Source organism: Macaca fascicularis, chromosome 8, assembly GCF_037993035.2.
Source record: "Macaca fascicularis isolate 582-1 chromosome 8, T2T-MFA8v1.1".
NCBI classification, from domain to species: domain Eukaryota; kingdom Metazoa; phylum Chordata; class Mammalia; order Primates; family Cercopithecidae; genus Macaca; species Macaca fascicularis.
The window spans coordinates 105425669-105497757 of NC_088382.1; the positions used below are offsets into that span (position 1 = coordinate 105425669).

Below are 72089 nucleotides of genomic sequence, written 5' to 3' on the forward strand. Positions count from 1 at the left end.
TTAATGTTAGAGTAAATGATTACTGGGCCATATAGATAGATCCAGAAGAGTAGAGAGCAATTTGCTATTAAAAGCCTTTGCTGGAAGTTGCTTTCAAATTTTCATTGCTTTCTTTCCCTAACTAGCACATGAATAAGTCCCTTACATGACTGAAAAGGCAATTGAAGACCTTACTATTCTTCCTGAATCCTCTAAGGTTAGCTCTTTCTTACTTTCTCTTTTATACCGGTTGCACAACCCTTCTCCCATAAACAGCATGAATGGCCTGGTTACCTTCGTTCCACGCAGCAGTGGCTCCTCCTTATGTGCTGTGGAAAATTGCCCCTTGCTCTCCAGCACTCTGTTAATATTAACAAGTGGTCTCCATAACAACTTCTACTTCACAACCAAGATATAAGACTGTTTTCTTCTTCGAAGGGATCAAATCCCCTTTCTGTGATTTCATATTTTTCAGAACATGATTTTAACCTACAGGGTTGCTGTTTCACCAATCCAAATGTCTGGCAAAACTGAGCAAACTTACGTTGTTTAGTTTTATATGTACATTATATACCATATATATGTGTAGGCTGGGATAAGAAGTGAACAGTATGTTTTCAAAAACACCCCAACATTTTAATAAAAATAGTCTCCAGCCATATTTCTTGTGGGCTATCTTTGTTAATGTATGATTCTAATTGGGCAGTACTGGATCTTAGTTTCCTCATTCATACAATGAGGGGCTTGGACTAGATGGGTGGTTTTCAAACAGTGTCTCTAGAGTGACAGGATTTCACACGCATATTCTCAGTGGCTACAGAGTGTGGGGTAGAGGGATCTGGGGAGCTGAGTGAGCAGAAGTCATAGCTTCACATCCCGACTTCACGGAGGAAATCTACTTTTTATGTGTTTTATACATGAAGTTTCTAAGTAAGATTTAATAAAATTAAATGCTTGTAGCTTAACCATTTCTTTGGAAACCACTGGCCTACGTCAGCTCCAAATTTTGTCATTCTTGCTCTAAGCTTTCAAGAAACTGATTAAAATTTTAGTCCCCATTATACCTCATTGGTATAGACCCTGTTAAGGTCAGAGTAAATTAGGGTGATGGAGTAGAGAATCAGGAAGCATTGGAGACCTGGATTTTAAGCAGCAACGCTTCAGAATCCTCAAAGAAATTCAGTCCAGAAAATAGTGATGCTTACGTACTAAATATTTTTAGTTGTTGGGAAAAAATAATCTTGTGCTGCTCAAGAAATCAACCCCAAACCTCCTTAGCGAACATTTTTACAGTTGTCAAATCTGAACACCAAGGATTTAAGGTGCTTCCAAGTGAGAAAGGAAATACAGTGAAATGTCAATTATGTATCAGACAAAATTCCCCTGCCAATTAAAAATAAATAAATAAGTAAATAAATAAAAATAGAATTTTGGATGTTTGAGGTCAATTTTCCATGTGGTGATACAACAATCTGTTTGCTCAGCTAGCTCAGCCTTCTCATCCCTGGTCTCAACCTGAACACACAAGGCACTGCATCCCCCAGGCAGCCCACCTGGGGTCCTTTTGATCACCAATTGGCCCTTCACACTTGTTCGGCCCTTTATAGTAATAACTGAACCCTGACCTCTAGTGGCAGGAAAGAATTAGCAAGAAGAACAATGGGGTAGTATCTGAATTCCTAACTAAGGGAGGTTTCCTGTGGTCCATGGGTCCTATGTGGCCCAGTTGCAGAGGCAGCTAATCTGGGAAACTAGTGACACACAACAGTGAGTAACCTGTAAAATTCCCAGTCTCAGGGACCTCAGATGTCACCATCCTGGCTCCACTGAGAAGGTGGAGGTATAATCCTAGCATGAGAAACTTTTTTTTTTTCTATTCTAGTAGGACTGACCCACATGGGACTAAAGGATAGGAGTTGAGGATGGATGGGAAGGAAAACATATTCATTATAAACCAACCTTATATACAAGGCAATGAAATTTGCTTGATAATTTTAGAAAAAAAAATTTCCTTCTTAGGGGGACATAAAGCTTCATTGGAAAAAATAGGACCTGTTTCTGGTAACAGCATAAATAATTCCCACAAAGATAATGTTGAACAGAAAGAGATACAGAGAATATATGCAAAATTCTAATCATACCAGGTTCAAATCTAATCTCTGGTGATAGAGGTCAGGATCGTGATTAAAGGGTGTATTGACTGCAAGAGGACATGAGAGAGCTTGCAGGGAGAATGGAAATGTCTTTTGTCTTGACCTGGTGTTAATTCCACAGGTATGTGCATATGTGAAAATTCCTCAAGCTGCACATGTAAGATTTGTGCACTTCGATGTATGTAAATTATGCTTTAACCAAAAAAAAAAAAAAAAAAAAATCAAATTAATACAATAGTTCCTGCTTATCCACAGTTTTGCTTTCTCTAGTTTCAGTTACCTGAGGTCAACTCTAGTCTGAAAATATTAAATGGAAAATTCCAGAAATAAACAATTCATAAATTTTAAATTGTACAGCACACCTTTCTGAGTATTGTGATGAAAGTGCCGTCCTTCTCTGTCCTGCGTGGACTGTGAATCATCCCTTTGTCCAGTGTATCCACGCTGTGGACACTAGCCATCCTTAGTCACTTAGTAGCCATCTCAGTTATCAGATAAGAAAAAGAAAGGTGAGTACAGTAAAATAAGATATTTTGAGAGAAAGAGGAAGAGAGAGAGAGAGCAGGAGGGAGAGACTTCATATTATAACTTTTATTACAGTATGTTGTTATCATTGTTCTATTTTATTATTAGTTGGTGTTAATCTCTTACTGTGTCTAATTTATAAATTAAACTTTACCATAGGTACATATGTATAGAAAAAACCATATAGGGTTTGGTACCACCCAAGGTTTCAGGCATCCACTGGGTATCTTGAAATGTATTCCCTGCAAATAAGGGGGGGGGGTCTACTGTAAAAAAAGTACCTGGCACATAGTTTGAACTTTCTAAATATTAATGAAATGAATGAATTGATATTTCAGCCCCATATTATCACCAAAAGAAAAGCGACTGGTGCCCGGTGCGGTGGCTCACACTTGTAATCCCAGCACTTTGGGAGGCCAAGGTGAGTGGATCACAAGGTCAGGAGTTCGAGACCAGCCTGACTAACATGGTGAAACCCCATCTCTACTAAAAATACAAAGATTAGCCAGGCGTGATGGCAAGTGGCTGTAATCCCAGCTACCCACAAGGCCGAGGCAGGAGAATCGCTTGAACCTGGGAGGCGGAGGTTGCAGTGAGCTGAGATTGTGCCATTGCACTCCAGCCTGGGCAATAAAGCGAGATTCAGTTTAAAAAAAGAAAAAAAAAGTGACTGGTTTAGAGAAGAAATAGGACAAAGAGAAAGAGAAGAAAAAGGAAAAGAAAAACAACAGTCTTTTAGAAACAAGATATGGAAGAAGGTCAGGAGAAGAGAATAAAGAGGACAAAATACGAGAAGGAGAAAGCTGGACCCACGTGAGGATAGAAATGTTTTTCTCACACTGGTACTTTTCCCTATGGTTGCCCCTGAAAACTATTCTCTATTTAGAAATAGCCTTTTAGCTCTTAGGAAAGATTTAGTCTTTTTTTAAGGTTTAATTTCAAATTTTCTTTCAAAAATATTTCTTCATAAAATTTTCATTTTGTATGTTTGTTGTTGTTGTTGTTGTTGTTTGAGGCAGATTCACGCCATTCTCCTGCCTCAGCCTCCCGAGTAGCTGGGACTACAGGCGCCCGCCACCAAGCCCAGCTAGTTTTTTGTATTTGTTAGTAGAGACGGGGTTTCACCATGTTAGCCAGGATGGTCTCGATCTCCTGACCTCGTGATCCGCCCGTCTCGGCCTCCCAAAGTGCTGGGATTACAGGCTTGAGCCACCGCGCCTGGCCTCATTTTGTATTTTTTACAGGAATGACTAAAGTTGTAGCTTTACATTTTGAGCCATAAGTTGTCTCAATTGTCTGTGAAATATATGAGCCATTTCCTGAAAGATCATCTATTGAGCACATATTTATTGAATACCCAACACGTGCCAGACCCCATGCTGGCTGCCAGGAATACAATAGGGAACAAAGCGACCGAAACCCTGCCTGCCTGATGCTGCCACTCTTAGTTTCCTGTATTTATTCTTTAAAGACACTGGCATATCTAATTCACAATATCTAACAGCTGTCTTAGAAGCCATCATATCCCTCTTAGCTGTTTTGTTTTTGTTGGTGTTAGTTTTAATTAAAGTTAGGTGTTATTTTGTTTGTTTGGTGATTGGATATAGAGGTAATAATAATAATAAAGCAAGAACACTTCCGGAATATATAAGTTAACTATTTTTTTTCCAGTTGTCAAGCTGCCCTTAGTATTCTGGCTCTTGCTTTTCTCACACTATAGCCAGAGTGACCCACGAGGAGTGAAGTTACGACTCGAGCTCTGCAGCCTGAGCAATAACTTCTTATACTGAACAGAATGACATGAAGCAATAAGCTGGACACTGGATGTGGGCTGCAATCCTCACCCCTGCCTCCAACTGTCAATAATTAATAGCCATACAAAGTCTTGAAGACCTTCAGTGACAGTCTCCTTCCTAGTATGATGCAAGTAATAAATATAACAATAGCAAATCTTTGTTTATCATATGCTATTATTGTTTTAAGATATATATATATATTTTTTTTTAATTTACAACAATCCCATATAAAGTGGGTACAGACAGGGAAACTGAGACACAGAGAGTAAGTGGAAAAACCAGAATTTGACCAAGCAGTCTGGATCCAAAGTCAGCTTTCTTCGTATAACCTTATCAATCAAGAAGATTTTCATAATTTTATAAAATCAATGTGTACAGGACAGAGAACAGGGGATTCCTTGGGTTTTAGACTTCTCCACTATCACTTACTAACTCTGTTAACCTTAATCACTTGACCTCCTTGGATCTCAGTTTCCACATTTTACTTTATTTTATTTTATATTTTATTTTTTGAGATGGAGTCTCGCTCTTGTTGACCAGGCTGGAGTGCAATGGTGCCATCTCGGCTCACTGCAACATCTGCCTCCCAGGTTCAAGCAATTCTCCTGCCTCAGCCTCCCCAGCAGCTGGGATTACAGGTGGATGCCACCATGCCTGGCTAATTTTTTTGTATTTTTAGTAGAGACAGGGTTTCACCATGTTGGCCAGGCTGGTCTCGAACTTCTGACCTCAAGTGATCCGCCCACCTCGGCCTCCCACAGTGCTAGAATTATAGGTGTGAGCCACCACACATGGCCTAGTATCCACATTTTAAAATTGAAGGTGTTGGTCACCTCCAGCCTTTAATACCCTTGAGCTTGAGGAGCTTACATTTCAAGATGCCCTTAAATATCATTCAGCTGTGATTTTACCTAGATGATGGAATAATCTGGAGAGCTTTGAAAATATATAGAATCCAGAGCCTCATCCCAGATCAACTGAAACCAAATTTCCAGGGGTAAGGCCACAGATTTTTGTTGTTTAAGTCTACCCAAAGGATTCTGATATGTTTTAGAACCATTGAATTAGTTCAACTTCTCTCAGTGCTTGTGTCCTCTCCGTATCATTTTTTTCTTAGAAAAAATGTTACACATACAAAAAAGTGGAGAGAATATGATAACAAACCCATCACCTAACTTCAACAATTATCGACTCATGACCAATCCTATTTCATTTTTATTCCCACCCACTTCATAGATTTCTTCGCAGGTGATGGTAAACCTGTTTCCCTTAAATACCTCCAAAGTTGGAGGCCTCACTACCCCCAGAGACGGCTGGTATTAGTTAGAGTCCTTTGAACTGAAAATGACAAGAAAACCCAATCCAACTCTAGTTTAATTAAGAGAGACCACCCTTTGGAATGATACTAGGGTATTTCATACTCTTCAAGAAAGAACTGAGTGACAGAGTTGTGGGAGAATAAGAGGACTGTGAGATGCAGGAATATCTGGAATTCAGAACTCAATGATTTTCTCTCTGTTTTCCATCTCTCTCTTTTCCATCTCTCTCTTTTCTCCTCTTCTCTCCTCCTCTTCTCCCTTCCACTTTTCTCCCCTCCCCTCCACTCTACTTACTTTCTCCTTTTGATGAGAAACTCTTCTCTAGTTTTGCCTCTTAGAGCTTAAGCCACAGGCAGCACGACTGTTCTTCACTCCCAGATCCCATAATCCCAGGGACAGGGCTCTTTGGTATGGCTTGGGTCAGATACAGTCTACAGTGTATTCCTATAATAGCCATGAGGGTGTGGAAAGTTATTCTCCAGAAGTTGGGGTGGAGGAGATAAATATTCTGGCACCCATCATGTGTCCAATCCATCGTATTTTTAGATCTCACTGACTATTGAAAATGTCTTTCTTGTAGAAGACCAATCCCTCCCTCTGTCAACCTCCACCTCTAGGTTTCTACTCCACTCTGGAAACACACAGACCCTGTCTGTTTCTCTTTTCATGTGATTTGAAAACAACTATGAAATCCCCATTTAATCTTCTCCCCCCTAGGCTAAACAGCCCTGGTTCCTTCAACACTTCCTGGCCTAACATGATTTTGAGCCCTTTCTTTGTCCTGGTCATTCTTGTCTGGATGGGATCCAGTTTGTCACTTAAAAATTGGCACCCAGACTGAAGGCAATAAATATTCCAGATGTGGATAGGCCTGCAGAGCCAAGAGCAGGACTAAGCAAGCCCCATACACCACACACATGTGCACATGTACATTGTGGATACAACATTGTGTCAGCACCACTCCAGCCTGCACTCCTCCTCTGGAACCTTGAAATTCTCAGCTGAGGCCAGGTTTGCAGTCAGCTAAATCCCAGCTCTCTTCATGGGAACGGCTGTTAATCCAGCAACCCCTCCTTTTCTTCAATCTTTTCCTTGAACTCAAAATATTGATTCCAGGTTTTAAATCTATCTTGTTAATTTGGCCCGATTATTCCAGGCCATCAGAACCTTTTGGAATCTTTATTTTGCTCTCTCAAATATTAGTTGTCCTTCTCAATTCTGTCAGCTGCAAGTGTGAGAAGCAGGCCTTCTTTGTCTTCAAGTCATTGGTAAATGGTTAAAGAAAACCAGTCAGAACCCCAGGACACAGGAACATACTGTTAAAGACTTCCTTCTTATTAATGTGGCACCATTAATCAGCTTCTTTTGCTATGATGATTCGTCACTGTACAGAACTATAAGTCCACAATTCCTTATTTACAGTTCTAAAATTTTAAAATAAATAAATTAAATTAAAAATCCCTCTCTTCAACAAAATACTAGAAAATCAAACCAACAGCACATTTAAAGGGTTATATGTGATGACCAAGTGGGACTTATCCCAGTAATCCAAGAGTGGTTCAACATGAAAAATAGTGAAGGTAACACGCTACAAAAAGGAAGAACATCTCAATTTTTTGCAGAAAAACATTCAACAAAATCCAACACCTTTCCAGGATTAAAATCTCTCAGAAAACAAGGAATAGATGATAACTTTGAAACATAATAAGGAGTGTTTATTTTTAAAAACCACAGCTAATATCATATTCAATGGTGACAGACTGAAAAACCTCCCTTCTAAAATCAGGATGCTTCTTTTAACCAGTATTATTCAATGTTGTACTTAAAGTTCTAGTCAGAGCAACAAATAAGAAAATAAATAAAAGACATCCAAACTGGAAAGAAATAAGTTAAATTGCCTTTATTTGTAGATGAGACAGTCCTATATATAGAAAATTCCAAAGGATCTATAAAAAAGCTGCTGAAGCTAATAAATTCAACAAAGCTGCAGAATATAATACTACACATATAAAAAAAGTTGTTTCTGTATAGCAACAATGAACAATCTAAAAAGAACATTAAGAAAATAATTACATTTATAATAGTGTCAAGAATAAAATATCTAGGATAATTTAACCAAGGAGGAGAAGGGCTTGTATGCTGAAAATGATGGACCATTGATGAAAGAAAGTAAAGACTTAAATACATGTGAATACATCTACGTTCATGGATTAGAAGATGTAATATCATTAACATGGCAACACTACCAAGTGCTCTACAGATTTAATACAATCCCTATCAAAATTCCAGGAATTTTTGTTTGTTTCATTGGTTGTTTTTGTTTTTGTTTGCAGCAATGGAAAAGCTGGTCCTCAAATTTATATAAAATTCCAGGGAGCCCTGAATAGCCAAAACAATCTTTTAAAATGAAGAACAAAGCTGGAAGACTCACACTTCCCAATTTCAAAATTTATTACAAAGCTATAGTAATCAAAACAGTGTGGTACTGGCATAAATATAGACATATAGACAAATGAAATAGAATTAAGAGTCTAGAAATAAACCCATACATCTATGCCAATTAATTTTTCATGAGTGCCAATTGCAGTCAATGGGGAAGGAATAGTCTTTTCAACAGATGGGACAGGCACCACTGTGATTTCCATGTGCAAAAGAGTGAAATTGGACCCCTTTCTCATGCCATATATAAAAGTTTACTCAAAGGGATCAACAACATAAATATAAGTACTAAACCCTAAACCTTTCAGAATAAAACCTAAGAGTTAATCTTCATGATTTTGAACTTGACAATGAATTTTTGGATATGATACAAAAGTCTAAATGACAAAAAAATAGATAAATTGGCCTTTATCAAAATTAAAACATTTGTACATCAAAGGATATTATCAGGAAAGTGAAAAGACAAACTACAGAATGGGAGAAAATATTTCCAAGTCATAAATATGATAAGGGTCTAGTCTCTAGAATATACAAAAACTCTTACAACTCAACAAAAACAAAAACAAACCCAATTAAAAAATGGGCAAAGGATTTGAATAAACATTTTCGAAAGAAGATATACAAATGGCCAAGAAGCATTAGTCATTGGAGAAATGCAAAGGAAAACCACAATGAGATACCACTTTACAACCACTAGGATGGCAATAATACATTTTAAAAAACACATAAAGTAACAGGTGTTGGTGAGGATACATACCTCTTGCCCCACACATGCATAAGACCCCCCATTATCGACATTCCCTCCAGACTGGTACATTTGTTATGATTGATGAACACATGACACATCATAATCAACCAAAATCCTTAGCTTACATAGGGTTCACTGTTGGTGTTATATATTCTTTGGGTTTGGGCAAATGTATGGTAACGTATCTGCCATTATAGTATCATCCAGAGTATTTTCACTACCCTAAAATCCTTGGTGCTCTGCTTATTCATGGCTTCTCTCCCCCGCACCCTAACCCCTGACCACTACTAATCTTTTTACTGTCTCCATCGTTCTGTTGTTTCCAGAATGGCACATAGTTGGAATGTCATACAGTATGTAATCTTTTCAGGCTGGCTTTTTTCACTTAGTAATATGCATTTGAGGTTCTGCCATATCTTTTTCTGGCTTAAAAACATATAGATCATTTCTTTTTATCAATAAATAACATTGCCTTTTTCTGGATGTACCACACTTTATTTGTTCATTCACCTACTGAAGGACATCTTAGTTATTTCTAAGTTTTGACAATTTTAAATAAAGCTGCTATAAACACCTGTGTGAAGGTTTTTATGTAAACATATGTGTTCACCTCCTTTGAGTAAATAGCAGGGAGTGAAATTGCTAAATCATATGGTGAGAGTTTGTTAATTTTGTAATAAACTGCCAATCTTACAAAAATACAAACGATCAATTATATGCCAACAATTTGGATAACTTTGAAGAAATGGATAAATTCCTAGGAGTGCACCACCTGGCAAGACCTAATCATAAAGAAATAAAAACATCTAATATCTAAGCAGACAAATAACATGTAAGGAGATTGAATCAGTGATCAAAAACCTGCCAACAATGAAAATCCCCAAATTAATGGTTTCACAGGTGAGATCTACCAAGAATTTAATGAAGAATTGATGCTAATCTTTCTCAAACTCTTCCAAAAAACTGAAGAGGAGGGAACACTTTCAAGCTAATTTTACAAGGCCAGCTTTAAACTTATAACAAAGACATATAAGGACATTATAAGAAAATAAAATTATAGGCTGATATCCTTGATGAACATAGATGCAAAAATCCTCAACAAAGTACTAGCAAACCAAATTCAACAGCACATTGGAAAGATTATATGCCATGATCAAGTGTGATTTATCCCTGGGATGCAAGACTGGTTAAACAGATGCAAATTAATAAATCTGACATACCACATTAACAGAATGAAGGATAAAAACCGTATAATCTTCTCAAAATATATGGAAAAAAAATTTGACACAATTTGGTATCCTTTTATGATTAAAAAAAACTTTCAACATATTAGGTAAGAAGAAATATACCTCAACATAATGAAGGTCATATATGATAAGGCCATAGCTAACATCATACTCAACAGTGAGAAGCTAAAAGGACTTCTGCTAAGATCAGGAATAAGACAAGTATGCCTGCTCTTGCTACTACTATTCAATATAGTACTGGATGTCCTACCTAGATCAATCAGTCAAGAAAAAGAAATAAAATACATCTAAATTGAAAAGGAAGAAGTTAAATGGTTCCTGTTTGTAGATGACATGATCCTGCATTTAGCAAACCCTACAGATTCCACCAAAAATTGTTAGAAGTAATGAGCAAATTCAGTAAAATTGTTTGATACAAAATTAACACACAAAAATCAGCTGCATTTCTATATAGTAACAATAAACTATCTCCAAAATAAATTAAGAAAACAATCCCATTTACAATAGCATGGAAAAAATAAAATACTTAGAAATAAATTTAACCTAAGAGATGAAAGATTTGTGTACTAAAATCTATAAGACATTGATTAAAGAAATTGAGGAAGATAAAAAATAAATGGAAATATATTCTGTGTTCAGGGATTGGAAGAATTAATATTAAAATTTTCACAATACCCAAAGCAATCTACAGATTTATTGAATGCCTATCAAAATTTTGATGACATTTTTCATAGGAATAGATAAAACAATCCTAAAATGCATATGCAACCACAACCACACACACACACACACACACACACACACACACACACCCTAACCAGAAAGAAAAACAAAACTGGAGACCTCACACTTCTTGATTTTATGCTACATTACAAAATTATAGTAATCAAAACTGTATGGTACTGACATTAAAACATACGACACAAAAACCAATAGAACAGAATAGAGAGCTCAGAAATAAGTCCAGACATATATGGTAAAGTAATCTTTACAAGTGCACCAAGAATACACTATGGAGAAAGGACAGTTTCTTCAATAAATAGCATTGGGAAAATTGGATATCCATATCCATAGGTGCAAGAATAAAATTGGATCATTGTCTTACACCATAAAAAATTAATGCAAAATGATTAGAGACTTTAAGATCTGAACCCATAAAATTTCTAGAAGAAAACAAAGGGAAAAAGCTTATTGACATTGATCTCAGTAGTAAATTTTCGATATGACACCAAAAGCACAGGCAAAAAAAAAAAAAAACAAACATAAACAAGGGGGACTACATCAAACTGAAAAACTTCTGCACACCAAAGGAAACAATCAACAAAATCAACAAAAGTAAAAGCAACCTGCAATTGGAATAAAATATTTGCAAACCATAAAACTGATAAGGGCAAAAGAAACTACCATCAGAGTGATCAGGCAACCTACAGAATGAGAGAAAATTTTTGCAATCTACTCATCTGACAAAGGGCTAATATCCAGAACCTACAAAGAACTCAACCAAATTTACAAGAAAAAAAAAACCCCATCAAAAAGTGCGCAAAGGATATGAACAGACATTTCTCAAAAGAAGACATGCATACAGCCAACAGACACATGAAAAAATGCTCATCATCACTGGCCATCAGAGAAATGCAAATCAAAACCACAATGAGATACCATCTCACACCAGTTAAAATGGCAATCATTAAAAAGTCAGGAAACAACAGGTGCTGGAGAGGATGTGGAGAAATAGGAACACTTTTACACTGTTGGTGGGACTGTAAACTAGTTCAACCATTATGGAAAACAGTATGGCGATTCCTCAAGGATCTAGAACTAGATGTACCATATGACCCAGCCATCCCATTACTGAGTATATACCCAAAGGATTATAAATCATGCTGCTATAAAGACACATGCACATGTATGTTTATTGCAGTACTATTCACAATAGCAAAGACTTGGAATCAACCCAAATGTCCATCAGTGACACACTGGATTAAGAAAATGTGGCACATATACACCATGGAATACGCTGCAGCCATAAAAAAGGATGAGTTTGTGTCCTTTGTAGGGACATGGATGCAGCTGGAAACCACCATTCTCAGCAAACTATCGCAAGAACAGAAAACCAAACACCGCATGTTCTCACTCATAGGTGGGAACTGAACAATGAGATCACTTGGACTTGGGAAGGGGAACATCACACACTGGGGCCTATTATGGGGAAGGGGGAGTGGGGAGGGATTGCATTGGGAGTTATACCTGATGTAAATGACGAGTTGATGGGTGCTGACGATTTGATGGGTGCAGCACACCAACACGGCACAAGTATACATATGTAACAAACCTGCACATTATGCACATGTACCCTAGAACTTGAAGTATAATAAAAAAAAAACTGATAAGGGGTTAATGTCCAAGTAGATAAGGAACTCACACAACTCAATAGCAAACAAAAACAAAAACAAGTAACCCAATGCGAAAAATGGGCAAATGATCTGAATAGATATTTTTCCGAAGACATACATCGAGCCAAAAAGTATATGAAAATATGCTCAGCAACAGTAATCAATCAGGAAATACAAATCAAAATCATAATGAGGCATCACCTCATATGTTAGGATAACTATTATGAAAAAGGCTGTAGATAAGTACTGGCAAAGGGATGGAGAAAAGAGAGCAGAGAGCCCTATACAGTTAGTGGGAATGTAAATTGGTACTATGGAAAACAGTATGGAGATTCCTGCACTCCCATATTAATTGCAGTGTTACAATACTCAAGATATGGAAACAACCTAAGTGCTCATCAATAGGTGAATGGATAAACAAAATGTGGTATGTATACACAATAGGATACTAGTCTGTCTTTAAAAAGAAGGAAATTCTGCTATTTGCAACAACATGGAGAACATTATGCTGAGTGAAATAGGTCAGACACAGAAAGACAAATACTGTATGATCTCATTTATCTATGAAATCTAAAAAAGTTGAACTTACAGAGTGGGCTGGTGGTTTCCAGAAGCTGGAGGTGGGAAAAATGGGGAGATATTGGTCAAAGATTACAAACTTTTGGTTATAAGAGGAATAAGTTCTGAGGATCGAATGTACAGCATTGTGACTATGGTTAGTAACTATATTGTTTACTTGAAATTTGATAAGAGCAGATTTTAAGTGTCCTCACCACGCACACACACATAGTAACTGTGGGTGGTGATGATGTAGTAATTGATTGTGGTAATTATACATGATGTATGTGTATATCAAATCACCATATTATACAACTTGAATATAGATAATTTTGTATGTCGATTAAATACTTTAAAATTAAAAAAACAGAAACTGTTAAACTGCCTTCCAAAGTGGCTGTATTACGTTGCATTCCCACCAGCAATGAATGAGGGTTCCTGCTCCTCCACATCCTCATCAGCATTTGGTGTCAGTGTTCCAGATTTTTGCCATTCTAATAGGTGTATAATGATACCTTGTTGTTTTAATTTGTACTTCTCTGATGACAAATAATGTGTAGCATCTTTTCGTATGCTTATGTGCCATGTGTGTATCTGTGGCTTGTCTTCTCTTTCTCTTGACATTGTCTTTTGGAGAGAAGTTTTAATTCAATTCTTTCATAGATTGTGCCTTTGGTTTTGTATCTAGAAAGCCATCACCATATCCAAGGTCATATAGGTTTTCTCCTATGTTAACTTCTAGTTTTACAGGTTTGCATTTTACATACAGGGCTATGATCCACGAGTTACTTTATGTGAAAGGTGTAAGATCTGTTTCTGGATTCATTGTTTTGCATGTGGATGTCCAGTTGTTCCAACATCATTTGTGAAAAGACTCTTTGCTTCATTGTATTGCTTTTGCTCCTTTGTCAAAGACCAGTTGGCTATATTATGTGAGGCTATTTTTGGGATCTCTATTCTGTTCCATTATTTATTTGTCTATTCTTTTGCCAATACCATGCTGTATTGATTAGTGTAGCTTTATGGTAAGTCTTGATATCAGCTAGTGTTGATCCTCTAAATTTTGTTCTTCCCTTTCAATATTGTGTTGTTTATTCTAGGTCTTTTACCTCTTCATATAAACTTTAGAATCAGTCTGTAAATATTCACAAAATAACTTGCTTGGATTTTGATTGGGATTGCATTGGGAAGATGGGAAGGCCTCACATCTTGACAATATTGAGTCTTCCTGTCCATGAACATGGAATATCTTTTCATTTGCTTACTTCTTTAATTTTGTTCATTGGAGTTATGTAGGCTTTTTCATATATATCTTAATATATTTTGTTAGATTTATACCTAAGTATTTTATTTTGTAGGGTGCTAATGTAAATTGTATTGTGTTTTTCATTTCAAATTCCACTTGTTTCTTGCTGGCGTGTAAGAAAGGAATTGATTTTTGTATGTATGTTAACCTTGTATTCTGCAGCTCTGCAATAATTGCTTATTAGTTCCAGGATTTTTTTTTTCATTTTTAAGATATGGGATTCCACAATGTTGCCCAGATGCAATCATACTGCACTACAGCCTTGAACTCCTGGCCTCAAATGATCTTTCCACCTCACCCTCTTGAGTAGCAGGGACTACAGACACATACCACCATGTTTTACTTCAGTTCCAAGAGTTTTTTTGTCAGTCCTTTTGGGTGAATAAAAAATACCATCTGTGAATAAAGACAGTTTTATTTTTCCTTCCCAATCTGTATACCTTTCATTTCCTTTTCTTATAGTATTGCATTAGGTAGAAATTCCAGTACAGTGTTGAAAAGGAATAGTGAGAGAAAACATCCGTGCCTTGTTACTGATTTTAGTGAGAAAATTTTGAATTTCTTGCCATTCAGTATGATGTTAGCTATAGGTTTTTGTACCATGCTGTTTTCATTATCTTGTGAGCTCTTAACCAGGGTTCCATAACCCCAGGTGAATCCCCTGAAACTTGGATTTCTGGGGAGGCTAGGTCTATTGCTTGCGATAGATTTTCAAATGCCATGTTAACTTAAAAAAAAAAAATCACATAAATTGTAAAAGAGAATAACAGAATCTAAATATGCAGAAACTTTAATTACCAAGAATTTTTGGGCTTCATTTTTCGAAGAAATGGCAAATACCAAGTGACCAAATTCTTACTAAGGTTTCATTCAAAAAAGCAGTACACCTGACTCTGCTTTTTCACCTTGTGGGCCAGCATCATAGCAGGGAGCATTAGGAAGCATACATGATCATCAGCTGGAGCATCCTGGACCCCTGGCTCCAGGTGTTTCAGGTTGAGATTTTGTTATCCAAATAACACTTAAGATAGTCACAATTTTAAAAAAAGAATAAGTGAGGCCAGTATAAACACTGGTTGCTAAGTCTCCTCTACAAGGTGTAATTGGATATTTATCAATTTCATACTTCTGAGAGTCATGGAGAATAGGAGCTGAAGAAAGCTACATTCACAGGAATGTAGACATCCATTTTCAAGGGGGTAATTGGATTTACATAGCTTTTGGCTCTAAATCTCTCCATTTCAATGTATTTGAACATAGATATTCCCAAGTTTCTTGTGCTGATGAAATGAATGTACTAGAAGCCTGTTGTATATTCATTGCTTGTCATGAGTGATTGTACCCTCTGGATCTACTAAGATACCTGTGCAGTGAAAGAAAGGCTCAGGGGATTCCAGTAGATTAGTCCCAAGCTCTGTAATAATACTTTTTTCAAAAAGTCTTTTTGGCCATAGCTAAGTACATAAAATAGCTTTTTCTATCCTATTGACTATAATCCCAAGGCTTTGGGAATTTTACTTTTACAACATAAAGAGAACAGTTAGTTACAACTTATACAAGCAATCCAGCAAGCCAAAATAAGAACAAAAACTCAGGTTCCATTTTTGTTTCATTAAAGTTAATAAAAAGATTTCTTTGTCTCTTTGTTCCCCCTTCAAACAACAACAACAACAATTAAACCAGGTAACTTCCTTACTGGAGTGTCACTGACATTGAAAGAAGTAGGATTATTTGTTACAGATCTGGTCCTCCAGTGAGTCTTGTCTAAACCTTATTAAGAGAAAACCATGAGATTATCCAACAAATTTGAAGGAGGGTTTTTTACTCATGTAGAATAAGGTTATTTTATCCTTGTCCATGACCTTTCATATGGCCTAAATACAAGGTCAGTGAACAAAAAGGTCATTATTCTTCAGAATCCAAACATGCAGGTTCTGGTTTTATAGCTGAGATGCTAGTAAGGAAAATGAAAAGTCTTCTTTAGAACCACAGGCTTGATCTCCACCAGTGACCGTTAACAGTGTTCTCTTGCCCCTTGTGGGTGCCTCAAGACCTTGTCAACATCCAGAGCTGCTGGGCATCGATTCACCAATAATAATTTAGTAGCTAACATAGGCAGACTTATTATGGATTGTCAGAAACTAGAATAATTACCACACTCAAATCCAAACCATCTGGCCTATAACAAAGTATGTCCTTCCATAGGTTTTATCTTGCTTTTTCAGTAATAAATTGTTCTATCACATTCCCAATAAAGTGCTGGAGAGAAAAGGTCAGGTGACCCTAAAGTCTCTGATTTAATTCAGTCTCTGCAGCTCCACATTTTATCACCATCTCCAAAGCAGAGGAGCATTTCTTTCTTTTCCTACTGGCCTGACAATCAGGAATGCTACTAGCTGAGTTATAGGAACCGTGGAAGCATTCGTCAAGCCCTGTTCACATGGGCAGGTGGCAGGAAGGAGAAAAGGGGGTGTAGGTAGTCCAGGAAAGTGGTTCCTAAACTTGACTTATTGCCAGAATCACATAAAGAACTTTTTAAAACACAGATTTCTTGAGCCTCAGAGCATGTACTTCAGTGAGTGTGGAGATTAGTTTTTGCTAAGGTAACACACCACCTGAACATCTCAGTGACTCACACAAACATGTGTGCTCATGTTTCATGAGAGTTGTGAGTCTGCTGCAGCTCTGTTGGGCTTGCCTGGGCTTGACCTAGAAGCATGTGTATTCTTACTCCAGAAGCCAGGCTAAAGGAATATCCAGTAACTAGGGCATGCCGTTCTCATAACTGAGGGCAGAAGCTCAAAGGGATGCCAAGACAAACCATGCCAACACATCTAGGGTTTCTCTACTGGTGTGGCATGCATCATGTCCACTTATAATTCATTGACTAAGGCAAACCTGTGGCCATGCCAGTGTTTATGAGGTGAGGACTAAACTACCTAAAGGGAAGCATGGCACATATGGCAACCCTGAGTGTAGCCAGGGAGACAAATGATTGTGAACAAGTAATACAGCAATTACGCTTAAGAATATATCATTTTAAGAGCTTCCTAGAAGATTATCATGAGTCCTCCATCCCTGCTATTTCCTGGAAAAGGCATCTTCCTTTATGCACCTGATGTGACAACTGAGCATCCATTACTATAGACTTCAGCAGACAGGTTGAACTAAGTAATTGGTTAGTGCAGCTCAAACTCTCATTCCATCAACAGACATGTCTATCCAATGCGTGATGAAATCTGATGCTTCTGTAAGTCTTAGCAGTTTGTGCAAAGTACATTTATATCCTTAATCTCATGTCATCTTCATAACTATCTTATTCAATAGCTATTGTTATTCCCATTTTGAAAATGTCAAAACTGAGCCTTGGGGAGATGAAATGCCTTGATGGCAACACATATAGAAAAGAGTGGAGCTGGCTTGATCACTTATTTGTCCAGTCCAGACCTCCTTCTTCTACAATGAATGTCCTGAAAGCCAACCCCTGGTATCGCCATCACTTCTTTTCTGAAGTACATTTACACAGATATGGGGATTTGTAACATAAATTTTAACTAATTTACTTATTTGGCAAATGTTTTTTAAGCACTTACCACATCCCAGGCACTATTGTAGGCACCAGGGAAGTAACACAAAACTGACAAAAGATTATAAGTAGGGGCTTATAATCTAGCCAAGAGAGATGAATGTTAAACAAGTAAACAAGTCAACCCGTGTCAAATGGCCACAGTTGGAACATATGCCAGGTGAAGACAGTGCAATAAAAGAAAATGACAGATTTTTGGCATGGTCACAGTCAGCCATAGCTAGATATTACAAGAAGTAAATCCTTTTAAATAAATGAAGAAAGAATTATTAAACTGTTTTGGTTCTCAGGCTTCATCAGAGGACAAAATATTTCTAGAACATCCTTTAAATTACTCCCATGCTGCAAATATAAACAATAAACTCACACTGAATTTGATGGGATAAATCATGTTTCTTTTTTGACAGGTCTATTACTAAAATCCAATTCTTATTAAAATGATACATGTGGCCATTTGAGATTCTTTAGTTATTAGTAATAGTAAAAGTAAATTAAAATGAGCACATTTTTCTTCATCTGTAATGTTAGCTGATAATCTGGAAGGAACATCATTGGCTGCATTGCAACTGAACCTCAGAATTAAGAGCACCTATCACAATGATGAACAGGTATCCTGAAGTGTCTCAGTTTTAATGAAGAAAATTCCCATAATCAGTATATTCCCTACTTGTGTATTTCCGTTGAAACTTCTCTTCCTTTGAGGAAAACTGAGGAAAGACCTTACTGTTGGAATCTCCTCTTATTCACTCATATAACAAATAGAATTTGAGCAGCTATTGTATGCCAGGCACAGATCTAGGAACAAGGCATACAACAATAAACAAAACAGATAAAAATTTCTTGCTCTTATGGAGCTAATTATCCAGCTGGATGAAGACAGATGATTAACAAAATTCTTTGCTTGTTTGATGGAGGTTCGTGGGGTCTTAGGATGAAAAGTCCAGATGGGCCCTCGCCCTCAAGCCCTGAGGCCGTGCAGACAGGAAGCAGCTCAGTGTTTCAGCACACAGGCCTTGTTACCACCGACACAGTTGTTAGGTGTGGGCCCTGGGCACGTCCCTCACTGGCAAGTTGGTTGGGAGATGTTGTACTTTAAGCCTTCTGGCTCCAACAGAATCATCTGTCAGGCAGTATTTCTGTCTAAACTCTCAAATGTGGTTATGGGCCATCTAAAGGGAGTGCGACACGATCAATCGTTGCAGAATAATTTGTTTGAAGAGGCATCATGGGCCACAGCTGGAAAGGAGCACATTAGGAGTGACAGGATCTTGGCAGTGACAGAGTCTGAGACTTTGCGTCTTGCTTTTCAACCAAACCAAGTTCGATGGCTGGGCATTCATTAGGAAGAAACATCCTTCCCCATTTCAAGACTCTCTCATGACATCAACACCCCCAGCCCCCACCCAAAGACTGAAGAGGGTAACCCCAAGGTTTCAGTTGATCAAAAGTAGGCTTGATTGACTTTCATTACAGAAGTAAAATTTATTTTGAGATTCCAAAAATGATATAATAAAATCGTTACTAATTTGGGTGTTTACTTTATGAGTAGCTTCAAGCATTCAATAAAGAAAACACAAATGGAAGAAAATTCCTATAGGCACCTTTTGCTAAAAGTCAGCAAACTTTAACCAAGAGCTTGTTCTGTATATTATGTGCCTGAAGTCCAGCCATTAACTCGCTGAAAGAATAATAATGAAGAGGTTGGGGAATTGTCTTAGCAGCTGGTAATTTTACACTGCAGGCAAAAGGATCTTAATATCTGGAACATCTGTGATATTCAATTGGACACAATTATCAAATGCCTACTTTGTGCCATGCACTGTGCCAAGACCTTTGCATGCCTAACCTTTCTGCCTCTCCGTAACCTTATGAATTAGTGCTGTCATGACATTTGACATCTAAGAAACTGAGATTCAGAGAATTTAAGTAACTTGCCCAAGGTCAGAGCTGGGATTCAAGTCCAGGTCTGTCTGACTCCAAAACCAATGTGCTCTTTTCACTGTTTCTAACTGACGAAAGTCCTGTTTTTGACTTGGCAGCAGCAAAGACCAAGAACCTAGCCACACTCCCTCCTGAGACAGTTCTTTATTAAAGACCAACAGGTAATGGTAACACGCTGAGGGTGGGATTTCAGAGGATTTCACCTCTTTATCAAATACGACACAATATTTTACTTTTAAAAATAAAGATGTATAGTTCGTTTTGTAATATAAGAGCATAACTTGTATTTCATAGTTATAGAGCAAAGTTCAGCACCCTGAAATCTACTCACTGTCTTTCCTGTCCTTTTTTGACCTTTCTCTTTCTGATGCTATCTTATCTAGGTTCAAGGAAACCCATGCGTTGTTGTGAAGTGGTCTAATCTCTAAGGAATCAGTGGCTAAGGAAGACTTGGATTGCAAATGACAATTAATGTTCAAAATTTTCAGAAAGGGGCCACATTGAGAGGTCGAGAGGCTTCTCTTCCTGGAGGCCTTGGGAGAAGAAAGGACAAACATATATCCTAGTAACTCAGGAATTCCCCCGAGGGGCTGGACCAAATAATCCAAATTATCTGCAAAGTGGAGATAACATTTCAAGTCCTAGGCCTGGTGTGAGGATTAAACAAAATAAACCATATAGAATAACCAATGTTATGCCTGACAACAGTCGGAGCTCAATTGATGCTACTTTCCTGTCATCAACCAATGGAGACTGAATGACATCCAATAAGTCATTTCTAATGGAAGAGACTGTTTTAATATAGAGCCCTTTATCCTCACCCAGTTGTGTGGCTCAAAATTGCTTCAAATTGAATTTGATTTTAAACTTAATGTTCTTGGGTTAAAAGTTCACCCAAACTAAAGGAGGCCAAAGAGGAAACAGAGCAGGGCGTTTTATTACCTGCTTGTCTTTGTCTTGCAGATGGGTCTTGAAATTGCTTGGTTCTAATCCCAATTTCCAAGACTTTGTCATTTACTAAACACTCAGAAATTTCACTGGAGTAGGATTATTTTGTGTGTGAAAAACCTCAAAGCAAAAACGGTTCATATTTCCGAATTCAGACCCCACTAGTAGTCAAAACAACACTTTAGATCATACCAATTAGTTATTTACTTAAAGTTCCACATCTTCTTTCTATGACTATAGATAGTCCCTGGGGAGCATGACTTGTTTTTTCCTTATGGTTATATTAGGTTACTCCAGTTAACGCACTACATCAGGAATGTTCCACTTGCTAAAGTTTTTGAGGATTTCTTCAATTCACTAACATATTCATTAGCTAAATGTGAAATCCTCTAGAGAGCTTTTGTCTTTCCCTTTCATATTCCTCCCTCGCATCTGAAATGAAAATATACGCTCGATTAATAATAGCACTGTCACGTTCTTTGGGGATACCTGTAACTTTGCCAGAGAGGTGCTATCTGAGGGCTTATGTAGTTCAGCTTGACTTCTCAATATCTGTACAGCCCACAAAAGAACCATTCTGAGACAGCTTGCCCATCTGTGTGCATTTTCTCTGAAAAGAAAAGGATCAAGAGATGAAAGAGGAGAGGATGGAGGAAAAGACAAGGCTCAGAGGTGAGAAAGGAAGACATGGAGACAGGGCAGACAATCAGAGTATCCCACACTCTGGAACTCCTCGTGGTATGGTACTGAATGGAATTGCTCCGTGCTTTACCTTGCAAACCATATCCTTCCTGAGCCCATGATAATCTGACAGGGATCAAAATTGTCCCTGAGTAGCAGAGGCCCCCGATTATTCACACAACATTTAGGAACATACAAAGGAAATTAGCTACTTTATTTCTTTATACTTGATCTAATTTTTTAATGAGCCTTCCACATGTTTGGGTAGCAAGAAAAAAACAACAACAACTAGATTTAGTCCAATTTAGTTTAAAGTTAGTTTGGCCCAATTATTTATGCAGAAACTCTGTGTTAACTAGTTTTTCTGCTCAGTTCTTCACAGTTGTCTTCGTCCTTTCTTGCTTCTCTCTGGGTCCCATGGGCCATGGCTCTGGGGGAAGGGAGGCTGTGGATTTGCACTTGTGCTTGGGTGTGAGGTGCCTTGTGTCTGCTGAGGAATGACTGGCACCACCCTATGGCTGGCCTCCCCAGCTGGCGCCCACAGCTGACATCTGTGGTTGATGGACTTGTGGTCTATTTCTGCTTTGCTTGCTCAGAGTATGGGGGCCCCTCCATGTAGACTTGCCTCATTCCCCACCCCACTCTTGCTGGTGAAGACCCTTTTGAGTCTCTGCCATATCTGCAACTTTTGGATCCAGCTGACAGCCCGGGAACTGAGGCTGCAGGTCACCTCAGCCTCCATCCCAGAAGTCTGTGGCAGGTCTGTGGCTTCTCAGATTGGCATCCATACTGTGGGAGGACGGGGAAACTCAGGTGCACACATTTGTCTCTTTCTCAATCTGCATGTCCAACTCCACACTCTGAATTACAGGAGGCTCCTGTAATAGTTGTCTCCATCCAAACAAGGGGTGGGTCAAGAATCCCTGTGTTCTTACTCTGGTCCTAACCTATCCACTGCCCTCCTCACGCCGTGGGGTTTGAAGACCCAGAGAGGAGATATTCAGCTGGCTGCGTTCTTTCCCACCTCTCTGGGCTCTTCACTCCATCATTCCCTCTCCACAATCCCTTAGGTCTGGAAGAGGCAAACTTTTCTTTTACGTTCCCTTCTTTACTCCCTTTCATAAAACCATATAATGTATTCCAGTAGGACCAGTATTGATACATTAAAAGGCACCAGAGTAATTTAGAAAATTATCACTCGATAATATTTGCCTTCAAGACCACTATCTTGCTGTAAATTCCTATTTTGAATTTCAAAACTCCAACAATAATTTTTCTTTATTTTTTCATTACTTTGCAACAACATTATTTTGTATTGATTAGGAAGCTGATCGTGGGGGAAGAAAAAATAAATAATATTAAAAAGAAAAGAGAAATACTAACGTTATTCAAAAATATTCAAAATATTATGTTATCATACATCTTCTGAGAAAGAAATTGGACCACCAGTAAGGGGATAGTGGAAGGGAAGAGATGTCCTCCCTGCAGTGACTTGTGCCTCAGGATGGCTAATATATCTGACTGGGGCTGGGGCTTTCAGGGTAGCAGCTCCTATTCCATTTCCTAGAAAGTGTCTGTCACTGTTTCTTCAGGCTCTAGGCTATGGGGGCCACCTTCTCATGGGATGCTGCTGAGATCCTGTGACTAAAAATGCAATCATTTTGATATTCTATCCATTCATCAAACATTTCTTGAGCACCCACTAGGTAATATACACTGATCCAAATGCTATATGGCACTGAAATGAAGAAGATGAGATAAAATAAATCTGCCAGAAAATATTTTAGCTAAGAATTTGAGCAGCTCGAAGTAGTCAGAGTAGTAGATTTCAGTTGCCTCTCCGTGGCTTTCTGAATACCAAGAGTTATTTAAGCTTCTTCATTTATTCGTTCATTCATCTTTCCTTTCAAGATACAGTTATTGATTATCCATTATATGCCAGGTGCTTTGCTAGGTTCTAGGGAAGCTGAGATGATTAAGATATATCTTCTTACTCAAAAAGTTCTAGTTCATAAGGAATATGGGCATTTTACTGGCAAGAGTAATGCAGTGTTACAGATGTTTCCTTTACCCTTTGTTGGTGGACTGTGCACAGGTTCATTAAACCACCTGCAGTGAGCACCAGGAAAGGCATGGTCAGTCGACTTTTGGTTGAAGGGGAAGGTGCTCAGGAAGGCTAAATGAAGAAGATGATGACTTAATTGAGACTTCCAATATTCACAGTATATTTCGTTTGTTTGTTTGTTTGTTCTCATATAAGCAAGGAAAGATTTCTAGGCAGAGTGAAGAGCAAGAGCAAAGACCTGAAGGTGATCAGTGCATAAAGTGTCCAGGAAGCTACAAGCAGGTGGAATGAGTATAGAAGGAACCAGGGGACAGAAAGAGGTGGAGACCAGCTCCTGATGCACATGCCAGACAGTGGGGACAGGGGCCATTTCTGGGTGGAAACTTTCCTGGTTCTTTTCACATCATACCTCTGACATGGTTTGGCTGTGTCCCCACCCAAATCTCAACTTGAATTGTAGCTCCCAGAATTCCCACGTGTTGTGGGAGGTAATTGAATCCTGGGGGCTGGTCTTTCCTGTGCTATTCTCGTGATAGTGAATAAGTCTCACAAGATCTGATGGGTTTATTAGGTGTTTCCGCTTTTGCTTCTTCCTCATTTTTCTCTTGCCTTTGCCATGTAAGAAGTGCCTTTCGCCTCCTGCCATGATCCTGAGGCCTCCCCAGCCATGTGGAACTGTAAGTCCAGTTAAACCCCTTTTTGTTCCCAGTCTCGGGTGTGTCTTTGTCAGCAGCGTAAAAATGAACTAATACAGTAAATTGGTACCAGTAAGTGGGTCATTGCTGAAAAGATGCCCGAAAATGTGGAGGCAACTTTGGAAGTGGGTAACAGGGAGAGGTCGAAACAGTTTGTAGGGCTCAGAAAAAGACAGAAAAATGTGGGAAAGTGGTTTTTTTGTTTTTTTTTTTTTTTAATGGAGTCTCACTCTGTCACCCAGGCTGGAGTGCAGTGGCACCATCTCGGCTCACTGCAACCTCTGCTTCCTGGGTTCAAGCAGTTCTCCTGCCTCAGCCTCCCTAGTAGCTCGGATTACAGGCATGCACTAGCTAATTTTTTTGTATTTTTAATAGAGACGGGGTTTCACCATATTGACCAGGCTGGTCGCGAACTCCTGACCTTGTGATCCACTCACCTCAGCCTCACAAAGTGCTGGGATTACAGGCATGAGCCACTGCACCCGCCCAAATGTGTGAAAGTTTTGAACCTCCTAGAGACTTGTTGAATGACTTTGACCAAAATGCTGATAATGATATGGACCATGAAATCCAGGATGAGGTGGTCTCAGATGGAGATGAAGAACTTGCTGGGAACTGGAGCAAAGGTGACTCTTGTTAAGTTTTAGCAAAGAGACTGGTGGCATTTTGCCCTGCCCTAGAGATTTGTGGAACTTCGAACTTGAGAGAGATGACTTAGGGTATCTGGTGGAAGAAATTTCTAAGCAGTGAAGCATTCAAAAGGTGACTTCGGTGCTGTTAAAAGCATTCCATTTTAAAAGGGAAACAGAGCATAAAAGTTCAGAAACTTTGCAGCCTGATGATACAGTAGAAAAGAAAAGCCCATTTTTTGAGGAGAAATTCAAGCCGGCTGCAGAAATTTGCATAAGTAACAAGGAGCCTAATGTTAATCCTTAAGACCATGGGGAAAATGTCTCCAGACCATGTCAGAGACCTTCATGGCAGCCCCTCTCATCACAGGTCCAGAGGCCCAGGAGGAAAAAGTGGTTTTTTGGGCCGGGTCCAGGGTCCCAGTGCTGTGTGCAACCTAGGGACGGGACTTGGTGCCCTGTGTTCCAGACGCTCCAGCCATGGCTGAAAGGGGCCAATGTACAGCTCAGGCTGTGGCTTCAGAGAATGAAAGCCCCAAGCCTTGGCAGCTTCCACATGGTATTGAGCCTGCGGGTGCACAGAAGTCAAGAATTGAGGTTTGGGAACCTCTGCCCTGATTTCAGAAGATGTATAGAAACACCTGGATGCCCAGGCAGAAGTTTGCTGCAGGGGTGGAGAGTTCATGGGCAGTGCAGAAAGGAAATATGGGGTTGGAACCCCCACACAGAGTCCCTGCTAGGGCACTGCCTAGTGGAGCTGTGAGAAGAGGGCTATCATCCTCCAGACTCCAGAATGGTAGATCCACCAATAGCTTGCACTGTGTGCCTGGAAAAGCCACAGACACTCAATGCCAGCCTGTGAAAGCAGCCAGGAGGAAGGCTGTAACCTGCAAAACCACAGGCGGGGAGCTGCCCAAGACCATGGGAACCCACGTTTTGCATCAGTATAACCTGGATGTGAGACCTAGAGTCAAAGGAGTTCCTTTTGGAGGTTTAAGATTTGACTGCCCTGCTGGATTTCAGGTTTGCATGGACCCTGTAACCCCTTTGTTTTGGCCAATTTCTCCCATTTGGAATGGCTGTATTTACCCAATGCCTGTAATCCCATTGTATCTAGGCAGTAACTAGCTTGCTTTTGATTTTACAGGCTCATAGGCGGAAGGGACTTGACTTATCTCAGATGAAACTTTGGACTGTGGACTTTTGGGTTAGTGCTGAAATGAGTTAAGACTTTGGGGGACTGTTGGGAAGGCATGATTGGTTTTGAAATGTGAGGACATGACATTTGGAGGGGCCAAAGCTGGAATGATATGGTTTGGCTGTGTCCTCACCCAAATCTCAACTTGAATTGTAGCTCCCAGAATTCCCACATGTTGTGGGAGGGGCTGCGGGGGAGGTAACTGAATCATGGGGGCCAGTCTTTCCTACGCTAGCCTCCTGATAGTGAATAAGTCTCATGAGATCTGATGGGTTTATCAGGGGTTTCTGCTTTTGCTTCTTCCTCATTTTTCTCTTGTTGCCGCCATGTAAGAAGTGCCTTTCGCCTCCTGCCATGATTCTGAGGCCTCCCCAGCCGTGTGGAACTGAAGTCCAATTAAACCTCTTTCTGTTCCCAGTTTCAGGTATGTCTTTGTCAGCAATGTAAAAATGAACTGATACAACTGCAGAGAAAACCATTAGCTTATGAAGTCAATCACTAACCAGCACTTCAAAGGAAGGCCACATGCAAAGGGCTGGAGAGAAGGGAGAACTGGTACTCTTGTTGTGGACAATTTGGTCTCATAATTTGGAAAAATCTGCCAGTGGCACCTGCTCCTTTTGTTACATCCCTAATTCCATATCCCCAGAACCCAGAAATTTCAACAAAACCATCTCCCTGGAGTGACAGGCAACAGTTTCCAGTACTATGGAAATTTCCCCAATCATTTAAAATATCAACTTGAATCATATGACTTTTTAAAAATTCACCCAATTTTGATCTTCATTTTAAATTTCTTTCATTTTGATCTTCATAAGCTGCTAGGGCCAGCACATAACAGGTCCTCTGCACTGCTTATTTCCTTCATGACCACTAAATGAGATAAATGAAGCAACTAATAATTTGCCTGTTTTTACAGATATAACATGCAAAAGCAGAGGGCAAGGAAGGACTAGTTACAGAAGAGAAATAGCTAATGATTATCAAGCACTTGTGTATGCCAGGCAATATTCTTATCAGTTATGTGGATTAACTCTTCAAATCCTCAAGATAATTTTGTGAGATGGGTACTATTGTTACTATACCTATTTTACAGATGAGGTAACTGAGTCACAGAACGTTTAAGTGACTCTTGAAAGGTTAGGTAGTGACAAGGTAGGCATTCAAATGTAGGCAGCCTGCTCAAGTCCACACTCATTTACTTATTTATTTATTTATTTATTTATTTGAGATGGAGCCTTGCTCTGTCACCCAGGCTAGAGTGCAGTGGCAGGATCTCGGCTTACTGCAACCTCCTCCTCCCGGGTTCAAGCCATTCTTCTGCCTCAGCCTCCCAAGTAGCTGGGATTACAGGCGCCCACCACTGCGCCCGGCTAATTTTTGTATTTTTTAGTGGAGATGGCGTTTCACTGTCTTGGCCAGGCTAGTCTTTAACTCCTGACCTCATGATCCACCCGCCTCGGCCTCCCAGAGTGCTGGGATTACAAGTGTGAGCCACCCCACCTGGCCTGGAGTCCACCCTCTTGTAGGCCACTTAGGCCAGGGGTATGTCCATGAGCAGAGAGCTGGGTAGTCACAGGGAATAAAAATTGTTATCTATCTATCTATCTATCTATCTATCTATCTATCTATCTATCTATCATCTATCTATGTTAAATCTGGGACAAAATGATTTACCCAAGTCATCAAAAACATTACGAACAAAGAGGGAATGAAAGTTAACTTTTGTTAAGTGACTTCCATGAACTGAGGCCTATGCTAGTTGCTTTAGAGCAAGGGTTCCCCAACCCCCAGGACATGGACTGGTACCGGTCGGTGGCCTGTTAGGAATCGAGCCACACAGCAGGAGGTGAGGGGTCAGTGAGCAAGCATTACAGCCTGAGCTCCACCTCCAGTCAGATCAATGGGGGCATTAGATTCTCACAGGAGTGGGAACCCTACTCTGAACTGTGCATGCGAGGGATCTAGGTTGCGCACTTCTTATAAGAATCTACCTAATGCCTGAAGATCTGAAGTAGAAGAGTTTCATCCCAAAACCATCCTCCTGCCCCCGCCACCCCCCACTCATGGAAAAATTGTCTTCCATGAAACCGGTCCCTGGTGCCAAAAAGGTTAGGGGCCACTGCTTTAGAGTGGTTGCCACACTGAATGCTCACAACGGCCTGAGTCTGCATGAAATGGTGAGGTCGCTGCCAAGAGGGTGGCTGGGAGTGCTGGCTTGGACGTCCTCCCCAAGTGTCACTCTACAGTGTGCCCAATGCATGCTACCTGCACACAGTGTGGAGTGCAGAGAGATGCCAAATATCCCACATAGCCCCTATTAGATTTTAGGTAAACAATGGGGAGAACGAATGAAAAAGGAAGATTCCTTCTGCAATAATTTTAGTTTATGATGGATGGGATCCAACCAGATGCCAAGTCCTAGCTCTATATTTCTTTATTTTTGTGGGGTTGATTAGTCCACAGGCAGCCTGCCAGGTCCCTGTCCTTTTCCAGCTCAACTTGCTTCAGAGGAAATGCCACACATGGAAGAAACGTTCGGGAATTGACAATTTGGTTACATATGCCTGGGGGACAATATAAAGTAACCACAGAACGATGTGAAGCTCTGTGGCTGCCGTCCTGCCTCACTCTTGCTATGGCTGTCCTGGTGAGTTGAGAAAGGCAGAAGCGGTTTTTGCAGTTAATTTTTACGGAGCCCAGACACACTTAAATATCTGTTTACATCTGTCACTCAAACGTAACCTGTGTCTGCACAAAGCAAGCAGGACTAATTTGATACCTACTCTCTTAGGTCTCATTATTCAAAACAGACAGAAATAGTGGAGTGTCACCCACAAACCAGAATCAATGCTTAGTAGTCTCTGGCATCTCAGGCACATTGCCTAATGTGCCCCTCAGTTTCCCTCTTTTTGTGGGAAGCAAATCAGATCAACCCTGTGGTACTATGAGAAATTCTTGATTCTAGGTAAATAAGAGGAGGCATGAGAGTTGAGTCTTTAGGAATGCTAGGGAATCAGATCTATTTGAATTCCAGTGTTTCATTTGCAGATCACTTATAATCACCAAGCCACTGATTCCTCATCTATAGTATAGACATGATAATAATGTTCACCTGTGAGGGGCGTTGTGAAGTTCAAACAAGATAATGCATTACAAATGCTAAGCCCAATGCCATTCTAGAAATAAGGAATCAGTAATCATTTACTTTTTTGATTAAATAAGTCATGTCTATTCTCTGTATCAGCAAAGAACTGTTGTTTAAGTAGGAAGCACTGCAGAAGAGAAGCAAGCCAGATTATTAGAATGCATTAAACAGAACATTTGGCATTAATAAACACACACACACACACAAATCTAAAACAAAACAAAACATTTTCATTGGTATTTGAAATGGTCATCATATTAAGAAAAAAAAGTCTTAAAACTGGGTGATTTCCCAGACAAAATCTATAACTGAGCATGATAATCAAGAAAATAGAAACACGGTTTTGATGTATAGCTGAGGAATGCGGCACAGTGGTGGGGAGGGAAGAAAGGGCTATTGAGAGCTGAAGGGATTGGAAAGCACAGGATGCTGAAGAAAGTCCACAAGTTGGTTGAAAGCTTTTGGTTTGGGTTTGGTTTATCTACCAGCCCTGAGCAAGTGTCTTCTGTTTTCAGATCAAAAGCACTTACTGGAAATGTATCATGTGCCCCAATAAATGCCTTCAAGAATTCATTAAATTTGCACACAATTAACTCAACTATGAGGAATGCTGTGATAAATTCTTTAATGAAGACCCAGCAAGATCACCCTTAGAGCATAACGGAGGGGGTGGAATTGGGTACTGTCAAGGATGGAAAAAGATGACAGACGAATCTCTGACCTCCAGGGACTTACGGTCTGGCTGGAGAGACAAGACAAAAGGGTTAGGAAAGGACTAACAACTTGAAGACCAGTTGTGACTAAAAGGGGCCAAGTTGTCCCCGAGAACATATTTTTGCATGCAATTTTGTGTTGATTAAAAATGCTATTTCATTCACCAGATGCGCAATGGTAACTATGTGATGTGATGGATATGTTAATTAGCATGATCGTAGTAATCATTTCATAATGTCTATGTATATCAAAACATCACATTGAACACTGTAAATATATACAACTTTATTTGTCAATTATACCTCAATAAAGCTGGGAAAAACTAGATACAGGAAGATTTTATTCTTAAAAAATATTAAAAAGCTATTTCATGCATGAGTTATTGGATCAGAAGAAAATATCATTTTGCACACCCATTCTTCCCAAAACACCAGAAAAGCTATGTCCTCTACTTGAGGAAATATTTTATTTAGCAAATAGGTATTGAGAACCCACTATGTGTATTGCAGCTTAATATTGCAGACCTGTCTTTTTTTTGTTTTTCTTAAGTCCAGTCAGGACAGAACTAACCTACATGTTGAAGTGGTAGGTCTCTGTCCGAAGGGGCTGTTGTGTCTGGTTCCAGACATGGCCTCTGCAGTGAGGCCGTGTGACAGTGAGTGTGTGCTTCCACTCACTTATTCTGTGACTGAGCAATTCACTTAATCTCTCTGGGCCTCGGTTTCATCTTCAGCAAAGTACGCATAGTAATGGAACCTGCTTTGTAAAATTTCCATGAGGATTACATAAGGCATTGGATGTAAAGTTTTTAATAGTGCTTGGCAGATAGAAAATATTCAATAAATGAAGGAATAATATTATGATTACAGCCTAAGTAATACTATTATAATGTTCATAATCCTTTTCTATATACACAAAACATTGATAAATTTTATACTATCTCAGAACCAGTGGAACTGAGGCTGCTTGGAATACGCCTTCTCTTTGCCATCCACTTGACCTGACTAGTCTCGATTGGTTCTTTAGGAGCCTTTCAAGACCCCTTTGAAACCAGGGTGAGTGGCTCTTCTGTGTGTCCCTGGGGCACTGTATACATAGTCTTGCCATAGCAATGTGGCTTTTAGAATGTGTTATAGATGTGATTTTCTATTCATTTGTCTGTTTCTGCCTCAATACCACCATTACTGCCCACAAAGGCCAAGGGCTGCATCTTGTTTTTGTTATTTCTCCAGGACCTAACGTGATGCCTGACATAATATTAAATACATATATGTTTCAAGGAAGGAAGGGAGAGAGGGAGAGAAGGAGGGAGGGAGGGAGGGAGGGAGGGAGGAAGGAAGGAAGGAAGGAAGGAAGGAAGGAAGGAAGGAAGGAAGGAAGGAAGGAAGGAAGGAAGAAAGGAAGGAAGGAAAGGAGGAAGGGAGGGAGAAAGAAAGGGAGAAAGAGAGGAAAAGAGAAATAAGGCAGGAAGCGTGAGTAGAGGTGCTCTGGTCCTGGCAATGTGACATTTGTCTGAGTCTGCACAGCCTCTTCTCTCCCTCCTCCGTCCCTCCTGCCCTATAAAGTGGAGGGAAGTTTGAGCAATGAGAATGTTTTACTTACCCCGAATCACCACTGGAGAAATCCATTGCATTACTGAGCACTGGTAATGGGTTGGCTCTGGTTCAGAATATAGGGTTTTGCTGCCCCTGCCAAGCAGGCTTATGCACGTGGGGCTTAGATGGTGCCTTTGCCCACACCTGTCTGGCTCAGAGACCCTGCTGGGCTGTCAAGGGGAGAGCTGGGCATTGAGAGAGGCTGATGGACTTTGACGAAAAAGAGAACCGGGCACACAGGTCTCATTTATAATCCATTCCAGCTGCTCCTCTGCTGGGGGAAACTGGCATTCTGTTTTGTTGGCCCCTTTTCCATCAGGACAGCTGTGAAACCCTACTCAGTGAAGTAATCGCAATAACAACCGCCACTTTGCATGTTGATGCCTTTCTTCCAAGGAACTCAAAGTTCTTTGGAGACATAACCTCATTAATCCATCCTGCATGAAGTGGTGGCTGATGGGGAGGGGTAGGAATTCTTACTCATATTTCCAGGGCTGGGGGATTTAGGAAGGGAGAGGAAAAAAGGAAGAGAAAGAGGTTTCAGAGGTAGGAAAGATAAGCAATGGTATCCCTTTCCCCTTAAACCCCACTCTGGGACAAAGATAACACTTCACAGGACAATACTCAGCTAAATGTGTGAGTAAAAGACACTCACTGTATACTCCTCACTCTCCCCGAAAAGGAAGAGAATTCTAGATGAGGAGTTAGAAAATCTGATTTCTAGACCTGATATTGACACTGAATAGTTGTGTGACCATGAGCCAGCCCTACCCTTAGAATATTAGTTTCATATTAGAGTATGTGACCTCTCGGTAATGTCGAAGAAGCACAAAACCAAAAGTCAGCAGACTGATGCCTGCCTCAAGAGGGGCATGGTTTAATCTCCTGAGTCTCAATTTTCTTATCTGTGAGGTGAGGAAGTCAGACTGGATTATCCCTAAAGTTCTTTTCAATTCCAATAAAACCAATGGTTTTAGAATTGGTGGGCTGGGGAACATCAAATCTGCTTGGGGCTTAGATTTTAGGAAAACCAACAAATATTTGTTTCAGTTTTCTATTACTGCCACTCCAAAACTCAGTGACTTCTATGAAATGGTAATTTATGATTTCTTACAATTTTGTGACTTGCTTCTGTGGCAGTTCTATGGCTTCACCTCAATGCCCAGCCCACCCTCAAGCTGAGGTTTTGCTGGGCAATGAGCTTAGCCAGGACATGTGAGATAGCTGGGCCTTGCTGGCCTGTAGTCCTTTCATCCTCAAAGAGGCTACACCAGGCTTCCCCATATAGCAGGGGCAGCACTCCAAGAGGGCAAGCCTCAGTGCTCAAGTGCTCATCAACCCACCCTCCCTTCCTTCCTTCCTTCCTTCCTTCCTTCCTTCCTTCCTTCCTTCCTTCCTTCCTTCCTTCCTTCCTTCCTTCTTCCTCCCTTCCTCTTTCCTTTCCTTCCCTTCCTTCCTTTTCTTTCTTTCTTTCTTCTTTCTTAGTTTCTTTCTTTCTTTCTTCTTTCTTAGTTTCTTTCTTTCTTTCCTTTCTTTCTTTTTCTTCTTTCTTTCTTTCTCTCTCTTTTTCTTTCTTTCTTCCTTTTCTTTCTTTTTTTCTCTCACTTTCTTTCTTTCTCTTTCTTTCTTTCTTGCTTGCTTGCTTGCTTGCTTTTTCTCTCTTTCTTTTCTTTCTTTCTTTCATGGGGTTCCACTCTGTGACCCAGGCAGGAGTGCAGCGGCATGATTTTGGCTTACTGTAACCTCTGCCTCCCAGGCTTAAGCGATCTTCCCACCTTAGCCTCCTGAGTAGCTGGGACCATAGGTGCAAGTCACCATACCCAGCTTATTTTTTTTTTTGTATTTTTGGTAGAGACAGGGTTTTGCTATGTTGCCTGGGGTGGTCTCAAATGCTTGAATTCAAGCTATCCACCCATCTTGGCCTCCCAAAGTGCTGAGATTACAGGCATGAGCTACTGTGCCCAGCCCAGCCCAGCCCAGCCTTTGCTATGTCAAATTTATTGCTGTCTTGTTGGCAAAAGCAAGTCATGTGACCCAGAATCAATGAGGGAGGGAACAACACAGGCCATTGTTATGAGCTAAATCGTGTCCTTCAAAAACAGAAGTTGAAGTCCTAACCCCCAATACCTCAGAATGTGACCCTATAGGGTAGAAATAGGGTATCTGCAGATATAATAAAGTTAGGATGACATTGTACTGGAGTAAAATGGGTCCTGAAACCAGAATGACAAGTGTCTTTATAAGAACAGGGAAAGACTCACAGACACAGAAGGAAGACAGCCAAGTGAAGGTGGCAGAGATAGGATTTATACTGCCAAAAGCCAAGAAACACGTGGAACTACCAGAAGCTGGAAGAAGCAAGGAAGGATCCTTCCCCTAGAGGCTTCAAAGGGAGCAAGGCCCTACCAACACCTTGATTTCAGGCTTCTGATCTCCAGAACTAAGACAGAATAAATTTTTGTTTGAAGCCACCTAGTTTGTGGTACTTAGTTACAACAGCCTAAGGAAACCAATACAGGCCCAAACACTGGGCAACATGGTTCTTTGGGAACCATTAGTGTAACAATCTAACATATCACCTATTTTAATGGGCATAAATACATAAGTGTTATGGGATTATTTTCCAAAATATGAGAAAATGCAGGTGTGATGGATTGCAATAATGATCTCAATTCTTTACCCTTTCCTAAATCCATGCCTTTTGCCATATGACTACGTGTCCCAGTGCTGCTAAAGAGGTAGAGTGTATTTCCTCTCCTGACATTGCAATGGCCATGTGACTTGCTTTAGGGAGAAATGCCTATACGCCAGTTTCTTAAGAGGGTTTTTATGTTTCTGTAACACGCTGCCTGCTGCCACTGCTCTTGGAAGCCAGTCTCCTGTCGGAGATGTTCTCTCTTGCTGCTCCCAGAGCAGTCTCTCCTAGGTTGAACACAGCACCTCCACTCTCAGCATGCTCAGGGTTCCAGAGCCATGTGCTACTTTGGGTTGAAACTGGAGAGAATGCCCCCATCTCTATAGGGATCAAGACTGTACCTAGGCTGGCCACAGTCTTCCCTCCTGCTTTCTCCTTTTCCTCCCCTGGGCACAAGTGTCCCTAACACTTCTCTCTGGTGTCCTTTTCTCCCGTGCTTAGCATGCATGCCAACAGAGATGAGATCCAGCTTTTCTACTCTGGTTACATACATGCAAATGCCTTTATTACTGAGATGGGATCATACTATGCCAATTATTCTACAACCTGCTGTTTTTATTTAACATATCATCAAGGTTCTTCCATTACTGTAAACACAAACTCATGTCATCATTTTTAATAGCTACATATATTTCCATATGCACATAGAACCCTATTTTACTTAAACAATTGTCTATTATATAGCTTCTACTTGTTTCCATTTCTACTTATAAATAATACTGCAATAAACACACTTTTAAATTAACATTTGTGCACTTGTTCAGTTATTTTCTCCATATAAATTCATAGAGATACAATTGCATGCATAAAATGCTTTTTAAGGCTTTTGATATTTGCTTCCCAATTACCTTCTAGAAACACTATACTAATTTATACCTACTAGTGTATGAGTGCTAATTTTTTTATTTTCATATAACCACCATTTTTTACAACCTCTGACAAGTAATAAAAAAGTTTGCATTTATAGTGTATTCTTCAGCCCGTTTTCTGTTTCTTTAGTTCCCTTTTAAACAATTGGGTAGCTTAAAAATGCATATCTAATGTCAAATAGAACAGGGACCACAAGAATAGAGAATATTGATGAAACTAGAAATGAGCTCACAAAAAGAAACAGAGAGCAGGGAAAGAACAGATGCAGTATATTGAGGCACAGTTGATAATAGTAGTGCCTCATGGGTTTTTATCTGGCTTATTAATTTAAAGTGGCTAAGATGTGAATGAATTTACACTGTAAGTCAGCATGCTCAGGGAGGTTGGTAAAGCAGTATAGAAATACCAAGGAAGAGAAGATCTGGAAAAATATAAAGTAATACATCAGGGAAGAAAATTACTCCAACAACATGATACTAAGTAGGAGAAAAATGCAGTACTCAACAAAATATACTGAGGAGTAGCCAGATTAGATACGTGCTTGCAGAGTGAGAGGACTGAGATCAGCCAAGATTAACGATTTGAGCATGGGGCTGTGCCTGCCATATTGCTCTAAGATGGGACTGGGTTCTGCAAATTTCAGACAAATCCATTTGGTTTAATACTTCTATATTATCTGCAGTGGGTGGTGGTTTTAGAAAGGGAAGAGCTGTTCTATCTGTTAGCTAGAGGTCAAAGGAATTAAAAGGATAACATTATATCTGTCACTTTCAATCAGTGCTGATAGGAGTAAGTTGGTTCAGCCTCCCTAAAGGGTATATGTGTTTGGTACATGTCAGAGGCCTTAAATATATGCATACCATGTGACTCACAATCCTATTTCTAATAATTCATTCCAATTAAATGATTTAGCATTTACCCAAAGATTTAGCTATAAGGATGCTCACTGACCCACTGTTTATAAATAAATTGTGGGAAAATTTATATGCTGAAACCACTTCAAATGCTATTACAGAAATATATTTACTGGTGTCAACAGAAAATCATAATATATTCCATTTTTAAAAGCAGGTTATAGAGTATGACACAGCATTTGTATGTGTATGTTAGGGAGAGCATGTCAACAGTCTATGAAGTTCCCATTCAGGACAAGTATCATGGATGCCTGAGTTTTACCAGCTCCTTAATTCTCTTTTTATGCTGAGGTAAAGAACTACTGCAAGGTTGTTTGGAATCCTAGATTTTGAGCTTTCACTTTTGCCCACTGTGACTTCCTCTCCAGAGTGCACTAACCTAGGAGGCTGGGGCATTGGGAGTGGGATGGACAGGGGTTGACATTATAACTACACCCTGAATCCAGAATCATGACTTTCTCCTTCGGTCCCTGTTTCTGAGTTTGCCCCAGTTAGCTTGACTTTTAGGATGGATTCTTTCTCAGGGACTTCATAGATCCTCTTTGATACTGGCTTCTATGGAGTGAACATCACTCCAAACATACACAGTAAGTTTTCCAAACATAACTATATATGTCAGAACCTCAAATTTGGACATGTTTTGAATTCCTTTCCCAGAAGACTCCTCAGGCTCCATGTAGATCATGTGGAACAAACAGGTATTTGGGAAGAGCAGGAAATAGGTAGAAGGTGACACCAAATAGCATATACCAAATGTATCTGAATCTTAGCCCTGCCCTACTCAGAATATCTTGTCACATGTGTTTGTGTGTATAAGTATATTATATACATATACATAAATAAATATTACTATTAAGTCTTGAAGGACATACGTCAGAAACATCAATAGTCTCCTGATGGAGTCATAGATAACTTTTTATCTATGTCTTCTAATTTTCTACAATGATCATGTATTTCTTATGAACCACTAAACATGAAAAGTAAATTTTTAAAGGTACTCTTAAAAATACCATTTTGAACAGCCACTGAGAGGAATCTATTAGCTCATCTTCAATCATTCTATAATGACAGCTATTACATTGGTTTTTGATCCCAGTGCTCTCAACTCCAGTGCTTTTGCATCTTATAGTAATTTTTAGTCTTTTTCAAAGGATCCAATCCCATTATTTCACAGCAAACCTAGCGATGGTCTGTTTATTTGGGATTAATAATTTTGATGAGTATTGTGGAAAGAATAGGTAAGGTATCCAGGTTTGAAAATACAAGAGAAAGCCTTACAGAGAAGCTTCATGAAACATTTGGGAAAGCAATTGGAAATTATTGTAGGATTATAAGGGGTACTATACAAGCTGGAAGGTTTATAGTATGATGGAAGTAGCCAAATTTGTGATAAAGACACTGGTTTAAAGTGTGGGAGATGGAATGAAATGTGATTGCAAACAGAGAACAAACAGAGACTCCGGTAAAGATTGGGGTGGGGGCAGTGGTGAAAAAGATAAAGGCAGATTCCAAATTTACAGTAGAGGAAGAGGAGGAGACACTTGGCAGCAACCACAGATTGACTCCTCCAGTGTCTGTTCAATTTTTCCCCAACATTCCAGCCCCTCTGACTTTACGTGGTGCCCAGTGGGCTGCCCCACCCTTCAGATCCACCCAGCCTTGATCTAAGGAGTGACCTCCATGTTCATGAAGGCATTCTGCCACTATTTGGTCCGGCCTCAACCCCACCAGCCTCCTCAGAGATGGGGCATGCCAAAGTTCTTTCGCAAGTATGTAGTGAGAGTTTGAGTCACACTCTTGCTTAAGAGGATACTCTATGCATTTTCAGACATATGACTAACTGGGCAAAAAGTTTAAAAAATAAAATTCAGAATAACAGTGTTCAGCAGGACAGTTGTTCCTTGCTTTCCATGTTATTTGGGGGGCTTAGGAAAGGGATAGAATAGGATTAGCCTGAAACATGGAACACCATAAAGAGACACATAGAGAATCAAAGTCCCTGAATGGCATTTAATTTCCATGTTAGTGTTTTTCCTGGTCTGGTTTCAGAAATCCTCTGACAGTTGGACTCTTTGCTATTTAGTCATTCTACTGTACTCATTTTACTGACAATCAACAGGCATTGCCTAATTTGACGCTCAAATGAATAAAAAAGACCAAAGTAGATTACAATGTAAAATATACATTTAATTTGATGGCATTTTGTGAATATTTTCAAATAACATATCAATCATAACAGCAGCATGTATCCACCGTTGGAAGACATTTAAGTACTTTCGGGTTTTAGCCAAAACAGCTTGCAATAACTAGATTAAAAAAAAAAAAAAAGCCTAATTGGAGGCTTTCACATTAGGTTCTGACACACATTTTTTGGTCCCCTCGTGCCTTATTTCCAAGATGGTAGCACCTGGAAAAACAAGCTGCTTGATTTTCGTAATAGATATGAGCTCAGATAGTAAGGACTGCATTACAGCAGTTCCTTTGAAACTGGTGGCAGTTATTGCTGGAGTCCAAGTGGCTGAATCGCATGCTTGGAAATAGGAGTATATTCATCTGTTTGTGAAAATCACCAGGCATAGACCGTTTCCACCCAACACACCGTAGAAACTCGCAAGCCTCCTGTTACCAGCAAGAATTGAAGCCAAAACTCAGCAAGAGCAATGCCAGATAATTGCTGCTGTTTTCCTTAAGCCTTTATTTTGAATGTTGGACCTTGATTACTATACATTCTTTCCTAAGTGAGAACCTTCTGCCAGACTAATGTCAGTGTCCTTCATGAGGCAGTGGCAATTTCCATCAAATCCCTGACCCAAAAAAAGTGGCCAGTGTGTGTTCACTTTTCATCACGACTTGATTAATTACCCCAGGAAACTTCATTTCATTCTGCTTGCTAAAATGAGAGTAATTAGAGCAGCCTTTGACCCTTTCTTCCCTACCCCTCTTAGTTTACAGTGAGCTGTGAAATGTGATAAGTTAATTCTTAAATATAGACTTTTATGCCAAGAACAAGTATCTCCTATTTGACTTGCTCTTCCCCCACAGGAAGTTGGTATTGTTTGTTTAAGAATTTGACATCTAGCCTTTTTGTCAGATGAAATTGAGAAGAAATGTCCTCCAGATGACACAACTGCCCTATCAATACAGGGTTCATGAACTTGCCCCTTATCTTAATATCTGTAGTAATAACTGGACTCTTGCTCCGTGTGGAAGATACCGTTTTCATTACCAGTTTGAACTAAATGTGCAACAGGGCTAGATCCAGTAGGTAAGGATCCACCGTAATGAGATACACAAACACCAAAGGGATTGCATTTGGAAGTTAAATACTCAATTGTTCAGGTGTTTTGAAACACAACCTTTGATATGTTTGGAGGTGCACTGTGGCTAACAGAAGCTATCTTTAATTAACTCATAAGTATGAATTTTCATACTTTAATAATATACTGTTTATTCAAGATTATACACACGGTTTATGTGTAGTATGGAAAATCTGGGAAACAAAAGTATAAAGAAGAAAATTAAAACTAAAAATTTTAATCCTACCTACATAGATAACCACTTCCAAAATTCTGGTATATTTCTTTCTAGTCTACTTTTTATTGAATTATGTAAATATATATCTCACATGCACAAAAAAACTAGATCTTGCGCTATAAACAGTTAGCTTTTTGTCATGAGCATTTTCCCATGTCATTAAGCATATGCCAAAAACATGATTTTTTTGTGGCTACAAAGGTTTCATAACATAAGAAGTCTTTCCCATAGCATCGAGAGTACCCTGCATTCTTGCTGAAATGCAGTGAACAAAGAACACCATATAGTTGCTAGAACTCCTCAGTTGCAAGAGACACAAACAACTGAGTATGATTCTTCCTCCATGTGGAAGGTACTGTCTTCATTACCAGTTTGAACTAACAGTGCATTCTTACTGAAATGCAATGAACAAAGAACACCATACGGTTGTCAGGACTCCTCAGCTGACATCTACTGTTTCCAGAGTTTCCGCTATCGACTTCAGGTCTCAAATCTCTCATCTCTCTCAGCAAGAGAGCACTGACGTATCTAAGCCAACCTTCCTCACAGATTGAGATCAACAAGAAAGATAAAAGTACTTTTTTTCCCACTCTATCTCTTTTTTATTTAACTTTTATTTTAAGTTCGGGGTGAAAGTGCAGGTTCGTTACACAGGTAAACTGGTGTCGTGGACATTTGTTGTGCAGATTATTTAATCACCCAGGTATTAAGACTTGTACATAGTACACATCAGTGATTTTTTGTGATCCTCTTCCTCCTCTCACCCTTCACCCTCCAAAAGAACCCAGTGTGTGTTGTTCCCCTCTATTTGTCTATGTGTTCTCATCATTTAGCTTGCACTTATAAGAGCAAGCATGCAGTTCCTCAAAGACCTGAAGACAGAAGTACCATTCAACCCATCAATCCCATTACTTGGTATATACCCAAAGGAATGTAAATCATTTTACTGTAAAGACAGACGCATGCATATGTATGTTCACTGCAGCACTATTCACAATAGTAAAGACATGGAATCAACCTAAATACCCATCAAGGATAGACTGAATATAGAAAATGTGGTAATATACACCATGGAATACTATGCAGCCATAAAAAAGAATGAGATCATGTCCTTTGCAGGAACATGGATGGAGCTGAAGGCCATTATCCTTAGCAAACTAACACAGGAACAGAGAAAATACTTTTCTTAAAGGTCCCAGCAAGACCCATGGAGATAATATCTGATTAACCTCACAAGGGTCACATTCTTCTGTGTAGCAGACTGTCCTCCTCATAGTAAACACTTCATACGTATTTGTTGAGGGGGTGAGTAAATAGTCAAGATGTAATTCCCCCATCATCCTTGTCCACATATCTGATCTGCCACCCCATTTTCTTGAGGGAAAAATAGCTCTTTAATCTGCCCAGTTTCTCATTTCTCAACCAATTTCTGCCCCTGGATGATGGAAAGCTCTAGATTGAACATATCTAGACCACATCAGGGCTATATATAGGAGTCAATTGCACGGGATGGGGCCCCAGGCAAGATCGATGGGGGGAAAGCCTACATCTTCATCCCCTCTCTACTGCTTTTCTTTCTTTTTCTTAAAATTGGTCCTCACTAAGCATCAGCACCAGTTGAACAGTGTGAGTCAAGCCTTGCTTCTCATGTGATATCTTTAGATAAATGTACTAAATACATTTGTGAACAGTGGACTGAAAACCAACAAAATTGTTTTGTTAGAACACAGAAGAAAAATTAATTCCAGAAATCATGAAAAAACCATTTATCTTTGCATTTTCAAACCTTGGGACTGTCATTAAGATTATCATTCAATCTGATAGATATCAAGTGAATATAGCTTAATTTTAGGATACTGAATGGAAGTAAATAACATAATAACTTAGAAGGAGAGTCAACACTTAGAATTACAGGCATAGTTTACTTAGTGTTGCTACCATCATCCCTGATTCACTAAAATGCTATTTGTCTCAGAAAGAGAAGTTAATACACAGTTTTCCCTTGGCTTACCAACCAGAATGAGAAACAATGCACAATGTTAGGCTCTCAGCTATTGGAACACCATGCAGTGACCATTCTTTTTTTTTTTTTTTTTTCTTTTTTTTGAGGATGCAGTGCAATGGTGTGATCTTGCCTCATTGCAACCTCCACCTCCTGGGTTCAAGTGATTCTTCTACCTCAGCCTCCCGAGTAACTGGGATTACAGGCACGCATCACTACACCCAGCTAATTTTTGTATTTTTAGTAGACACTGGGTTTCGCCATGTTGGCCAGGCTGGTCTCAAATTCCTGACCTCAGGTGATCCACCTGCCTCAGTCTCCCATAGTGCTGGGATTACAGGTGTGAGCCACCATGCCCAGCCTTTCCCCATTCTTAATGGTGGTGAACAATCTGTTCCTTTTTCCTCTGGGGAAAACTATTTCTGCATTTTAGCCCATAGTGGCTGAAAAAATGGCATGCATGTAACGGTTTTGGTGCTAGATGATATCTTATCGAGTTAAAATGCAAATTCTGTAGCAGGTTGAGGTATCTTCCAGGAAATAGTTATGACTTAGGGACTCAAACCCAGTAGAGTTTGGGGAAAGTCCTTTGACCTTGTAAAGATCATCTTCATAATGCAACCTAGAAAGATTGGCTAATAACTCTATGAATACCAGCTGGGAAGATGGCACTGTTAGTGGCATATCATGACTTCAGGGGCTTTAAAGAAGACAGAAGAGAAATTACAAAGATATTATGCCAGGGACACTTCCTCATGGGGACTAACTCTGCTTTATTATTCCTGGATAACTATGATCCATTTAGCCCTCCCGTTCCCAAGATCAAATGCCCTGGACCAAACTTCATAATTCTATGGCTGAGAGGCTCATTATTAATGAGTGAAGATAAAATAACCCACAGAGAATTGATTCCATTCTGAATTAATTTCCTGAACTATTCTGGGCAACTGGTAAGTGGTCTTCTAGAGCCACACAAGCAGAATGCATTTATGATCATCTGCGTTGGTGGGCGTAACGTTGATTGTGCTAGTTTTTAATGAGATCTGGAATGTGCAGCTATCATAGCAACTCTACTGGAATTGTCTGTCTACATCTTCATCTTCCTTACTGAACTGTGAGTCACTCAAAGGCCAAACTGGAGTCTTATCAATCTTGGGATTCCTCTGTGTAGCAGACTGTCCTCCTTATAGTAAGCACTTCATACATATTTGTTGAGTGGGTGAGTAAATACTCAACACATAATTCCCCCATCATCCTTGTCCTCATATCTGATCTGTCACCACATTTTCTTGAGGGGAAAATAGCTCTTTAATCTGCCCAGTTTTTGTCATCTCCACTGTCACAAGTGTCACCAGTCACTAGTCCAAGCCACCAACATTCCTTCCCTAGACTACTGCAACTACTTTGGAAAAGCTTCTCTGCTTTCCCTACTGCAGAGTACAACTTTTTTTTTTTTTTTGTAAAAACCAAAGAGGGTTTTCAAATATTTTAAAATACCTCTACTGGCTTTAAAATCCAGAACTCAACCGCCTACTTCTCTAGGCATGTCTCATTCCTCTCTTCCCAACTTCTCTCTGCTGAGTCGTGTTGGGGTCTTTCTGTTTCTACAGCTCACCAAGACCTACTCTGTCTCCAGTTTTTGCACAGATTGTTCTCTCTATGATGTCCTTCCCTACCACTTTGTCCCAACCATCTCTTGCTCATTCTGCAGGTGTCAGCCTAAATGTCATTCCCCCAGAGAAGGCACTCTTGTCATCCCAATTTAAGGTAGGCTTGCCTGTTATTCTCTCCCCTGGCACCTGCCATTTTCCTTCATGATGCCTCTTAAAATTTGTAATTATGTAGTTGGTTAATGTATTTAATAAGCATCTCTCTTACTAAACTGTAGGCTTTTCATTGAGAATAAGGACTGTATCCATTTAGCTCACTACATCGGACATCTTGTTCACTACCTCATATCCACTCAGCCTCAGCTTGTGGCCCTGGCAAGGACTTCCAGGAAGCTTCATACTGCTCTGCATTGAAAGAGAACACCTGAAGCTTGCACCACGTACCTCTGCTTCCTCCCCAGCAGCTTCCCTGACTTCCCTGGGTGGGGTGCCTGCAGGTGCCTGCTTGACATTCATACATGTGCAACCCAGAATTGTGCAAATGTTAATGCTGTGTGGGGTAACTTCCAATAAAAGCAGGCCAGGAGCCAATGAATAAATGCTTCTTCCTCCAATCCCTTTTATGCACCTTTTGAAAGGTACCAGCAGGACTGAGCACCAGCCACCCAGACTGGTGGCCACCTCTGTAATGTATCCTTGTATTGGCTTCTCCCTTCCTGTTTCACTCTCCCTGGCCCCTCACTTCTTCTCTCCAAGTTTACTTCCCAAATAAACCATCTGCATGCAAGCCTTAACCTCAGGCTCAGTTTTAGGGGAAACTCAGGCTAAGATGACCACTGCACACCAATTGCCTCGCACAGTACCTGGCATACAGTAGTGACTCAATAACATTTTTAAGTCAATGAGTCAGTCAAGTATAAATGAATGAAAATTACTGCAAAGTCAAGGGATAAGAACAGAAGTAGGATATTTAAAAAGCATTTCCCCATTTGGTACAATAAAATTCATCATTGCTTAAACTTACCAACTCAGCAAGGGCCCTCAGCATGCCATGTCAGAGAACTCAGAAATGTGCTTTATTTTTAGGCAGATGACTTTTTGCCAAGACCTGTCCACTTAACCCTCCCCCCATCAGCTTTAGATAGCTTGGGATAGTGAAACAAGAATGAGGTTTAGAATTAGGCCTAAATGGAACTAAATACCCACATTGCCACCACTTTTGACCTGTATGACCTTAACAAGTTCTTCAAGTTCTAGTTCATCTGTCTGTCAAATGGGAACATAAACATTTGTTTTACAGAGTTGCTATAAATATTTAGCATTAGGTCCTTAAAAATATTGGTTTTCTTTTCCCAAAATATCTACCTTCCTTTCCTCCCCTCTTCAGTGAAACACACACATTGCATTCAAGAATTTGTTTCTACAGTGAGACCACATGGGCATAGGGAGGGGAACAACACACAGAGGCCTGTAAATGGGGAGTGGTTGTGGGGAGAGAGCATCAGGAAAAATAACTAATTCATGCCTGGCTTAATACCTAGGTGATGGGTTGATAGGTGCAGGAAACCACTATGGCTGGCACACATTTACCTATGTAACAAGGTTGTACATCCTGCACATGTGCCCCGGAACTTAAAAAAAATAAAGAACTTGTGTCTAAATGTGTGGCCCATGACTCTGAGCTGAACACTTGGTGTGGGAATCATCTAATTTTTTTTTTTTTTTTTTTGTAGTCTCTGCACCTACGATGCACCAACTGGCAGTTCCATCATTTGAAAGAAAATCTTCAAGGTAAAGATGTTTACAATGACACAAAAACCTTTCAAAGGTATCATGGTCCTAAAGGGCTTTCTCCAAGGGACAGCATGGTGTGTTCCAGGCCCTGATGAGAGGCAAATGTGTGGGCACGGGTGTCTCGTGAGCCTGATGCTCTCCATCCCTCTCTGACCATTTACGCCTTTTGTCTGTCTGTGCTTTCAAAGGTCAAACCCTTGTGAGAAATACTTGCTCTATTAATCATCTTGGAAGACTGCTCCAGACACATTTTCAGAAGGGATGCAGTAAGTTTTGTCTGCACAGTGCACCCTGGGAAAAGAGTTTCCCTTCCGAAAAGCAATCTTGCTTTCAGCCAAGTCTTTTCTTTTCCTTTTTTTTTTTGTAAAGCAATGAAGTTATTGCATGTTCCGAAGGCATCGTGAGGTAGGTACAGCCACCCCTTTGACATGGCATGTCTGTATGCCCAGGATGCATATACCTAATTAGTGAGTTCCACATGACTGCTGGTGTTGGCAATCATCTGTATCCAGCTGGTGCTCAGACTTTTGGGGATCAGTGGAAATTTTAACCATTATTTGACACAGACTTATTTGGTCAGAGAGACACAGTCATATCACAGAGAGCTAAACGTCCAGAGCTAATGAAAGATGATCCAGCAATTAGATTGACTCACAACATGGGTAATAATTTTTATACTTACATTTTGACCACATAAATAAAAGAGTGGGACTGATTTTCCCACTGCATTGCATATGAGGGAAGGAGAATGTTATTCTATCTTCTCTCTTCATCTGAACATTAGAACTTTTTAAACCTTCAGACACGGCAGCGGCACTTCCACCCATCATTTGAATGAAAGCCAGTCCCACCTGTCTGTCTTTCCATTCAGCAGGGAGTCATTTCATGTGTGAAGCAAGCAAAAAAGATAGACATGTCAGGGCTTTCTCTGTCTCCTGTAGAATTTTTATCTTTTGGCCTTTTCCACTTCCTAGTCTGCATATGACCTAATATCCTATTCCTCATGGCCAACTCTTGATAACAATGAGAAAACAAGTCCTGAAAAATGTGTTATTTATTCATTAAGCATTTCTATCTTATAACACTTTTTTTGTTTTTGTTTTGTTTTGGCAAAATCATGACAATATCTGCTATATTTCAGATAATTATTTTAACAAATCTGTAACCTGAATGAAAGCAGGATTCATTCTATAATTCTCAGTACAGATGAGAAATAAATGATAAACTATGTCCCACTGGAAGAGACCCCTCCAAAACCTCATGCCAAAGGAGGTAGACCACCATATTCAGTGAAAATATTTAACATCTTGGACTGTTTCCCAGTGGGATGCAGACCAGACAAGAAGAACAATTCAGGCTGCTTAGGAGACTGTCTGGGGATCTCTGTGAATGGCATCTGCACTGGATAGATATTTCTTCCCCTCAGATTCCTGCTCCTGTGTATGTGCGCTACTTACGGCTGAGTCATACTTTTCAAGAATGAATGTGGGTGTCACAATCAGTGATCTGTGATCTATTCCTGCTCCTGTGTATGTGCACGACGTACAACTGAGTCATATTTTTCAAGAATGAATGTGGGTGTCATCGTCATTGATCTGTGGTCTATCATTTCATAAATAGATTGTTCCAAAAGTACTCTAGGCACAGCTGAGCACAGATAGTCTTTTGGACGGCTTTAATCTAAGCCCATTTCAATATGCTTCTTTTTATTGTCCACACTTCTTTCTACTACCACTAACTTAAATAATTCCTATAATCAGCTAGAAGAGGTTTCAATGAAAAATCGTCTTTGAACACAAGAAATAAGGACTGGGAAGTGGTAAACAACTTGCAACTGAGGTATTCTGAAGATAGTCCTAGCATAATGTCCCCCAGGCGTAGCCATATATGGTAATTTGGTAAATCAACAATGAAGTCTCATGCAACAGTGAGAATCTTAAGTATCAAGCACTAACTGAGGTTCTGGGCAAGAGAAACACAAAAGAGAATACTACTTTACCCCAACCCCAAGGAGATCTCAGGGACACAAATGTCAGCATCTACCTCAATACAATGACATCTGAGTGACTATCTCAAGTGAGAACTGAAGAAGATATCACAGGAAAGCTGATCTTGAAGAAAGGAGAGGAGTTGGCCTATTAGAAAAGAGAAACTGGTCATGGGTGCCTGTAATCCCAGCTACTCGGGAGGCTGAGGCAGGAGAAGAGATTGAACCCAGGAGGCTGAGGTTGCAGTGAGCCAAGATCGCACCATTGCTCTCCAACCTGGGTGACGAGAGCAAAACTCCATCATGAAGGAGAAGAAGAGAGAGGGAGGGAGGGAGGGAGGGAGGGAGGGAGGAAGGAAGGAAGGAAGGAAGGAAGGAAGGGAGGGAGGGAGGGAGGGAGGGAGGGAAGGAAGGAAGGAAGGAAGGAAGGAAGGAAGGAAGGAAGGAAGGAAGGGAAGGAGGGAGGAGAAAAAAGAAAAGAGAAGAAAAGAAAAGAAGGGGGCATACTCATTGAGAGAACAATGGCTCTGTTGGTCAAAGGGATGCCAGTGTGAAAATCATGACACGTTCAGAAGATCATATAGCTGGGTATGTCTGGAGAGGGTCATGGATGGGCCATGGCACAAAATAAATTTCTTTGTCAAGATACTATAAAAACCTACACAGACAAATCAGGGGAGATATGTTGTAGGGAATAATAATATTTCATCGAACTCAAGGCTAGGAGATACAGGTAGGCTGAGGAACAGGAACAGTATTGGAAACTGAAGCTGGAGTCACCCTCTCTACCTTTGTCTTTGTCTTCCTCTTTCTGGGCCATGAGGTCACCTATGGCTGCAGTTCAGTTCATTGGTCAACAGTTCTGAATTGTTCAGTCATTCATCATTCAGCAAGAATGCATGTGCGCATCCTCTGTGCTCGGTGTGCTCTTTATCAACTACATTGTGGTGGAAAATGGATCAAGGCTGGCTTCATGGGCACAGACTTGCACAGTCAAATGGTCCCACATTTGGTTTAATGCACCGCTACCACTATCTTGCAATTCTGAATAATTTCATAGAACTCGTGTTTTGTAAGAAAGTCTAATGAGATGAGGGAGCATGCACATGAGCAGAGGAAATGTCCACAGTGCCTTCCCATTCACATATAGCATTTGTGATGACACCCCATGAGCACAGAATTTGGTGGCCCACAATATTCAAGCATTCAGTGAGACTAAAAGCAAGTATAAGGCAATTGTATTAGGGCTACCACTGAGAAAGGTGGGGAGGAGGCAGGTGCTGACATCCTAGAGGCCATGCTTTTTGTTTGAAAGAGAACAAGAATCAAGGAACCCTATTGCATTCTTTCTTATTCATGTTGTTTCCCTGTATCAGCCAACTACTTTAATGCTGAAATGCTAGAAAGAGAGGAAATGTTAAGACAACAGTTTCTTTTCCTTTCAAGTTTTTCTTACCCATCAGTAAGCTGAAGGTAAAGAGTGTTGGTAGAATGTATCAAGCTGTGAATTAAAAACTGTTGAGTTTCATGTAGCATTTCCACTGTTCTAGTAAGAGTGAAATATTTATGCATTTTTGAGCTACAAATATTAATTGTGTAATTTTGGTAATTGTTTTGTTTTATTTTGTTTTTTTCTCTCAACTTTTTTGAGATTCAGGGAGTGCATGTGCAGGTTTGTTACATGGATAAATTGAATGTCACTGAGGCTTGGTGTACGAATGATCCCATCACCCAGGCAGACAGCATAGTACCTGATAGATATGTTTAGCTCCCACTTAAAAGAGAGAACATGCAGTATTGGTTTTCTGTTTCTGCAGTAGTTCACTTAGGATAATGGCCTCCAGATGCATCCATGTTGCTGTAAAGGACATAATTTCATGCCTTTCTTATGGCTGCGTAGCATTCCATGGTGAACATGAACCACATTTTCTTTATCCAGTCCACCACTGATGGGCATCTAGGTTGATTTCATGTCTTTGCTATTGTGAATATTGTTGCAATGAGCATATGAGTGCATGTGTCATTTTGGTAGAACAATCTATTTTCCTTTGGGTATATGCCCAGTAGTTGGATTGCTGGGTCAAATGTTAGTTTTTAAATGATTTGAGGAATCTCCACACTGCTTTCCACAGTGGCTGAAGTAATTTAGATTCCCACCAGCAGTGTGTAAGTGTTCCCTCTTCTCCAGGACCCAATTTTAAAAATGGGCAAAGGGCATAAACAGAAACTTCGCAAAAGAAGAAATACATGTGGCCAACAAATATATGAAAAAAATGCTCATCATCACTAATCATTAGAGAAATACAAATCAAAACCACAGTGAGATACCATCTCACACCAGTCAGAATGGCTATTATTAAAAAGTCAAAAAGCAACAGAGGTTGCAGAGAAATTTTAAGGATTTTTGTGTAAGAGTTAAATGCTGTTATATTTGCATTTAACACTGACATTACACACTGTAAAGATAAACAGTAAACCATGCTAATAATTTTATATTTCCATTTTTTAACTTAGAATGTCATTAAATGGCAAATAAAGAAACACAATGGCAAGTTGAGAGAGAGACCATTCAAGAAAGGAAAATATCACACTTTAGTGCCTTTAGCAGCACTTTTTCTCCTTCTTTTTTTGAACAAGGCACCCTCTATTTTTGTTTTGTACTGGGTCCCACAAATTGTGTAGCCAGCCCTGACCTGGAGATGAGTGGGTGAACAAAGCAGACAGAGTCCCTGTCACCATGGAGCTTACTTTCCATTGGGGAGAACAATAAAAATAAATAAACAAGAAATCTCGTTGTCTCAGAACTGTTTTGAGGAAATAACAGAGTAACATGATTAAGCAAATCAAGGGAGGGAGAGCTACTTGAGTTTGGGTGGCAGAGAAAGTCGCTCCAAGGAAGTGATCTTTGAGCTGAGACCTGAAGTAGGGACTGTCCACCAACTTTGCTGAAGCGAATTCTCCCCCTCCATTCTGATACCCTCTATTCCACACTCCGCAGCCAATCCAACTGAGCCTGTTTCCCTCGAACAGTTTTAAAGATGGCAACCAGGTCTTCCCCAGGCTTCCACATTTCTATCCACTCCACCTCGGCCCCTGGGTGACCATCCTCTGGGCTCCCTTGTCAAAAGAAGTTCCAGAGACTTTTCTTGTCAAAGCTATCAGTAGCCCAGAACAGGTTGAAGAGAATAACATGAAGTGCCCCTGTTTCTTCCTGAAAGCTTTGAAGAGCCCAGAAACATAGTCTCTGGAGGAAGAATTCCGTTTTTTCCCAGTAACTCCTGGGAAAAGCCACCTGACAAACCTCCTGCCTTTGTGAGTCATGGCAAAGAAAGTCACATCAAAAGGAAGGGTGATTTGAATGAGCCCAGATGTTTCACTTAAAACCACAACCAGGCATAGCATTTGAGCAATTTTTATTTGCAGTCATTTCTTTTCATGTCATGCAAATGATCAAAAGTGGTCTAGGGAGACAGCATGTCTTAAAAGATGACAATTGCAAATGGCAGCAAATAGCAAATGCAATAATAACTTGTCATGTTTAACACAAAGTTACAGCCAAGGCAAGCTGTTTAGCAGTAAGCAGATGTGGACTAAGTAAAAGATAGTTTGCAGATAGCTAAATGCAGGCAGGTCACAAAGCATTTTGATAAAGGATTATAAAAATATTACCCATGGTAGAACATATATAGTAAATATAATATTTCAAGAAGAATTTAGAAATGTACACGATTTACTACTGGAGAGTTGAAAAACGCACAGTTGATGTCTCAATCATAGGAGTTAAGAGTTTGCCAAGTGAAGCAGAATATGATTATGTAGAGGATTTTAAACTAGGATTTACTATTTTTTTTTTCCAAAAAGAATGCTGCACTTGGCAGCTCTCTCAATTCCAGTGCACAGAAGTTAATAAACTGATGAAATAGCAGGGGATTCTTCTAGAGAGGCTAATTGCTACATCGATTTCTGCCAACACCATTTGAAAATAAATCCCTCTGTCCTTTTTGTACTGTTTCTAGAAAAAAGACTGGAGTTGACAATTAAAAGCTCAACAAGTAAGATGTAAATTTAGGCATTTTGGCATAGTATGTTTTCACCAAATATTTGTTGAATTAATGAAAAGATAGAGACAGCCTAGAAGTTTAGGTTGTAGGACAGTCTTCTGGACTGTACTGTATATAGGGAGCTGTAGACGCTTTTCAAGAGCATAAGCATCAATTCTTACACAATCCTGTACATATACATGTGAAATTACCTGGCATACCTGAGCTGGGAAGTCCTAACTCATGCCAATGAGGAATTTGAGAAGTTTGGTCAAAACATGGAGAAGATGAGTTCACTTGCCAATGGGACACCTTTGATATGAAAGAGGACAAGGTGGTTTTGACAGGTGACTGCAGTCAGCAGCACAGGTTGCATGGAGGCTCTCATTGCCTCTTCCTGCAAAAGTTGGGACTGTGACCTCTCTGGGGAGGTCCACGTATGATACAATGCAGAAAATGATTCCAACGAAGTGACTGTTCTTCAAGCCAGCCCCCACAGCCATCATCAGTTTATTAGATATTTTGAAGCACTTAAATCAGTGTAGGCAGATGCTGTTTATTTTTAAGCCCTCAGATGGGGAAACCTCATGAGATTCACTGAGCTGCCTCCTCAGATCAAGAACTTTGGGGATGAAGGATTGAGAAACCCACATTGTTGGAGTGCTTTTTGTTCACATGACGATGCTTTCTTATGGTTGTGACACTGAATTCAAAATTTCAAGAGAAAAGCAAAGTGCAGAACATCACCGATAATTTCAGAAGTGCAGCTGTCTGTGTTCAAACTGGATAGATACCTTTTGAAGAAGGCAACCATCATGTAATAAAAATATTCAAGGATTATAGAAGTATTGATGAAAACAGAATTTTCATCAATTCCAGAAGCAAATTATAGTCTCTGTTGGATTGGAATCACAAGTTCAAAAATGAACAAGGATTTACTTTGAAAAAGTAGCACTATTTAAGAGCCTCCTGTAGACCTAAAAGCAATGCAGCTTCCACCAACAGCTTTGTTGATAAGTCCATGAATCCAGTAACTGATATTCCTACTATGTGTCAAATTCTGGAAAATGTTTAGATTCCCCTGGGTCTGTTAAAATGGATTGTGATTTTTATGCTTCTGAAAATCCAAGCAGTGAGTCACCATTGATACTACAAACCTGGAGTCTGAATCAGGATGTGGGTCCTAATTAAATATTAGAAATTATTCATTATGTTAAGCACCAACATTCTCATCAACATGCTCAAAAGGAATCAAATATATAATTTGGCACATATGCTATATGCATGCAATAATAAAATTGTTTATAATAGTTATTTGAGGGCTGGGCACAGTTGCTCACTCCTGTAATCCCAGCACTTTGGGAGGCCGAGGAGGGCATATTGCTTGAGCTCAGGAGTTCAGGACCAGCCTGGGTAACATTGTGAAACTCGTGGCTACTTGGAAGGCTGAGGTGGGAGGATTCCTTGAGCCCAGGGGGTCGAGGCTGCAGTGAGCCATGATGGTGCCACTGCACTCCAGCCTGGGACACAGAACAAGACCCTATCTCAAAAACAAAACAAAACAAGTTTGTTATTGGGAGGGACTTTTAAAAATTATTATTGTTGTTACTGTTTTAAGTCTTTCATAATTTTGAATCATTAGTGAGTTTTTCCATTATTCTTACCTTTACCTCTTAGGATTTCTAATTATGTGGCTTACTACCAAAAATAAGTAAATAAACAAATAATGCATCTGGGTTTTCCAGATGTAGGGCCTAATATTTGCTGAAAGTGAACTCTGCCTTGGAATTTAGTCCTCACTCCCTGAAGTCACTTTGTACTCCCTCTGGGCAGGCAGTAAGATCCATCTGTTTGTCTTCAGCCTTGTCCTCACTGGCAGACCCACTCACACACTGGTAAAGAGATGCCTGTCACCTTTTATTTCATGGAGTCCCATGGGCTTTCTGACTCAGACATTTATGGTCTATTCTCTTCCACGCTCTCTGGGTCCAGGATACTGGGGAATGACATAAATGGTTAGTCATCAGCTGTTCTGAGAGGACTTCCAAGAATAACTGCTACAAAACTTTTAGCAAAATTGAGTTTTAAAGATCTAGAGTGTTGTCCATCAACTGGTCTAGAATGGAGACCATAAACTGATGGCCAAATCATCCCACAGGCATGTTGTGTTTGGCCACACTAAAGTTGGCTTGCAGAGTGTTTAAAACATACTTAATTAGTTCCCAACATTGAAAAATCGGGATATTTCATGCAAAAAATCCAGATTTCTGGCATTGGTCACATGGAGTCTGCATTCCCACCTGGCAATCATCTACTTGCAGCTAGAGAGCAGTTGCCCCATCTAGATGGGGCAAGCCAACTCTAGTTCTTATCCCTAGCATTCTTCACCAGGCCTGCTTCACTTGTCTCCATAAAATGCCTGGCTTTGGTAGACCTTTGAAGTTGGGATCTTTACTATAGAACTACACTGTGCTAAGAAGTGTAGGGAAAAACAGGAAAAGGATAAAGCATTTGTAAGTCTTCCTGGGTTATCCTCTGGTTAGAGAAAACAATGATATAATAATAAACAATAATAGTAATAAAGCTAATTTATGGGTCAATTAAGGTCTTCACTGTGAGGTATCAAGCACAGAAGTGGTCCTGACCTACTGTGTTAGTCTGTTTGTGTGGCTATAAAGGAATACCTGAAACTGAGTAATTTAAAAACAAAAGAGGTTTAATTGGCTCATGGTTCTTCAGACTGTACCGGAAGCATAGTGCCAGCATCTGCTTCTGGTGAGGGCCTCAGGAAACTTACAATCACAGTGGAAAGTGAAGGGGTAGCCAACGCATCACATGGCAAGAGCAGGAGCAAGAGAGAGTGGGGGAGGTGCCACATACTTTTAAACAAACACATCTTGCATCACCTCAGAACAAGAACTCACTCATCACCAAGGGCATAGCATTAAGACATGCATGATTGATCTGCCCCCATGATCAAAATACCTACCAAATCTCACCTTCAACACTGGGGATTATGTTTCAACATGAGATTCAGAGAGAACAAATATCCAAATGATATCACTTACAATACCACCAGTACCTGGCTCCTCCATAGAAGTGACGGCCAGGAAGAGCCAGCTTGCAGGTCCATTCATGAGACCAGTTGAAGAGTTCAATAAAGAATTTGTCTAGTTAGGCCATGTGGGTTCCTCTACCATGGAGTTCAGAGATTTATCATGGATTTATCCACTAATTTTTTCTTTTAACAAATGTCGAGGAACTGCTGTGGAGGCCTTGGGTTCACCATTCAGGTACCTCTTCAAGTTAATCTACATGGGGAGCCTTGTGACTACAGCCCCAGAAGCTGCCCCTTTGGATCCACTATGCACCCAGCCTTCTCAGGCTAACTCTCAGCTACTATCTGAGCATGGTAGGGGGCCTGGAACCAGGCCATTCCTGTCCAACATGAAGCTTTTCTAATGCGCAACCTTTGAGTGGGCTGTCCTTTTCAGCCTGACCAAGATTTTCTTAGAACTATACTGTGGTCTGAGGTTCTTCTTAATTAAACCTCCTTCCTTTTCTGTCTTCTTTCACAGATTTAAGACCTGTGACACAGTCTGAAGCTCTCCTGGCATACTCTGAAGCTCTCCTGGCACCATCCCCTTTATCCTTCACAGGTGTTTCTCCTAGTAAGTTTCTTGTATGTCTCATCCCATCTGGGCATCTGCTTCTCAGAAGACTCAAACTGACACATCTGCCCACTATGTGTCAGGCACTGTGCTAGGTGCTGGAGACCTAAAAATGGATAAAACAGACAAGAGCCCTCCATTCATGGTGCTTGCATTATAGTGGTGGTAAATATTCCATAAACAAGAGAATAAATAGATAAGATAAATTTTAAAACTAGAGAATGACTTGTTATAAAGGATTGGTAATCAGGGAAGGTCTTCTGAGGGGATGGCACTTAAGCTGACACCGAATGAGAAGAAGGAACTGGTCAACTGAAGACCTAGATGAGAGTATTGTAGGCAGAGGGAAGAGCAAGGACCAAGGGTTGAGAAAGAAACTAGTTTGACATATTTGAGGCGGGAAAGCCAATTTGACTGAAGAATAATAAAAAAGGGAATGAATGGAATAAGCAAGGACATTAAACAACTAGAAAGGAGGCTGATCATCACAGTAAGTCATTTAGAGTAGGTTAGGGAGAAGATCATTCTCTATCAGGGCAGAACTGAAAAGGCTATGTCTGCTGCTAAATGCTGCTGTGAAAAGACAAGGGCTTTCATCACACTACAGATGCAATCTTTTGGATCCACTTATATTGAACAGACTTTGTGGACCCTCTTAAGAAAGTAGGCACCACAAAAATATTACATCTATACAAAATGCAGGGCTCCAAGCCATAGATGTATATATCACATTGTGTGTGCGCGCGCGTGTGTGTGTGTGTGTGTGTGTGTGTGTAAAGCCAGCCACAGTTTGTGAGCTGAACATGACTCCTACATGCTTTCAGAGAGAAGAGAGAAGAGAGAGGACCATGTACTGGAATAAGCCCTAGAGAACTTCTTGGAAGAATGGGAAGTTAGCTGATCAAAATTATGTTGCTTTCTAGAAAAGAAGTAAAAAGCCAGACAGTTTCTTTTGCTAAAACGGTCTGGGTAGATTTCCATTCTAAGAAAATTACAAGAATGTATAGTTTTAAATAGCTATAAGGAGAATACTGAATGTTCCCAACACAAAGAAGTGATAAATGTTTGAAATGATGGATATGTTCACTGTCCTTATCTGATCGCTATGCATAATATGCATTGAAACATCATTATGTACCCCATGAATATGTGCAATTATTATAATTCAATTTAAAAAATAAAATTAAAGAAACAAGGGTGCAACAGCGTCCATTGTAAATGTGCTACTTCTCCACCTGACTCATTTATGAAGGTGGGGAAGCTCCTGAACAGATAGTGAAGTGCAATGAAATTTGGAGAAGAACTCTGGTACCTAGGTCTAGAGAGCAGATGTGCAACTTCTTTGGAGAATGTGTTTCATATAAAGCTTCAAGAGCTGTTCCTGATAGCATTTGGCTGTTGCCTTTGGTGTGGAGGTTCATGGAGTAATGTTTCTTGATCAGAGAACCTTACAGGTTATTGTTCACTTCTACTCCTGCCTCTACCCAATGTATAATTTGAGTCCTAAGAGGCTTGGCCTTTTTACCTTGCCTTCCACCCCAACAGGGACAGCAGAGTGAGAAACAGATCTATAATGGTTCCACAGATCTTTCCTTTGGAGAGTTGCTGGGAAGCTGCACATACTAGGAAAGTTTCCTGAAATAGAATTGCATTATCTGAGGCCTGGAAAATGTGTTGGAAAAGCTCACTTAGCTATGGGAACCCGATGAAAGACCTGTCTGGTTTCTGAGCATTGTCTGGGGAGCTCAAATTCTCTAAATGGGCCCCCAAGGTGTCCATCATTTAGCTCTTGCCAAGGCTGGGTCAACATGCTGGCAAAGAACTGTCTGAACATTGAAAAATCCTCCAACCTATTATCTCATGAGAGAAAGCTAGTTATTTGAAATAGAAGTTGGATTTTAAAATTTGTATCAGCATGTTTTTAAATTAATGTTTTGTTAATATAAACATACAGAAAATTACATGCATTATAAGTGAACAGATCAATGAATTTTCAAAAAGTGAATATAACCTTATAGCCACATCAGATCAAGAACTAGACATTACCAACACCCTAGGAGTCTTTCTACTATTTCCTTCCTGCAGAGGGTAACTACTATTCTGGATTGTAATTCAGATAAGTTAACTTTGCCTGTTTTATATTTTATGCAAATAAAGTCATACCATATGCAGTACTGATCTCAAGGAAGAAGTTTTTAGCATTTTAATATTAAATACAATAACGTAATTTTTTGGTGGATTTTTAAAGTCAAATTTAGAAAGTTCCCTTCTATTTCCAGTTTGTTATAGGTTTTCATCATGAATATATGTTGAATTTTGTCAGATGCTTTATTTTATTGAGATAATCTGCTGTTTTTTTCTGTTAATATAGTGAATCACATTGATCCATTTTTCTAATGTTGAATCAACCTTTCATACCTGGAATAAAATATATTGGTCATAGTGTATTTTCCTTTTTATATAACACTTGTTTCTGCTTTCCAAAATTTTGTTAAAAAATATGCATTTATGTTTATAGGAGAGTTGATCTGTCATTTTAATAGTAAATTTTATTATTTAAATAGATCTCGTACCAATCAAAGTTTCTTTTGTCAGTTGGGATAAGTAATACTTTTATCTAAATTACCAAGTATGTCCATGTGAAGTTTTTAGTAACACTTTCGTATTTTAATTTGATCTATAGGATCTGTAGTAATGTTCCCCTTTTAAATCCTGATATTGATAATTTACTTTTAGTTCCCAATCAATTTTGTTAGGGATTTATCAATTTTATAAATTTTCTCAAGGACCTAACTTTTTGGCTTTCATGATTTTTTCTATTGTATGTTTGTGAGTTTTTTAAATCTTATTGACATGTGCTCTTACCTTTATTATTTATTTCACTTAATATCCTTAAGTTTGATTTAATGGGCTTTTTACTCATTTCTTGAGATGGAAGTTTAAATCACTGATTTCCTGAATTTGCTAATTTATCTTCATTTAGAGTTATAAATTACGCATTAAGTAGCATATTAGCTGCATGCTACAAGGTTTAATATGTCATATCTTTCATAATGTAGTTCAAAATATTTAATTTCAATTTGATTTATTCTACAATACCTGAATTATTTATAAATCTATAATTTCCAGGTAGTTAACATTTTTCTAATCATCTTTTTATTTGATTTTATGTTTGTTATTTCCATAGGTTTTTGGGGAGCAGGTGGTGTTTGATTACATTAGTAGGTTCTTTAGAGATGATTTGTGAGATTTTGGCACACCCATCACCAGAGCTGTATACACTGTGCCCAATTTGTAGTCTTTTGTCCCTCACTCCTGTCCACCCTTTCCTCCAAGTCCCCAAAGTTCACTGTATCATTCTTATGCCTTTGCATCATCATAGCTTAGCTTTCAATTATGAATAAGAATATATGATGTTTGGTTTTCCATTCCTGAGTTACTTCACTTAGAATAATGAACTCCAATTCCACCCAGGTTGCTACAAATGCCATTATTTCATTCCTTTTTATGGCTGAATAGTATTCCATGGTATATATACATAACCCACAATTTCTTTATCCACTCATTGATTGATAGGCATTTGGGCTGGTTCCGTATTTTTGCAGTTGTGATTGTGCTGCTATAAATATACATGTGCAAGTATATTTTTCATATAATGACTTCTTTTCCTCTGGGTAGATAACCAGTGGTGAGATTGCTGGATCAAATAGTTAAAGAACTATTTTTAGTTCTTTAAGGAATCTCCACACTGATTTCCATAGTGTTTGTACTAGTTTACGTTCCCACCAGCAGTGTAATGCTCACCACATCCCTGCAAACATCTACTATTTTTTTATTTTTTGATTATGGCCACCATTCTTGCAGGAGTAAGGTGGTATGGCATTGTGGTTTTGATTTGCATTTCCCTGATAATTAGTGATGTTGAGCATTTTTTTATATGTTTATTGGCCATTTGTATATCTCCTTTTGAGAATTGTCTCTTCATGTCCTTAGCCCATTTTTTTGGTGGGATTCTTTGTTTTTTTTCTTGCTAATTTGTTTGAGTTCCCTGTAGATTCTGGATATTAGTCCTTTGTCAGATGTATAGATTGTGAAGATTTTCTCTCACTCTGTGAGTTGTCTGTTTGCTTTGCTGATTGTTTCTTTTGCTGTGCAGAAACTTTTTAGTTTAATTAAGTCCCACCTAGTTATTATTGTTTTTGTTGCATTTGGTTTTGGGTTCTCAGTCATGAAGTCTTTGCCTAAACCAATGTCTAGAGGGTTTTTCCAATGTTATCTTCTAGAATTTTTATGGTTTTCGGTCTTAGATTTAAGTCCTTGATCAATCTTGAGCTGATTTTTGTGTAAGGTGAGAGATGAGAATCTGGTTTTATTCTTCTACATGTGGCTTGCCAATTATCCTAGCATAATTTGTTTACTAGGGTGTCCTTTCCCCACTTTATGTTTTTGTTTGCATTGTCAAAGAACAGTTGGCTGTAAGTATTTGTCTTTATTTCTGGGTTCTTAGTTCTGTTCCATTGATCTGTATGCCTATTTTTATACCAGTATAGGCTGTTTTGGTGACCATGGCCTTATAGTCTAGTTTAAAGTCAGATAATGTGATGCCTCCAGATTTCCTCTTTTTGCTTAGTCTTGCTTTGGCTATGAAGGCTCTTTTTTGGTTCCAGATGAATTTTAGGATTGTCTTTTCTAGTTCTGTGAAGAATGATTTTGATGAGAATTGCACTGAATTTGTAGATTGCTTTTGGCAATATCGTCATTTTCACAATATTGATTCTACCCATCCATGATGAGCATGGGATGTGTTTCCATTTGTTTATGTTGTCTATGATTTCTTTCAGCAGTGTTTTGTAGTTTTCCTTGTAGAGGTCTTTCACCTCCTTGGGCAGGTATACTCCTAAGGTTTTTTTGTTTTTGGTTTTTTTTTTTTTTTCTTTTTGCAGCTATTGTAAAAGGGGTTGAGTTTTTGATTTGGTTCTGAAATCAAAGAACTGCTTGGTGTTGGTGTATAGCAGAACTACTAATTTGTGTACATTAATTTTGTCCTGAAACTTTGCTGAATTCATTTATCAGTTCTAGGAGCTTTTTGGAGGAGTCTTTATGGTTTTCTAGGTATACAGTCATATAATCAGCAAAGAGTGACAGTTTGACTTCCTCTTTACTGATTTGGATGCCCTTTATTTCTTTCTCTTGTCTGATTGCTGTGGCTAGGACTTCCAATACTATGTTGAAAAGAAGGGGTGAGAGTGGGCATCCTTGTCTTATTCCAGTTCTCAGAGGGAATGCTTTCAGTTTTTCCCCATTCAGTATTATGTTGGCTGTGGGTTTTTCATAGATGGCTTTTATTACATTAAAGTATGTCCCTGTATGCAAATTTTGCTGAGGGTTTTAATCATACAGGGATGCTGAATTTTGTCAAATGCTTCTTCTGCATCTATTGGGATGATCATGTGATTTCTGTTTTTAATTCTGTTTATGTGGTGTATCACCTTTATTGATTTGTATATGTTAAACCATCCCTATATCCCTAATATGAAACATACTTGATCATGGTGGATTATCTTTTTGATATGCTGTTGGATTTGGTTAGCTAGTATTTTGTTAAAGATTTTTGCATCTATATTCATCAGGGATATTGGTCTGTAGTTTTCTTTTTTTGTTATGTCTTTTCCTGGTTTGGGTATTAGGGAGATGCTGGCTTCATAGAATGATTTAGGGAGGATTCCTTCTTTCTCTACCTTGTGGAATAGTGTCAATAGAATTTGTACCAATTCTTCTTTGAATGATAGAATTCATCTGTGAATCTGGCTGCTCCTGGACTTTTGTTTGTTGGCAATTTTTTAAATTACCATTTCGATCTCACTGCTTGTTATTGGTCTGTTCAGCATTTCTGATTCTTCCTGTCTTAAGCTAGGAGGGTTGTATATTTACAGGAATTTACCCATCTCCTCTACGTTTTCTAGTTTATGTGTATAAAGGTGCTCATAATAGCCTTGAGTGATCTTTTGTGTTTTTGTGGTGTCAGTTGTAATATCTCCTGTTTTGTTTCTAATTGAGCTTATTTGGATCTTCTGTCTTCTTTTCTTGGTTAATCTTGCTAATGGTCTATTGATTTTATTTATCTTTTCAAAGAACCAGTTTTCTGTTTTATTTATCTTTTGTTGGTTTTGTTGTTGTTGTTGTTGTCGTTGTTTCCATTTCATTTAGTTCTGGTATGATGTTGGTTATTTCTTTTCTTCTGCTGGGTTTGGGTTTGGTTTGTTCTTGTTTCTCTAGTTCCTTGAGGTGTGACCTTAGATTGTCTATTTGTGTTCTTTCAGACTTTGGGATGTAGGCATTTAACATGATGAACTTTGCTTTTAGCACTGTCTTTGCGGTATCCCAGAGGTTTTGATATGTTGTGTCACTATTATCATGCAGTTCAAAGAATTTTTTAATTTCCATCTTGATTTTGTTGTTGACCCAATGATCATTCAGGAGCAGATTATTTAATTTCCATGTATTTGCATGGTTTTGAAGGTTATTTTTGGAGTTGATTTCCAATTTTATTCCACTGTGGTCACAGAGAGTACTTGATAAAATTTCAATTTTCTTAAATTTATTGAGACTTGTTTTGTGGCCTATCATATGGGTGGATCTTGCAGAATGTTACCCGTACTGATGAAGAGAATGTATATTCTGCATTTGTTGGGTGGAATGTTCTGTAAATACCTGTTAAGTCTATTTGCTCTAGGGTATAGTTTAAATCCATTGTTTCTTTGCTGACTTTCTGTCTTGATGACCTGTCTAGTGTCATCAGTGGAGTACTTGAATCCCCCACTATTATTGTGTTGCTGTCTATCTTATTTCTTAGGTCTAGTAGGAATTGTTTTATAAATTTGGGAGCTCCAGTGTTAGGTGCACATATACTTACGATTGTGATACTTTCCTGTTGGACAAGGCCTTTTATCATTATGTAATGTCCCTCTTTATCTTTTTTAACTGCCGTTGCTTTAAAGTTTTTTTGTCTAAGAATAGCTACTCCTGCTTACTTTTGGTGTCCGTTTGCATGGATTGTCTTTTTTCTTTTTTTTTTTTTTTTTTTTTTTTTTTTTTTGAGACGGAGTCTCGCTCTGTCGCCCAGGCTGGAGTGCAGTGGCCAGATCTCAGCTCACTGCAAGCTCCGCCTCCCGGGTTTACGCCATTCTCCTGCCTCAGCCTCCCGAGTAGCTGGGACTACAGGCGCCCGCCACCTCGCCCGGCTAGTTTTTTTGTATTTTTAGTAGAGACGGGGTTTCACCATGTTAGCCAGGATGGTCTCGATCTCCTGACCTTGTGATCCGCCCGTCTCGGCCTCCCAAAGTGCTGGGATTACAGGCTTGAGCCACCACGCCCGGCCGGATTGTCTTTTTTCTACCCCTTTACCTTAAGTTTATGTAGTCCTTATGTAGGTAAATCTCTTAAAGGCAGCAGACACTTTTAAGTGGAGCATTTAGGCCATTTACATTCAAGGTTAGCATTGAGATGTGAGGTACTATTCTATTCATCATGCTATCTGTTGCCTGAATACCTTGTTTTTTATTTTAATATTTATTTATTATGTTGTTGTTTTACAGGTCATGTTAGATTTATGCTTTAAGAAGGTTCTGTTTTGATGTATTTTGAGGATTTGTTTCCAGATTTAGAGCCACTTTTAGCAGTTCTTGTAGTTCTGGCTTAGCAGTGACATATTCTCTCAGTATTTGTTTTGTCTGAAAAAGACAATCTTTCCTTCATTTAAGAAACTTAGTTTTGGTGGATACAAAATTCTTGTCTGATTATTGTTTTGTTTAAGGAGGCTGAAGATAGGGCCCCAATCCCTTCTAACTTGTCAGGCTGCTGCTGAGAAATCTCCTGTTAATCTGATAGGTTTTTTTTTTTTTTTTGGTTTGTTTTTTGTTTTTTTATAGATTACCTTGTGCTTTAGCCTCATAGCTCTTAATATTCTTTTTCTTTGTCTTGACTTTAGATAACCTAATAACTATGTGCCTAGGTGATTATCTTTTTGTGATGAATTTCCCAGGTCTTCTTTGAGCTTCTTGTATTTGGATGTCTGATCTCTAGCAGGACCAGGGAAGTTTTACTTGATTATTCCCCCAAATATGTTTTCCAGACTTTTCTCTTCTTCCTCAAGAATGCCAATTATTTTTGGTCATTTAACATAATCCCAAACTTCTTGGAGGCTTTGTTCATTTTCTAAAATTCTTTTTTTCTTTGTCTTTGTTGGATGGATTATTTCAAAAACCTTGTCTTCGATCTCTGAAGTTCTTTCTTCTGCTTGTTCGATCCTATTGCTGAGATTTTCCAGTGCATTTTGCATTTCTGTGTGCCCTTGCTTTCATGAAGTTGTGATTGTTTTTATTTATGCTATCTATTCCCCTGAAGATTTCTCCACTCACACCTCATACCTTTATCTTTCTTTTTTAATTTCATTAAATTGGACTTCATCTTTGTTTCCTCCTTGATTAGCGTAATAGTCAAACTTCTGAATTCTGTTTCTGAAAAATCAAGGATTTCTTCTTGGTTTGGATCCATTGCTGGTGAGCTAGTGTGATTTTTTTTCAGGGTATTAAAGAACCTTGTTTTGTTATGTTACCAGAATTGGTTTTCTGGTTCTTTCTCATTTGGGTAGGCTATGTCATGGGGAAGATCTGGGGCTCAAAGACTGCTGTTCAGATTCTTTTGTCCCATGGGGTGGTCCCTTGATGTAGTACTCTCCATTTTTTCCTAGGGATGTGGCTTCCTGAGAGCCCAACTGTAGTGATTGTTATTTCTCTTCTGGACTAGCCACCCAGCAGGGCTACTGGATTCCAGGCTGGTACTGGGGGTGTCTTCTGGTCTCTAAGCCATAGATAGCAACACCTGCTCTAGTGGAGGTGGCAGGGGAGTGAATTGGCCTCTGTGATGGTCCTTAGTTGTATTATTGTTGTTTATTGCACTAATTTTGTGCTGGTTGGCCTCCTGACAAGAGGTGGCACTTTCCCTGTGAGACAAAGTCAGAAATGACTTCGTTGGGGACTGAAAGAGCTGACAGGGCTCTTCCCACTGCTTCCTCTACTCCTATATTTCTCCTGGCTCTCTAAATTATCTTAGGTCCAGGTAAGGTCAAATGCTTTTCCCATGATCTGGACCTTCAGGTTCCCCCATGAGGGTGTGTGCTTGAGGGTGAATGATCCCCTTTCCCACTTTTATGCTTTGGGCACTCACAGTATTTGGGCTGTCTCCTGGGTCCTGCAGGAGCCATCCACTTCCTTCAGAGGGTCTGTGGGTTCTCTCTGTTTTCCTGGCATGTTCCTGCAGTAGTTCTTGGAGCAAAAGTTCATGATGTGAGTCTCCACACACTGCTCTGTCTGTCCAAGTGGGAGCTACAATTTAGTCCTGCCTCCTATCCAACATTTTCCCCTAAAATGTCTAATCATCTTTTTGTTACTGATTTTCTTTTTCTTGATTCCACTGTAGTCAAAGAGCATATTCTATATGTCAGTCTTTTAAACCCTGTTTAGACTTGCTTAATGGCCTAGTATCTGGTCAATTTTAGGTAAATATTTTATGTGCATGAAAAGAATGACATTTTTGGTGCAATGTTCCATATTTATTAAGTGAGCCAAGTTTGTTAATTGTGTTATTCAGATTTTATATTTTGTTCTGAATTTTTTGACTGGTTGTTGTATCAGCTATTGACTAGGTTAAAATCTTCTACCGTGATTAGGTACCTATCTATTTTTTATATTTTTCCAAATTTTTCTTGAAATATTTTGAAGACTTATGGATGCAATCAGATTTAGGGATATGCCTTTGAGATGGATTGAACAATTTATTTTTAGGAATTATTATAAAATTTCTAAAAGCATTATTTTATAAATTCAAATTTTCTGTTAAATTCTGTCTTTTCATTTAATGTGTCCATCTTCTGTTTTCTTTAATGTATTAATCTTTAGTCTTTATCTGCTCATTCCAATAACTAGAACATCTGTGGATTTGTTTCTATTGTTTGTCTTTTCTCCTGATATTCATGTTTTCTTATTTGTTCACAATGTATTTTAAAGTATGCCAAACTTTGTGTTACAAAAAAAAAAAAAAAAAAACTATAGAGGCTCCAGATGGTATTATCTTCTACCAAAGATGGCGCTTTCTTTCCTGTGTTAGATAAGAAGGATGAGGGGCTGATTAATTCCATCTAATTGAGAATTGAGCTGGGATGGTGCTTGTTGCAGCTGTAAATTCATTCGACTTCTGATTCCTCATATGGCCCTACGGGCTCTTGATTAAAGGCCCAACAGGTATAAATTGTCTCATCCTTGGAATACCGTGGAATATAGAGCCTTGTGTTTCAGAGGTTCCCAGACCAACTCTCCAGCCTCCTGCCTCAGGACTTCAAAACACAGCAGATGTATTGATGGGGAGACTGGACATGTGCTTTCGACTGGTCAATTTCCCCAGAAACTTTTTTTTTCCTAAGCACTGAGCAATGGAGAGGGATTGCACCCTGCCTTTTTGAAGCTTTTGACCTAAGCCCCCACATATGATGGTTATTTTTATGTGACAACTTCATTAGTCTATAGCACTCGGTTATTTAATCAAACACTAATCTAGGTGTTGTTGTGAAGGTATTTTGTAGCTGTGATTAAGGTCTATAATCAGATGACTTTAAATAAAGGAGAATGCTCTCAGTAATGTGGGTAGGCCTCATTCAATCAGTTGAAAAGCCATAAAAGCAAAAACAGGTTTTCCAGAGGAAAAAAATCTGCCTCAAGACTGCAGCGTTGACCCTTGCCTGAGTTTCCAGCCTACTGGCTTACCTTTGAAATGTCAGACTTTCTAGTCCCCAGAGTCACATGAGCCAATCCTTTGATATTGTTCCCGCTCTCTCTCTCTCTGTAAGTATGGATGAATAGTTATGAACAAGGTATCATTTTATACGCACACAGACACCCAGACACACACACACACTTGTTCCTCATTATCCATGAGGAATTGGCTCCAGGACACCTTGCCTTGCCTCCAGAGACATCAAAATCCATGGATGCTCACTCAAGTCTCTTAAGTAAAATGGTATAGTATTTGTATATAACCAATATGTATCAACCTGTATTATTTAAATAATCTCTAGATTACTTATAATACCTCATGCAATGTAAATGCTATGTAAATTGTTATTATACTCTTTTGTTTGGAGACTAATGACAAGAAAATGTCTGTACACATTCACTACAGAAACAAACATCTATTTTTTCCAAATATTTGAAAGAGAACGATTTTCAATTTTTTATCCCAGTCTTGTAAGAGCACTAAAATCGTTGCTAGTTTTTTCCCCCCAGCAGAGGTTTACTCCCTTGGCAAAAATCAATCGTGCACTCATTCCACAATTCCCAGACTATCTAGGAAATGTCTTCTATTCTTGCATTTCAGTTCTTCTAGTTCTTACTTCCCCAGCTCTCAGAGGCTTTTAAAGGTATGATTTTTAGAATATACCTGTAATTTTCTGATTGTAGAACTGCCATAATCTACATGCTTTCTGGAATTAGCAGCAAGAAAATACCTTTAGCAATGAAAACATTAAAGGCATGGTCTCAGAATAGAGAAAAATATTTCCAAAGAAAAGAAAAATCAGTTATTTTATACCAACATATACATTATGTTATTTTTATCTCATCTCAGTGTGTACCAGTAAAAGCTGGGGCTTTGTATTTATTTTGGGCTTAATTGTTCTGCTAGAAACAAAAACTCCTTGACAGCAGGAAAATCAGTTTGTGATGTGACAGAAGCTCAAAAATTAGTGAAGTGGGATATATGGGTGAGTAGTTATGAACAAGATATCACAACAAAATCTAAAGTATTAGTTCTGAAGTTCAGTCACTCACCAGTCAAAAAAGGCATTACAAACATTGGGAGTTGCCAATGAAAGACCAGAGAGTCATGAAAATATATGGAGCATTTAGGATATTGTGAATGTATCAGTACAATTTTACCAGAGGCTGAGGGTGGAAGAGCAATGGAAGATAAGACTGGAAAGGGGGTAAAGATGATGGGAGAAGTTTAGATCCCAAAATCACTCATCTGCTATGAAATTTTTTATGGCAAAGAAGGGAAGCCATTTGAAGAATTTTCAATGGCTAAGTGACACAATCTCATCTACATCTTTTGTGTTGTATACACTACTTACAATCTTTCCAAATGAGAACTGCACTTAAGTACATGGGTTTATTATAAAATTACTAACGCATTATTTTTCCCCAGACTTACTAAGGTGTGTGTCTCTTTCTAACTCCACTTTCAATTACTTCTGGTGGATAGCAGGAGTATTTACAGAAATTGACATTCACTACAAATTGTGGTTCTTTTTTTCTTCTGGAGAGCAAGCTGTTAAATACTTTTCATCACATTACTGCCTGCAGGCAACAGAGTTGAGACCGCAGGGGACGTGGGGCTGCTGTTTTGTTAGGGAGCCCTGTGTACTCCGTAATGGCAGGGAGCCTCCAGATGAGTCAGTGAATCACCTAAATGACCACCAATGCCTGGGCATTGCTTGGGGTGAGTCTGGTCCAGCATCTCACCCAATGAGGAATGCAAGGAGTTGATTTTTTTTTTTTCTCACTACTTGCCAGCCTACCATCAGGATAATCACCCTAAAGAAGTAGGGTAAGCATAAGAAAATAGCCACTGCTCTGTTTCACCACCTCCAAACTGCTGGAGCCAAATGTCTGAACTGCCCTCAGGCCAGGGGAGTGCTATAATATTTACAATGGGTGGAACCAAGTTTTAATGCCAGAATGAAGCTGCTTTATCAGCTGAAATTATAGAAAAGTTAATAAGACTAACATATTGATTGGTGGCCATTTTTGGGGAAAAATGAATCTCATTTTCATGCCAAAGTAGTTGAGATGTCTTATATGATTGAAGAGGAATAAGCCTAGTGATTCAGAGTCCTAACCATCCATAATTCATGGTGATGCAAGTTAACTAGAATCTTGAAATACTTCATCAATAATCTGAAAGGGGTTTTGAGATATGAGTATTTGCTGAGAGGAGGTTTGATGGATGATGCAGTGAGCTGAACTGCTTTCCCCAGAGGGTGTTCCCTCTGATTCCCGAACCGATTTGTGCTATAATTATCCCACAATAGATTGCTGCAAATGCTCATTTGATTTTTCTGGATTTGTAGTGAATAAATGAAAATAGGAAAGTTGAATCCACTCAATTTGTAAATATCTGGTACTGAGAATACAGTTTGTGAATTCGCTCTACATCCCTTGTCTCTATGTCTGTAAATACCCGCTGTCAATCAGTTCTAAAGAGGAAACTTGTTCAGAGAGAAGAAAGACAAATTCAAATTTACCTTTGTATTGTAGCAATTTACCAGCTCTGATAAATGTTTGTGGGAAGAAGAGTTTAAAAGTTATAGTTAAATTGAGTTTTAATAAGTTATCTGTTGATTTTCTTTAACTGTTTCTTTAACTAACTGATTCAACATGAATCACTAGTAACAGCAGAAAATTGGTAGAAGACATAATTACAATAAAGAATACGTGTTATGTAGCTTCCTTGGGCTGATTATTTTTAATGTCATCAAATCTTAACAAGGGCCTTGTTGAGGTAGATGCTATTACCCCATGTTATAGTAAATCTGAAGAAAATGAGGCTCGGAAAGGTAATGTGACTTGAACAAAGTCTGAGAGTAAATGGTAGAGTCTATTTTACACCCTAGTTTCAAATCCAGTGGTTTTCCCACTATACCAAAGCCATCTTGATATTCTGACTTGGTTTCATATTAATTGTATTATTGGTCGTGGTAGGAATATTTATGAATACAATTACCAACTACTTAGTAAGGGAACAATTTTTAAAGCTTAAGTTTATTAGAAATGGCCAATTTAGTTTTATAAGGAATAGGTCATCCTGAAATAAGTCACTGGATTTTTCTAGGATATAGTTTCCATAGTGACCTTGGAAAGACTGGCATTATATATTTGGAATTCTAAAAAGGTTTTGGTAACATCGCAGAGATTATTAGCTCAGATCTTGGACTATGGGTAAAGTACTTTATTAGAAATCAGGCTCAAAACAGCAAGTGGAAGGACAGAGTTTTGTGGCTGGAAAGAAGGGAGAAGTAGAACACTCAAGCGTCTGATTAGGTGTTTTTATATTTTTGATTCATAGTAATGTTTAGAATTGTAAATGTAATGTTCCTGATTGGTTGACAAGATATAAATTATAAAAAAGTACCTAGCCAAATTCAAAAGAATGTGTTCACTTTAACACACTCTAAATAATTATTATAATTAATCTAATTCCTTTTGCAAAAGCTAATGGGCCAATTGGCTAGAAAAATGTTAACCATTCTCTGTTAACCATTTTCATTGACCAAATTGTGACACAGAGACACAAAGTGAGCATATATTGTTAGAAATATGGCACCAATAGACTTGACTCAGGGTTGCCACAAACTTTCAGTTCGTAAAAAATGCAGCGTCTGAGAGCACAATAAAGAGAAGTGTAATAAAACAAGGTGTGACTGTAAATGGAACCATACAATATTTGACCCTTTGTGTCTGACTTCTTCCACAGCATAATGCTTTTGAGGTTCATCCATATTTTAACATATATCAGTACTTCTTTTTTTTATAGATGAATAATATTCCATTGTGTGTATATACCACTTTTCATTTCTGATTTCATCCCTTGATGGATATTTGGGTTGTTTCTACCTTTTGTCTCTTGTGAATAGTGCTGTTATAAACATTCATGTACAACAATTTGTTTGAATACCTGTTTTCAGTTATTTGTGGATATATATCTAGGAGTGAAATTGTGGGACTATATAGTAATTCTATGTTTAACTTTTCGAGGTACCACCAGAATGTTTTTCATAATGGCTGAACCATTTAACATTTTCCAGCAGCAATATATGACGGGTTTAATTTCTCAACACCCTCACCCCTACTTGTTATTTTCTGTTTTAATATTATTATTACTACTATTGGTATCTTACTGAGTCTGAGGTGGTATCTCATTGTGGTTTTGAATAGTATTTCCCTAATGTCTAATTCTTGTTGGCAATTTGTATATTTTATTTCAAGAAATGTCTATTTAACTCCTTCACCTGTTTTTTGTTGTTTTGTTTGTTTGTTTGTTTGTTTTTTGGAGTCTCACTCTGTCGCCCAGGCTGGAGTGCAGTGGCGCGATCTCAGCTCACTGCAAGCTCCGCCTCCCGGGTTTATGCCATTCTCCTGCCTCAGCCTCCTGAGTAGCTGGGACTACAGGCGCCCGCCACCTCGCCTGGCTAGTTTTTTTGTATTTTTTAGTAGAGAGGGGGTTTCACCGTGTTAGCCAGGATGGTCTCGATCTCCTGACCTCGTGATCCACCCGTCTTGGCCTCCCAAAGTGCCTCCTTCACCTATTTTTAAAAACTGAGTTGTCTTGTTGTTTTTGAGTTGTAAGAGTTCTTCATATATTCTGAATACTAGAACCTTATGGTATATATGATATGAACATATTTTCTCCCATTCTGTAGGCTGCCTTTTCACTTTCTTGATAATATTCCTTTGATGCACAAAGGTTTTTAATTTCGATGAAGTTCAGTTTCCCTGTTTTTTCTTTTGTTGCTCATGCTTTTGGTGTCATATATAAGAATCTATTGCCAAATCTAAGTCATCAAGGTTTACCTCGATGTTTTCTTCTAAGAGGTTTATAGGTTTAGTCCTTATATTTATGCTGTTGATCCATTTTGAGTAAAGATGTTGTATATGATGTGGGGTAGGGGTTCAAGTTCATTCTTTTGCATGTGGAAATCCAGTTACCCAGAACCATCTTTTTAACGGACTATTATCTCCTTTTATTGAAATTGCCACCCTCATAAAAAAAAATCAATTGACAATAGATGATGTATGAGATTTTTTTTTCTGGACACTTAATTTTATTACATTCATCTATATGTCTATTATTATGCCAGTACTACACTCCCTTGATTAATATATCTTTTTGGTAAGTTTTGAAATCAAGAATGTGAATCCTCCAACTTTTTCCTTCTTTTTCAATGTTGTTTTGTCTGGCCTACACTGAAAATAATTAATAAATTGGAGTTTAAGACTAGGATATAGTTCTAGATATTGATACCAATATCATGTTTGGCTAATAAACAACATTATAGTATAAATAGTCAAGATAATGCATTACCAACAAACTTGTAGTAGAGATCAGATCTTCCACTGGTGAAATGTACCTCCAGGAGTTCATCTTGCCTTTAGCAGAAGATGACTATGGTCCATTTTTCACCTCGATCCACAGTCATAGAAAATCATCCTTCATCTCACTTCTCAGTCCACTGTTTCAGTTGGGCCATCATGAACACTTGAGAGATTCACTCCCAAATGTATAACAATGCAACCCAGAAAGAGTCAATGACTATAGTATGTTTCAGTTTGAATATACACGTGTAGTATTGGATTGTTAGAGAGAAAACCATCACAATATTGGAAAGAATCTATTTTAATATCTAGGAAAAATTGACATATTCTGCTAACACTGTTTTTTTTTGTTGTTTTTTTGTTTTTTTGGTTTTTTTTAGTGGCTGATGTTGCTCAAGTACCTCTGGTTTTTCATATGAATAGTTTATCTTCTGTTAATACATCTTCTAAATAAACCCACTCTGTTTTACTTGCTGACAATTTATTCTAGTTTTTCACTCTGTCATATCTGTTATATTACATGAAAATATTGTTAATTTAGATCTACTTGATCTCACTCCTAAGATACAAGTACAACAACAAAATGGATGTTGTGTTCATAAGGAGACCTTCATCCTATCCCCTTTATGTTATTCACCCAGACTTTGACAAAGTTATTCCAGTAGAAATCTATATAGAACTTCCTCACAAAACATGCTTTTTTAACAGTAGAAAAATTAAGAAATAAAGAATTTATTTCTGAGTTCTTAAATTCATCTACTTACAAGTTTTGATCTGCTTTTATTTAAAGTTACAACAATCGATCCCAAAATCTTACTTAATATTCTCTCCTTGGAACAACTTTTCTCTTAAATTAAAAGGTCACAAATTCACTCAACTTCCCATTTATATTTCTAAGTTTTATTTGTCTTCCTATGCTATTTTTTAAGCCAACAGATAGTTCCATTCTTTATGAAGGCACATATTTCAGGTAGTTCACAGTGATGACTTTCAAGAACCATTGTTGCCAATGGAAAGAGGGAAGAGCTGTGGTCTATATCTCAAAACCCTAAATTCCCATGTAATTTCCAACTCACCCACCAAGCTTCTGAAACTGTATGTTCAAAG

At 39.0% G+C, this 72089-nt stretch overlaps 1 long non-coding RNA gene across 1 annotated transcript; it reads left to right on the top strand.

Annotated features, from left to right (window-relative positions):
• Nucleotides 1–31013: 31013 nt before the first annotated feature.
• Nucleotides 31014–55582, top strand: LOC107130657 (uncharacterized). Its single transcript, XR_010577413.1, has 3 exons — nt 31014–31123; nt 45022–45079; nt 54688–55582. It is a non-coding gene; the product is annotated as an uncharacterized lncRNA (long non-coding RNA).
• Nucleotides 55583–72089: the final 16507 nt, after the last annotated feature.